This window comes from Pistacia vera, unplaced genomic scaffold (genome assembly GCF_008641045.1).
Source record: "Pistacia vera cultivar Batoury unplaced genomic scaffold, PisVer_v2 Contig614, whole genome shotgun sequence".
NCBI lineage: Eukaryota > Viridiplantae > Streptophyta > Magnoliopsida > Sapindales > Anacardiaceae > Pistacia > Pistacia vera.
The window spans coordinates 709,375-781,463 of NW_022196462.1; the positions used below are offsets into that span (position 1 = coordinate 709,375).

General features: G+C 38.0%; 3 protein-coding genes and 3 pseudogenes across 3 annotated transcripts; all 6 read left to right on the forward strand.

Annotated features, from left to right (window-relative positions):
- Positions 1-17,418: 17,418 nt before the first annotated feature.
- On the forward strand, positions 17,419-19,572 carry LOC116110817 (L-type lectin-domain containing receptor kinase IX.1-like). The gene has a single exon (XM_031397036.1). It carries the CDS (start codon positions 17,449-17,451, stop codon positions 19,393-19,395), a length of 1,947 nt encoding a protein of 648 aa, XP_031252896.1. The 5' UTR covers positions 17,419-17,448; the 3' UTR covers positions 19,396-19,572.
- Positions 19,573-20,245: 673 nt separating this feature from the next.
- LOC116110795 lies at positions 20,246-22,426 on the forward strand (annotated as a pseudogene).
- A 4,217-nt stretch (positions 22,427-26,643) lies between these two features.
- Positions 26,644-28,492, forward strand: LOC116110796 (annotated as a pseudogene).
- A 12,705-nt stretch (positions 28,493-41,197) lies between these two features.
- Positions 41,198-43,150, forward strand: LOC116110823 (L-type lectin-domain containing receptor kinase IX.1-like). The gene has a single exon (XM_031397040.1). It carries the CDS (start codon positions 41,198-41,200, stop codon positions 43,148-43,150), a length of 1,953 nt encoding a protein of 650 aa, XP_031252900.1.
- Positions 43,151-44,315: 1,165 nt separating this feature from the next.
- Positions 44,316-47,157, forward strand: LOC116110822 (annotated as a pseudogene).
- Positions 47,158-48,265: 1,108 nt separating this feature from the next.
- On the forward strand, positions 48,266-50,305 carry LOC116110814 (L-type lectin-domain containing receptor kinase IX.1-like). The gene has a single exon (XM_031397033.1). The coding sequence runs from the start codon at positions 48,273-48,275 to the stop codon at positions 50,235-50,237; it is 1,965 nt and encodes a 654-aa protein (XP_031252893.1). The 5' UTR covers positions 48,266-48,272; the 3' UTR covers positions 50,238-50,305.
- The last annotated feature ends 21,784 nt before the right edge of the window (positions 50,306-72,089 follow it).

A 72,089-nucleotide genomic window follows, 5' to 3' on the forward strand; every position in this document is an offset into this window, starting at 1 on the left:
CATTAAATAAGTACTATTCCATCTACCAGACATGTCTATTGCAAAAGTTCTAGGAGAAATTTGATTTTATACAAGCATCTTGAAATTCAACATTTCTTCTATTACTACTAGTAATCTAAGCTAAAGAATCCCTAATTCTATCAATATTATTTCTAATTTTTTTCATACCACTTTTCATAATTAAATTAATAATGTGACATGCACAGCGTTGGTGAAAAAACTTCAAATTGTCATAAAAAAATTAATTTAAAAAAAATTTATAGCTCTACTATTAGCACTTGCATTATCTAAAGTTAAAATTATTACTTCATGAACAACATCATAATCTTCTAAAACTTCAACAATTTTATTATAAATTTGTTGACCACTATGATCCATATCCATTAATCTAAATCCCAATAAAGATTTATTTAATTTACATTCGTTATCAAAATAATGACTAGTCACACAAATATAATTTTATTTAGCTCTACCACTCCAAATCAGTGGTTAAAGTTACACTAACATGACAACTATGTATTTTATTTTTTAATTCTAATTTCATTTTCCCAAACAATTTTATTAAATCATTTCTAGTTTCAGTTTTAGAATAACGTTTAAGTCCTAGAAAAAATAAATCTTTAATAAATCTTTCAAAATATTTATCTTCAGCCATATTAATAGGTTGATCAGTTGCAGCAATATATAAAACTAATTATTTCCTATATACATCAGAATTATAACGCTAAGTAGTACCCATATTAGTTATTTGATTTGATTGGTTTCTCTATTTCCATGTTGAGTAATATGTTTATTAGCATGCCTTTTTAAAGTACTAGTACTATTACCTACATCAGCTTTATAAATATTTTCACAATACTTGCATCTTGCTTTCTTCACTTAAACTCCATTTTCTGTCTCATAAAACTTATCGAAATGCACCTAAATGTCTGATGTGTGCTTGTCGTCGGTTTCGATAGCAGTTGATGAACCTGCTTTTGCTTAAGATGAAGTTGGACGAGCACGACGATTACGAGGACGCACTTAGAACCATCGGGAGCTGTAGCTGCATGGGGAGGAAGGGGGGAGTATTATGAGGTGTATCGGATTCTGAGAATGGGAAAGCAGGACTATTTGAATCGATGCATTTATGTTAGTAAATTCAGGGGGACTAGGATGGTTTCCTTCATCATCGAAATTGATGGGATGGAAATATCTATTTAAAAAAAAAAAATTGATATAGAAGAAATAAAAAATTAAAGAAGGAGAATTGGAATTTGGAAATATGAATTGAAAATTGCAAAAACTAATAAAAATTAAAATGAGAGCAAATTGACAACAAAAAGAATAATTGAGAGATTTCAATAGAGATTAGAGAAAATGAGAGAATTTGGGATGTGAGAAAATACGAGAGTTTAGGCCCTATTTATAGAAAAAAATGGGAAAAGAAAATGACAAAAAAAACCTCTCCAACTACTATAAAACGGCTATATTTCACGGGTAAAATGGGTATTTGAAAAAAAATAATAATTATTTTTTTTAATTTCTTTTGTCCAACCTGCGCGAGTTGGTTATTGGTAACGGCCAACCCGCCGGGTTGACATATGAAAGCCCGGCCCGCTCAGCAGGGTATATGCTGGTCTGGTTGAACCTGGCTTGATGCAGGCTGGGTTAGGGTTGACCCGCCTAACCCTGCCCATTTGTTTCACCTCTATTTGTCTTCTTAAGAACTTATTATAATAATATTTCATATGTTTTATTATTTTCATTTATTAATATTTATAATTGTTAATTGCAGATGATGATCTTCTTCGTGTGGCAAATCTGAAGAGTGCAGAATCAAGAGACTCCACTAACACCAACATTGTGGGATAAATATTATTTATGTTGTGTTAAGTTTTTTTCATTTGTAATTTTATCTTATGTTTAGTTTAACATTGCCAAATTAAATTTATGTTATGTTTTTGAATTTGTAATTTTATATGTATTATTGTGTTTGTATTTGTATTTGCGTTTTAGTTTTTATTGAATTGAATTTGGAGTAGTTGATTGTCAGGGTGTGATTGTAAAAATGAAAACTATAGGAATTTTGAGGGTGTAATTGTCATAATTGAAAAATGTTATGAACAATGTAGGTAACTACGAGTCTACCCGTACCCGCATAGGGTAGGGTGCGCGTCCAATATTTTGGACCTGTTTAGATCGACCTGTTTTGGGCTGGTACTCGGCCCACCCGCCCGTTTTGCCAGGTCTAAGTCCACTTATTGGTGTTTCAACGTACAACAAAATATTTGAATAGAGGTTGGCAGGGTCCCGGCCTAGGCGGTCCCAGGCCCGAGCCCTTAAAGACTTGTCCCAAATTGGGACTGGACCTAAGACTTTTGTTAGGGCCAAAACTGGTCCTATAGGCCTGGAAATTTTAATTTAGCCCACTAATTTTTTACATATTGCTAAATAGATACATTATTTATGTAAGAGGGTTTATGTAATTAATCAGGGGTGATTTGTAAGTTTTTAATTAAAGAATGTTCTTACTTCCTATTTAATTAATCAGGGGGTTTTGGTCATTGGGTAAGGGTTTTTTTTTTTTAAATTAACCGGGCCCAAGAGGAGGGACTAGCCTAGGCCTCGATTCCTCCTCCCTTGGGCTTGGTTCAGTCCTTCCAGGGACTGGTCCTGGGATCGGTTTTATATTTAAAACAAACTAGGATACTCTTTATTAGATAAAACCACCAAAAAAAAAAAAAAATTATATTCTCATATTAATGAATTGGCTTACATAGCCTTTTTCTAGGGGAATTACATGCTTATTATTTGGATTAAAAAAAAAAAAAAACTGTTGATACGTGATTTTGACACCAACTAAACGCACGTGTGAAATGCTGAGTTAGCCTAGAAGACACATGTGAATGGGGGATTGAGGATGTAAATGGTGGCAAGACAATGTTTAAAGTGGTTTGGATGCTTAACCAAGCGAATCCTACGTCATCCGATATTGTATTTATATTTGAGGGATTAGGTCGCAGACTAACGAGCTGATGAGAGTACAAATGAGAGAGAGAGCTATTACAGAGAAAAGATAGCTAATCAAGAGTAAAATGAGTGAATCCCATAAACGGGAGAGAAACTCTCTATTTATAGTGGGATACATTGAGGTAATCATTACTGAATCCATAAAAAAAGGGTTAGGTACTGTGCAAATTCTCCTTTGCATCCCGTTATTCACCTACTCGCGTGATCTCCTTGCTTTATGCAGGGATTGGACATGTGGACGACCTCCAGCCTTTCGTCAGTCTAGCGCGCACCCACTACACTGGCAGGAGCATGCTGCTCACGTCAGCACATGACGTGGTCGCATTTGAATGGCTACAGGATCTGCCTAAACCTTGACCACTGTGCTGACTGGGCTCTACATCAGCCTTACTTTTCCAGGCATAACAAAAGTCCCCTAATTTTTAAGGTTTGAGAATCGAACCTTGGAAATTACAAATGCCTTGATCTGACGTGCTTGATGCTATTTGAAGCAACTTGATTGTGAAGGAGGTCGAGAGAACATCTCCTCGCATGTGACTTGGGGTGATCGTTGCCCTTACATTCAGCGGCCCGGAATTGGGGGATCCAGTGCTATAATGATGATTCCAACTTGGGTGGAATCTTCGACCTGTTTACACTTGGCAGCTTTCAAGAGGATAAGTGGTCGCTGCTTCGCAACTGATATCTGTCGAGGTTGAGGAATCACATCACTTCGCAACCGACGTGAGACGAGGTTGAAGAGTTACGCCACCTCGCGACTTACAAAACAAAGAGTGTTTTCATAACGACCTCTTCAGATGTTATCCGTTACACTTTTGCAGCAGATACATTAAATGAAACACCTTTTGCTCTGACAGACGTGTCTTAAGCGTAATAAGTGCCAGCCATGTGCATTAAATGCGAGCCATGTTGAAACGACATTCCCTATCAGAGCATTAAATGCGAACGTGGGCACATTAAATATGTAGGAGGGAAAACGTGCCATTGCTTGAGCATTTCAACGGAAGGGGATGACGATCTGGTTTCTCGAGGCGTGACGGTCACACTTCCTCGCTGATTCATGACATGTGGTCGTGGTCAATAGTCAGATATGTTTTTTGCCCAAACATCGTTTGACTTTGGGAAACCAAAGTGCCACTTCCTCATCTATATAAGCCCCAAGCTCTCTTCAGGCAAAGTCACAGTACTTTCATTCTTAGAGAGAGCAAGAAACTTTCTAGAATCTTGGTTGTTTGCCTTCCAGAGTGGTGACTGATATTCGAAGCAGAAGAGCCAATCTTTCTCATTTCAAGAGGTAAAGATGAATCCCTTCTCCTATTTTTGGTTTAATTTTGTTTTCGACAATCGCCATGTGACGATTTTCCGTTGGTATCTAATCGGAGATAAAATATCCTCCGTTGAGTCATGTCCATTGATGGTGGCCCTTTAAGTATTCTATTGGGGTTTTTCTAGGGTTTAAGGGAGGAAATATTTATTCTCCTCCACTTCATCGTACGAGATAATGTACGAAGACTGAATGGTTCCCTGCTTGTCGCTTTTGCAGACTGCAGGAGAATGAACCCCCTAACGACCAGAGCCAAGGAAGGGACTAGTTCGCCCATGCAGGATGCTCCTGCGGGTCTCATTCAAGAGATCTTCTTGGTACTTACCAACGAAGAGCTTGAAAGTGTGGTAGACCAATACGCTATCAACGTGGAGGTCTTCCGCGATAGGACACACACAGCTCGGTATCCGCCACTAGGGTTGGCTATGATCTCTGAGGACATTTTCAAGGGTGGGGGGTTGATCCCTTTTCACCCTTTTGTTAGGTCGATCCTGGATCATTTCAGGATCTCGCCAATGTAACTCATGCCGAATGCGTACATGATTGTTGTGGCCATGTACATCGCGTGTCGTGAGAACGGGCTGGGCAAGCTGACTGCAGTAGAGCTCGGTTGCTTATATATCCTAAAGAAGAGCAAGGGCAAGGATTCCTACTACTTGTCCAGGTGACCTACTATAAAAGCGGGGATACACCGTTACCCGAGCAATGTATGACCGTATGAGACGAAGTTCTTTTTCTTTCGTCACAATGGCCTTTGTCACTTCCGGGAGCCGAGTAAATGCTTTTTCCTTTTGAGTTTATTGACTTTATTAGTCTTTTGTTAACGAGCTGTTTATTTTTCTGGCAGTCAACAAAACGACCAATTTAGATCTGCTCGCGGACCTGGACAGGATCATAATCTTTGGTTTCCTGCCTGAAGCAAGTTACGACACGAGATTGCTCGTGACAACCGCAAACTTGCAGAAATATGGTTTCTTCAACCAAGATGAGGCCTTAGAGACCCCGCCAAGTAAGTTTCTTGACTTCTTTTTTTACTCTTCGCGTAGCGAACTGTTTTACTAATGGTGTTTATGTAAAACCCCCCTCCAGTCAGGTATCCTTTGAATATCCCTCAAAGAGAATCCCGAGGATACATGTCTGGAGAACGAGTTGTATTTAGAAAAAATCTGTATAAGGATAATAATAATAATATCCAAAACATGCATATAAAATGTCACGCAGGATCCAAACTTATAATTTACAAACTTTAAGAAATTACACAATCAAAACATATTTATAGGGTGGAAGCTTCCANTCATCTAGCCTCAAATTCATCTAGAGCTCATATCATCGGGAGGCATGCTTACGCGTTATTTAGCATCTAAAGCATATGTTCATCATTCCTCAATCAGAATACGAGGATATGCTAACGCGTTAATTAGCATCTAAAGCATATTTTCATCTAGCCTCAAATTCATCTAGAGCTCATATCATCGGGAGGCATGCTTACGCGTTATTTAGCATCTAAAGCATATGTTCATCATTCCTCAATCAGAATACGAGGATATGCTAACGCGTTAATTAGCATCTAAAGCATATATTCATCTAGCCTCAAATTCATCTAGAGCTCATATCATCGGGAGGCATGCTTACGCGTTATTTAGCATCTAAAGCATATGTTCATCATTCCTCAATCAGAATACGAGGATATGCTAACGCGTTAATTAGCATCTAAAGCATATATTCATCTAGCCTCAAATTCATCTAGAGCTCATATCATCGGGAGGCATGCTTACGCGTTATTTAGCATCTAAAGCATATGTTCATCATTCCTCAATCAGAATACGAGGATATGCTAACGCGTTAATTAGCATCTAAAGCATATATTCATCTAGCCTCAAATTCATCTAGAGCTCATATCATCGGGAGGCATGCTTACGCGTTATTTAGCATCTAAAGCATATGTTCATCATTCCTCAATCAGAATACGAGGATATGCTAACGCGTTAATTAGCATCTAAAGCATATATTCATCTAGCCTCAAATTCATCTAGAGCTCATATCATCGAGAGGCATGCTTACGCGTTATTTAGCCTCTAAAGCATATATTTATCTTTCCTCAACCAGTATACGAGGATATGCTTACGTGTTTTCCATCATGTCTATATGCATCTCTATCATGTCTATTTGCATCTCTAACATCTTGTGGCGTGTAAATACATATTTTGGTGAGCTTAATACTTTTAATTCATCTATGGATTATCAATCCATTTACATTACCTCTTGCTCACTGGTACCCCCGTCCTGGAATCAATAGGACATCTACCGGACCATCTACAGCTGGTAGTCTTCGTGCTGCTCAAATCCGAACTTGCAAAGGTTTTTGAGCAGTTCGTGGTTTCCGGTACCATGGACCTGATGACCACGTCCTTCCACCACTTGAGCCAGGTAAACGAGCTGCCCTTGGTGAGGACATTTGCTTATGCGAAATAATTAACTTTATTCTCTTCACTATGCAGGCCCTCCTCTCCATGCACCTGCCCCTGCAGAAGGTCCAGCTCCGGATTGCTGAGGGATTGGTGGAGATGAGGGAAGAGAATGTGCGGCTTAAGCGGGACTTGCTGGCTGCTAACATAGAGAGAGATTTGTCCATCACTTTGATGTATCAGTACCTGAACGAGAGAAATGCTGCTCTTTTCATGGTGGACTTTCAGAAGACCGAGCTGGAGAGGCAAGGGGAGGAGATGAACGAGCTCCAGAGGATGGTGGCCAGACTCACCAGGGAGGCTGGCGAGAAAGACCAGGAGCTGAAAGCGGCCATTTAGTGGGCCTTGCGAGCAGAACTGGATAGGGGCAAGCTGTGGGAGAATACCGAGAAGCAGCAATCAAAGCTTGAGGCTGAGCTCCTCTTTACTCGAGGTCACGTCACTTCGCTAACTGTGGAGATGCAGTAGCAAGAGGCAGAGATCGAGAATAGAGCTGCAAAATGGACGTTTCAGTCCATCTTTGCCCTTCTTTCGAGGAACCCTGAGATGGATCTATCCGATCTTCCTGACGATTATCAGGACGAGCTGGCTTCCATGGTGCAGACCGAAGCTAAGGAAGCGACTTGGGGACCCGACCAGGAAGTAGAACATCCTGAATTCGATCATGAGGAGCCCGCGCCTGATCAGGCGGCCGGCGACCAGCCTAGGGGAGAGGATCAGTGATTCGCTTCTCTTGTTTTCTCCCTTCATGCTTATGTACTTTCCTTTTTCATTAATAAAGATATTGCTTTTCACATTTTTCATGTGTTTATAATTTCCACATTCTTTACATATGAGATCGTATTCTAACTGCTTACAATAATATTGGTACAAGTTTATACAAACATAATTGTATATATGGGAAAATGATTACAAACGATCAGAATTGCACACTTGCTATTACAAAGATTGCAAAACTTAAAACCGACCTTTACAAGGAAATAACCGTGTTCGGAATTACTAGTAATCAGAGATGCTCGGTATTCTAAGCTCGGGTACTTCGGAACCATTCAGCCTTTTCAGATGATAAGTCGCCGGTCTTATCACTTTCGTGATGCGGTATGGGCCGTCCCAGTTCGGTCCCAAAACTCCCGCACTTGGTTCTCTAGTACCAAGAAGAACTTCCTTCAAAACAAGGTCGCCGACCTGGAAGTCTCTTCTTTTGACCTTGGAGTCAAAGAACCTTTTCACGCGTTGCTGATAGGCTGCTATCCTTAGTTGAGCCTTGCTGCAATATTCTTCAACTAGGTCTAGACCTGCGCGCAGAAGTGCTTCATTGTCGGCTTCATTGTATAGGTCCCTCCAAAGTGAACCGGTTCCTACCTCCATAGGGATCATTGCTTCGCAGCCATATGCTAGTGAAAAAAAGGTTTCTGAGGTAGAGGTTATCGGAGTTATCATGTATGCCCATAGGACTTCGGGGAGGTCGTCGGCCCAATTCCCCTTGGCTCCGCCAAACTTGGCCTTAAGAGTGTACTTGATAGTTTTGTTGACAACTTCAACTTGACCATTTGCTTGCGGCCTTACGACCGAGGAAAATTTTTTATTAATACCCAGCTCGTCGCAAAACTGTTTGAACTCCTCGTTGTCGAATTACTTGCCATTGTCTGAGATGAGAGTATGAGGAATCCCATAGCGGCACACAATGTTCTTGAAGATGAAGTCCTTAAGCTTTCTGGTCGTGATCGCAGCTAATGGTTCTGCTTCGATCCACTTGGTGAAGTAATCCACCGCGATCACGGCATACTTGACTCCCTTTTTACCAACTGGCATGGGACCGATGGGATCGATTCCCCATATGGAGAATGGCCAGGGGCTGATCATGGTTATCAGCTGGTGGGAAGGAGCTTGCGGTATGTTCGCGAACCACTAGCACTTGTCACACCTTTTGATAAAGTTGTAGGTGTCTTCTTGGATTAGGGGCCAGTAGTACCCTTGACGAACAACTTTGTTTATGAGAGATCGTGTGGCGGTGTCATCACCAAAGATCCCTTCATGTATCTCCCTCATGATGTAATCTGCCTCTTCGTCGGTTACACATCGGAGGAGAGGGGCGCTAAACCCTCGCATGTACAACTGGTCTCCGATGAGGGTGTAAAGAGCAGATCTTGTTCGTAGAGTCCTTGCCTCGACCTTGTCATCGGGCAAAGTCCAATCTCTGAGATACTGAATGATAGGGGTCATCTAGGAAATTGATTCTATTACATTCACGGCCTGTTCGATCAGGATGATACTGGGGGTCTCGATAAACCAAACAGGAATGCTTTCTGGTGCATCTGAATCCAACAACAAGGCTATCCTTGCCAAGGCATTTGCCATAGAGTTGTTATCTCTATGAATCTGTGTGATCGTGAAGTGCTTGAACTGCTCGAGTGCGGCCTTAACTTTCTTCAGATGGTTGATCATGTTTTCTTCCTTGGCTTGGTATTCCCCCAAAATCTGGTTAACGACTAGCATGGAGTCGTTGTGGATGCTGATAGCAATTGAACCTATTTATCTGGCCAACCGCAGCTCAGCGAGCAGAGCTTCATACTCGACCTCATTATTGGTTGCCTTAAAACTGAACCGGAGAATGTCATGAATGCGAGTCCCTTCGGGACTTAAAAGGAGAAGACCTGCCCCGGCTCTTTTTGTTCAATGATCCACCGACGTAGAGGCTCCAAGTCGATAGATTTTGGGCAGTTTCCTGAATGACTTTGTTGGGCTGTTGCTCCGACTCATTCATCGGATGATATGAGAATTCTGATATGAAGTCGACAACGGCCTGCCCTTTGATGGTTGCCTCCAGTCTGTATTTCAGATCGAATTGACTTAATTCCATGGCCCACTTGAGCAACTTACCCAATGCCTCTGGTTTCTGGAGGACCTGCCTGAGCAAGTAATTGGTTATTACATGGATCGTATGGGTGTGGAAGTAAGGTCGTAACTTTCTAGAAGCGATCAGCAAGGCATAACCTAATCGTTCCATTTCTAGATACCGTATCTCAACATCCAACAGACGCTTACTCGTGTAATACACTGGCCATTGGACCCTGTCCTCTTCCCGAACTAAGGCTGCACTGATCGCGAATTGAGAGACGGACAGATACAGGAGGAGGATCACTTGTGGGAGAGGTTTGGACAGAAGAGGCGGCTTCTCGAGGTGTTCTTTAATACTCTGGAATGCCTGTTCGCACTCGAGAGTCCTCTCAAACTTTTTGTTGGCCCTTATGTTAGAGTCATGAAAGTGACTCTACTTTGGTGACAAAAAGACCCTATGTGTAATTGAATTGAAGTTATATTGAGACAATTAAGAGAAATTATGAATTTAAGTTTAAAAATCATATTTTGAGTTTTTCTTACTAATTTGGCATGTTTGGATTGAAATTTGAGATTGTGTAAGTTGATATTAGGATGTGATTTATTTTCTAGGGTTGATGTTGTCTCATTTATGCCATTCAGGGGTCAAATTGTCATAATCTTGGGGTTGATTTTGTCACTTTCAAACATGTAGGGACCAAAATGATATTTTACATTTTGTTCTATAAAAAGAAGATGAAAAGTCGCGTACAAGGGGGGCTGTTCACCCAGTTTTTTGTCAAGCTCCGGCGACGATTCATCTTCCCGGTGCACCGCCATTCACCAGCCACCGTCAGCACCGCAAATCACGCACCACCACCTCGACGTTTCGCCTTCCACCACCACGACTTTTCGTCTTCCAGGCGAGATTTCGCCGCTTTCCGACGACGTTTCAGCTCCCCAAGGATTGATCTCCCTTCCCTACAGCCGGATCTAGCATTTCCAAGCTTCAGCCGCCGGAATCCATGATCTTGCCGCCACGCCTCTTCATCTTCCAGCCCAGATCCTGCTCATTTCCGGTGACTTCTCACCTCCCCAGGACCTGATCTGAACTCCCCATCACTAGAGCTTTCCATTGGTACCTTCGGATCCCATTTCTGCCACCGTTTCCGGGAAGACCCACTGGCATATTAACGTTTTCTGGCGAAGTGCGGCTGTTCATATTCCGGGCTGTCCGTTGGTTGTTTTCGTCCCTTCTTCATATCATATCGCTGTCGGTTATCTCCTCTCTGCCATGATCAGCTCCGTTTCCACTGTTTCAGCCTCCGTCATCACCACCATGAGCGGCTAAGTTCCCGGTTGTCTGTTACAGTGTAGGCGATATCGAGATTGACTCCACTGATCTCCTCATCAGCTCTCGACTAGTTGGATGAGCCCGAATGTTGGATATTTGGTTAAGTTTCTTGTATTCAGATTATATTTGTTTTCGTTTCAGTTTGTTTGCGATACTTTAATATTATTCTGATGCTCGACGTGTTGAATTGATAATGTCCATTGAAAACGTTTATTGATTTATAACTTTTTGCATAATTGAATGTTGGTTTGAGATTATTGAATGTTGATTATGATTTTAAATTGCTTCGGTACTAATTGCAATCAAGTTGTAGTAGCGTTTAATATCATTTCTACTAGGAATGCATATATTGTGTAATTAGTTGATTGGATGATACAAGTTAGTAGGTTGTACTTGTTAACGTTGTACCAACTAGTGGTGTTTAAGGGTTTAGCATTTTTTAGTTAGTCAATGATAGTCTTTAACCAATCAATCTGTAACTAAGACGACAGGGAGACAGGATAGATTATGCCTAGATTGCCGGGAGATATTTCTATTGATTTGCCTAGCCTTGTAGGATTAGGAAATTGAAGAGCGAGGAGAGGAATTGTGAGAGTTGGTCTTGAGTCAAACCGAACCCGTAGCGACAACGCTTTTAATATTGTGTTTTAGTTAGCAATTTATTTGATGCTTTTTAATTTCCTCCAAGTAATTAGTTTCCTTAGTTTTAATCAATCATTTTGCCAATTTCTCTTTCGTTAACTCAAATATACATTAGGTCGTTAGTCTTGCTCTTTGTGGATTCGACCCTGCTTACCGCTAACTACGGTACTTAAGTTTAATTTTGTGATTGTGACGACCGGTCTAACACCTTAGAACATTGAAGAACGGCAAGCAGAGATCTGTTGCCCTTGATATGAAGCGATTGAGTGCCGTTATTCGCCCATTGAGGCTCATGACATGCTTTTTGTTGGTCGGGCTTTTCATATCGAGGAGAGCGTAGATTTTCTCGGGGTTGATCTCTATTCCCATTTGGTTAACCATGTATCCTAGGAATTTTTCCGAGGACACTCCGAATGAGCACTTGAGGGGGTTTAGCTTCATTCTGTATTTTCAGAGGATGTCGAACATCTCAGCGAAATGTGCTATGTGATCTGAAGTGACATGCGACTTGACCAACATGTCATCTACATAGACCTCCATTGATTTCCTGATCTGCTCGGAGAACATTCGGTTAACCAATCGCTGGTAAGTTACGCCAACGTTCTTGAGGCCGAAGGGCATGACTTTGTAGCAGTACAACCCCCGATCTGTAACAACGGATGTATGCTTTTCGTCCGACGCATACATCAGAATTTGATTGTATCCCAAGTACGCGTCCATAAAACTCAGCAGCTTGTGCCCGGAGGTGGCTTCCACGAGCTGGTTGATCTTGGGCAAGGGAAAACTATCCTTTGGGCATGATTTGTTGAGGTCGGTGTAGTTGACACAAGTCCGCCATTTGCCATTGGGCTTCTTTACTAAAACCGGGTTGACAACCCAGCTCGAATAAAGCGCTTCTCGGATGGATCCGTTCCGAATGAGGTTATCTACCTCAAGTTTCAAGGCAGCATATTACTCTGGATCCATCGCTCTTCTCTTCTGGCGAACCGACTTGGCTTCACTGTCGATGTTCAAGGCATGACAAATAATATCTGGCTGATCCCGACCATATCTGCATGCGACCATCCGAACACATCGATATTTTCTCTAAGAAAGTTGGTCAATTCGGTAGCGAGCTGGGGGTTGAGATTGCTCCCAATCCTCAACATTCTGCTCGGTTTGCTCTGGTTGATCGACACCTCAGACAGATCCTCAACTGGCCCACTGAAAGGGCATTCCTGGATACGAGGATCCATATTATCCTCGGCTGGGCCAGGCTGCGGCTCGATCCGACGGATGGCCATTGCTTGTTGAGGAATGCCGCGTTAGATACCCTTCCTTTTGCATGCCATCTGCACTGCCCTTACATAACAGTCGCGAGATGCGCGCTGAGATCCGCTAACTTCCTCTATCCCCGTCGAGGTGGGGAACTTCATCTTGAGATGGTATATCAAAGTGACCGCCTTGAAATTTCTCAGCAGAAGTCGCCCAAGGATACCATTAAAAGTGGATGGACAATCCACTACCAAGAATTCAGTTACCTTGGTCACCTCGTCGAAGTCACCCAGTGTGACCAGGAGCGAGATCGTTCCTTTGGGGATCAGGTGGTCCCTTGTAAAACCATATAGGGGGATCGAGGCGGGCTTCAGGTCGGCCTCGTCCAAGTTCATTCTTTCAAAAGCTGTCTGGAACAGGATGTCCATAGCACTTTCATTGCCAACCAACATTTTGTGGATGTCGAAGCACCCTATCAGGGGCGTGATCACGAGAGCGTCATCGTGGGGATGATGCAAGCGAGCAACATCCTTTTCGGAGAAGGTAATTTCCTCCTTCTTGCGAACCTTTGGTGGTCACCGCGTCGTGCTCATCACACTGATGGGGTCGTGATGGGCTGCACAAGCATATCTTTCTTAGACACTTCGCGAATTCCCCGTGAGGTGCAGTCTCCCAAAGATCATTCCGACACTGTAGATACCTTTGTGATCACGAAGCTTTTCCTGGTTCCCCTTGATTTTTCTCCTGTGTGGGAGTGGAGTCATCAATATATTCCTTGAAATGCCTCTACTTGATGAGGTCTTCGATTGTCTGTTTGAGAGCTCGGTACTCATCGGTGTGATGCCCATTATCCCAATGAAAGCGACAATATTTTCTACTACTTCTGGCTAATGGGGGATTTTTCATGGGCTCAGGCTCTCCGAGCAGGTTGGCTTCTTCTGACTCGTCAAGAATAGCCGATACAAACGCATTCAAAGGCGTATACTGATTTCTGTCGTGATTGTGACGAGGAACTGGAGCATAAGACTTTTTGGGCTCATACCGCGGTTTCTTTCCTTTTCGTTGATCGTCATTAGCCCATCTGCGATCCACTCTTCTACTTTCCCCCCGACCAGGTGCACTACCTGAAGTGCCGAGGTCGTGGTGGTGGAGTGCCGCCATGAAATTTTCAATATGGAGGTACTTCTCCGTAAGGTTATAGAAGCGGGTGAGGGAAACATCATCCTCAGCCTGTAACTCTTTCCACAGGTCGGTCTGTGGGCGAACTCTCGCTATGATGAGAGTCCGAACAGACTCTTCGGGAGTGTCAGCTACCTTATTAAGTTCTCTGTGAAATCGATCGATGTAAGACTGGAGGGATTCATCCCTCTCTTGTCTTATGTTGCTGAGATAGCTTAAAGGCATTGAGAACTTTCGGTTCGCTTGGAAGTGCCTTAGGAATGTCGCGCTCATCTGAGGCCACGAGTTGATCGATCCCGCTGGGAGCGACCTGAACCACCGTTTGGCATGAGAGGTTAGAGTTACTACCAAACACCAACACTTCGCCAAATCTGAAACCTGGTGACGTTCCATCAGGTCATTGAATTCATTCAAGTGATCTTGCGGATCAGAATTTCCATCGAACGCCCGCATATTGGGCATTCTAAATCTTGATGGGAGAGGGGCGGCTAATACTATCAGAGAAAAGGGAGACGCTGCTGCAACCTGCCCTTGCTCGTTTTGTTAAGCCTTTAACTGATCTAGAGCTCGCTGTAGGTCCTCAATCTGGGGCAGCAGAGCTATTTGGGGATTGCTTTCACCCATGCGAGTTTGACCCTCGCGATTGTGGTTGAGGAAAGTCCGGAGGTCGAATTCTTCTTTGCCTCGGTCGGGAGTTCCGGCCGCCCTTGACACAGGTGTGGGAACCTCCCGCACAATGACAATCAGGATCGTTATTCTGGCGGTGATGAGAATCGCCCCGCCTGGCACTTTTATGGGAGTACTCATGCGACGTGGCATAGGACGGCTCGGGATGCGACTTTTCACTGAGTCTTAACGCCACGGGTATTCTACCCGGGACGTGGTCGGTATTCTTCGGCCCTTTGGAGCCCTTAGGCTCGCTGTTCGCCACTTGCTTACCCTTTCTTTGACGCGTTGTAGTGCTCGTGGCATGGGCTATCGCCCTTTTCCGCACTTTTGCACGACCGACAGGCGTTTTTTACGGTTGCATCCCCCCATTTGATTCGGGTGGCATGCCCCGGTCCAAACGGTCCAACCTTCAGTTGACCGTTTGAAGAATATTGTCGAACCTCTCCAAGTAGCTCCTGATGGTAGGGTCAAGTTGTGAACTTGAAGGGATATCCCCTGCGGGAGGGCACCTTGGGAGAAGTGTCCTCCTACACTTGGGCGATCTCCTCAGCACCATGATTGGTTCGCTCAGGTTCAAGTCGGCGAGGCATTTGCTGTTGTAGGACCAGTTAGTCAGAGATTCTCCTGATGAAGGATGAATACTAAATCAAGCTCTCTTTCTAGCACCAAACTGTTGATGTGTCATTTTGACACCAACTAAACGCACGTGTGAAATGTTGAGTTGGCCCAGAAGACACACGTGAATGGGGGATTGAGGATGTAAATGGTGGCAAGACAATGTTTAAAGTGGTTCGGATGCTTAACCAAGCGAATCCTACGTCCAATGATAGTGTATTTATATTTGAGGGATCAGGTCGCAGACTAGAGAGCCGATGAGAGAGAGAGAGAGAGAGAGAGAGAGAGAGAGCTATTATAGAGAGAAGATAGCTAATCGAGAGTAAAATGAGCGAATCCCACAAACAGGAGAGAAACTCTATTTATAATAGGATACATTGAGATAATCATTACTGAATCCGTAAACAAGGGGTTAGGTACTGTGCAAATCCTCCTTTGCGTCTCGTTATTCACCTACTCACGTGATCTCCTCGCTTTATGCAGGGATTGGACACGTGGATAACCTCCAGCCTTTCGTCAGTCTGGTGCACACCCACTACACTGGCAGGAGCTATATTAGGCATCAAATGGCTCAAGTCTAATGTTCAAAAGAGGAGTTTCATTCATCATATATCCTGCTGAGATGTAATAATAGAATTTAATTTTGACAATGTGAATTGAAAAGGTTATACTTGTAAAATTTTGACGTTATTGATTAACCCAACTACAGGGACATAGACCAACTCAACATCGATCAGAGCTATATATGTTAAATCAACGTCTCATAGTCATGTTCCCAGTAGATTGCTAAAATTTTTATACAAGAGATTTGATTTATTCGTTTGACTAATACATCAAAAATTGCGTTGGCAGAAATTATCTCTTATAAACAACCAAACCCAGGGACATGTTTGAAAGGAAAACAATCTTTTTTGTTAAAAGTTTTTTTCTAAATTGATAACTCTTTTTTGGTTATGGCAATATGTTTAATTGCTAGGTCTATTATTTTCTTAGCTCGACAATTTCTTTCTAATCACCGTCTTAATTTCCCAAGCTTCAAAATTATTTAGTAATGCAATGCCAACATTCTACAAAAAATATAAAGGTTTTAGCTTATATAATTTGGAAGAGTTGTGATTTTTTTTTTGGTTAATTGGTTAATTTTATATTTTTTAGTTCAAATCAACGGTGATTTAATTTGACATATATAAAGCTAAAACTTACTTAAGAAATACAAGTCACATCGATCTTCAACATTACCTGGCTAAGTGAATTGGTCAACTAAGCCAGCTGTTTGATTTTAAGATATTCTTAAGCCAATAGCGCAAGGCCACATTTTTATAATTCTTTATTTGGAGATGTCAAATTACATTTCTTTATTGTTCATACGTTTGTCTTCCAGGCATAATTTTCTAAAACAAATTATTATTCTACTTTAATTTTACTCAAACTTTCTTGGTAAACTGCTCTCTAACTCTATAGCTCAAAGACTTTAATAAACAAATTATTTCTCTCTCCAATTTAGAGTAAGGACAATACCCAAAATTAAATTAATAAAGAAAGGAAAGAAAGTGCTATAATCCATAGTTCGGATGAATGATATCATGAATACACCAAGGGAAAAAAAAAAAAAAAAAAAATCCAATGCCCTATCTTGATGATTTAACAAAATATATTTTCAAATTCTGTTATTCAATTGTTTGATGAAATCGTTAATTTTGAAAAAACTCGATTCATAACATTTATTTAGAAATATTGGTTCAACCTCTGAACAGTCAAATATGAAACGTAATATGAAACCAAAATTTATTTTAAATTTCACTTCAACATCACGCTAGTATGCCGGCTAATTTTTTTTTTTTTTTTTTTTCAACGACTCTGCAGTGATGGTCTTTCTGTGAAATTTCTTCAAAATATTGAACAACTAAAATCAACGTTCCATTTGATTATTTTATAACCTCGTTTATCTCTGTTCTATTTTCATACCATCTAAAAATTTGGTACTAGTTGCATCTTGTGCTCCAAGAGATAAAATAAAATTGGCACGCATCATGATGAAACTCTACGCCTTAATTAAGCCAATTTCAGCAAAACCTGCCATAGTTATTTTCTGCAACTTGATTAGTTTACGGCTTGCCATGTTACAACTCTTTCTTTCTTTTATGTTCCTTCTTCCCTCTGCCGCTTCAGTTTCCTTCCAAATAACTCGGTTTGACAATGGCAGAAACAACTTACTCTATGAAGGAGATGCAAAGCCTAATGTTGGAGCCGTTGAATTCAACAGTCTGAGTTATGTGTCTCAGGTTGGTCGAGTCAAGTATGCTGAGAAAGTCCCGCTCTGGAGCTCTGAAACAAGACAACTTGCCGATTTTACAACCCATTTCTCCTTCATTATCGACACACAAAATAAGGACGCTTATACGTATGGATCCGGGCTTGCTTTCTTCCTTGCTCCTGTTGGATTCGAAATCCCGCTCAATTCAGCTGGCGGTTTTTTAGGCCTATTTAATACCACCACTTCTGACTCGTCTCAGAACCAAATAGTTTTAGTTGAGTTCGACACTTACCCGAATGCGGAATGGGACCCTGAAGTTCAACACGCTGGTATCAACATTAACTCGATATCCTCAGCTAATTACACTTACTGGAATGCCAGCTTGCACAGTGGAGATACTGCTGAAGCATGGATTATTTATAATGCTACTACTAAGACTTTGAATGTGTCATGGATTTATAGTTCAACCTCTAGTTCTTCAGAAAATTCTAGTCTTTCACTTCAAGTTGATCTTATGGAGGTTCTACCTGAGTGGGTCACAATTGGGTTTTCGGCTGCCACGGGTTCCCTTACAGAGGGACATCGACTTTTAACTTGGGAGTTCAGTTCAAGTTTGGATGTAAAAGAAGTTAGTAAGGGAAAGGAAGAGAAAAAGATTAAGCTAGCTATTGGTCTAACAGTTTCACTAGGTGTTCTGACATTTGGAGTTCTTATAACATTTGGAATTTGGTGGGTGCGGAGGCAGAAACGATTAAGGAGAGAAACAACAAGAGATGTGGCTAACTTAACATCGATTAATAATGATCTTGAAAGAGGAGCAGGACCAAGAAGTTTTTCTTATGATAATCTTCTTGTGGCCACCAATAACTACTCAAATGACAGAAAGTTAGGTGAAGGAGGGTTCGGTGCCGTTTACAAAGGGTACCTTCATGATACAGATATGGCAGTGGCTGTGAAAAAAATTTCCAAGGGTTCTAAACAAGGAAGAAAAGAGTACATAACCGAGGTGAAGGTGGTTAGCCAATTGAGGCACCGGAATTTGGTTCAACTTATCGGTTGGTGCCACGATAAAGGTGAATTTTTACTTGTCTATGAGTTCTTGCCAAATAGAAGCCTTGATTATCATATTTTTGGCAAGATTAAGAGTCCTCTAACTTGGGCCTTGAGGTACAAGATAACTCTGGGATTAGCCTCTGCATTGCTCTATCTTCATGAAGAATGGGAGCAGTGTGTTGTTCATCGTGATATTAAACCCAGCAATATAATGTTGGATTCTAATTTCAATGTGAAGCTTGGTGATTTTGGACTAGCTAGGCTTATGGATCATGAGCTGGGTCCACAGTCAGCTTCTCTTTTGGCCGGAACTTTAGGCTACATGGCGCCGGAGTATATAAGAACGGGTAAAGCGAGTAAAGAATCCGATGTTTATAGTTTTGGGATGGTTGTTCTAGAAATTGCTACTGGAAGAAGGTCATTTGATCCTGTGGAGCAGAGATCTCAAATGGATATGGTAGAGTGGATTTGGGATCTCTATGGAACTGGAAGTCTTCTTTCAGCTGCTGATGAAAGATTGGAGAATGTGTTTGATGCGGAACAAGTCAATTGTTTGATGATTGTTGGACTTTGGTGTGCTCACCCAGATTGCAATATTAGACCTTCAATAAGGCAAGCAATTCAAGCTCTTCAGTTTGAGGCTGCAATGCCGAATCTCCCAGTGAAGATGCCAGTTCCTATTTATCATGTGCCCACGCATTTAGCCAGTCCCGCAGAACCTTTACTCACTGACTCAACCCTTACAGTGAGTCAGTAAGCATTTTTTTTATCTTCGTTTGTAACTATTCAGTATATGCAAAATGTTGATTGAATGTCTCTATGTCTTATATATCTTAAACTTGTGATTGTATAAATCATAGCTGGTAATCATATTTTTATTAATAATCTCTGTTAAGTTTAACAGAGACAGATGCCAGATAACATTGATGTTCGAATTAGTGGTATTCCAATTCATTGTCGCTGATGTGGTCTGGCTAAAGTACTGGGGCACACATCTTTTCCAGGTTTGGTGAAGTATTTTATTCACTTACCACATCAACTAAGCTTCAAATTAGCTGCTCCCCCCGGAGTATTTTAAAGTGGTAGTTATCTGAGGCTGTCATCAAATTAAAAATAAGAAAAAACATCATCAAATGATTAATTCTTTGTTAGCATCTTCTGAAATAAGTGCCATGCAAGTATCTTAACTAAAATTTTAAAATTTTGCTCTCATTTTGGGTTAATGAGACTTCTATGTCTTGGGCAGCTGATAGGTTTTACTACCAAAGTCAGTCAAAATGGGATCGCTTGATAGCTATAATTCCACAACCTGAAGCCATTAGAAAGACAAACAAACTGACTATATTACAATGCAAAAGATAACAATCTTCTGAAATACTCTTGACTCGCGGTAGATATTAGGAATTCAGAACATTGTCTCTTCTCCTACAATCTTAGGCTTAATTTTCATGCCAGATAGACAAGGCCGGCATCCAGCTCTATCATTATCAGATAGTTATGCAATAAAGTCAAACATTTTCTGCACCAATCATTTCTTTTTTTTTTTTTTTTTTTTTTGGTTATTTCTAATGACTTCTTGCTATCTCACAAAAGGTCAACGAAAGAATATGGATATGCTGCTGCAATGTTCAGGTTCTTATAGTTACTATTATTTAATTTTTCCTTAGCAAAGGAATGTCACAGTTAGTTGTGGGAGCAATTTCAGCTCATGAAGTTGAAAGTTGACCCTGTGTAGGCGGCAATGGATTAAACTATACAGTATAGAAGCAGGGCCGCGGTTATATATATATATATATATATATATGTTAAATTGCCACTATTACCTCTGCTACATGTTGCCATGCCACGTCTTTCTACAACTACTAAGTTCATTCTCTTGTTCTTCTTCCTTCTTTTCTGTTTGTTCCTTCTGCTAATTCAGTTTCCTTTAAACTAACTCGATTTGACTCCGAAAACACCTACATTTTCTATGAAGGAGATGCCAAAGCTTCTGTTGGGCGTAGAATAATAGCTTGAGTTATCTATGTCGGTGTGGGTCGAGCCGCCTATGCAGAGAATGTGCGGCTGTGGCTCTCACTCTAACGAACTCTCTGATTTTACTTCCCATTTCCTTCACATTGACACTAAAGGTAGCGAGTTTTATGGAGCTGGCTTTGCTTTTACCTTGCACCTGTTGGCTTTCAAATTCCGCCGAATTCTGCAGGTGGGTTCTTAGGCCTATTTAACACACACAACAAGTGACTCATCTCACAACCAAATAGTAGTGGTTGAGTTTGACTCTTTCGCTATCCTGAGTGGGATCCTCCAGTTCCACACGTGGGATCAACACCAACTCAATTTCCTCAGCATCTACACCCCGTGGAATGCTAGTATCCACAGTGATGATACTGCTGTGTACGGATTACTTACAATGCCACTACTAAAACATGAGTGTGTCATGGACATACTGAAGACCAATGGTTCACTCGAAAATTCGCACTCTTTCATATCAAATTGATTTAATAGGTTCTGCCGGAGTGGGTTAGTGTTGTTTTTCAGCTGCTACAGGTATGTATGTAGAGCGACATCAACTTTTCTCATGGAGTTCTATTCAAGTTTGGACACGAGGAATCAAATGAAAAGAAATCGGAGATGAAAATTGGAAGTGAGTATAGCAGTTTTAGTTGGTGTTCTGTAGCTGGAGCTGTTTTAAACATTCTGCTTTGGTGGCGGCGGAAATATATCAGAAGAAGAAGAGGAAATTAATTTGGCGTCGATGAATGATGATCTCGAAAGAGGAGCAGACCAAAAGATTTTCTATAAAGATCTGCGTTCAGCGACCAAGAACTTCTCTAAGGATAGAAAGTTGGGTGAAGGGGTTTGGTGCTGTTTATAAGCTACATAATTGATTTAGACATGCCAGTTGCTGTCAAGAAAATTTCAAGCGGTTTCTAACAGGGAAAAAGGGTACATAACTGAGGTGAAGATCATTAGCCATTGAGCACCGGATTTGGTGCAACTCATCGGTTGGTGCCATGATAGAGGTGAGTTCTTGCTTGTGTATGAGTTCATGACAATGGGACTTGGACTCGCACCTTTTCGGAAAAAAGAGTCCTCTTACATGGGCTTTCGGTACAAGATGGCTTTCGGATTGGCTTCTGTAGTACTCATCTTCATGAAGAGTGGGAGCAATGCGTGGTGCACAGGTATTAATCAAGCAATGTAATGCTAGATTCTAGTTTTATGTCAAGCTTGGTGATTTCGGACTAGCCAGGCTGATGGATCACGAGCTAGGTCCCCAAACTGCTACCGGTTTGGCTGAACTTTAGGCTACATGGCACCCGAATATATAAGCACTGGTCATCTAGCAAGGATTCTGATGTGTATAGCTTTGGAGTTGTTGCTTTAGAGATTGCTACTGGCAGAAAGGCTATTGATCCCCTTGAACAAAAATCTCGGACAACTTTGGTTCAGGATATGGGAACTTAACGGGGAGGGGGATTTTCTTTCGGCTGTTGATGAGAGACTGCATACTTTTGATGAGACGCAAGCTGAGTATTTGATGATTGTTGGGCTATGGTGTGCCCACCCTGATAGCAGTTTGAGGCCTACAATCAGAAAAGCAATTCAAGTTCTTAATTTTGAAGCGCCGCTGCCAAATCTTCCTGAAAATGCCTGTTCCTGTGTACCAGATACCTACAACATCATTTGCTTCCACTGAACCATCCATCACTGTTTCAACCTTGATACGGTCGTTGAGCAAGTGTGGCTTCCAGTTTGTTATAATAATGATTCCAATAGTAGTATGAATTCTCATCATGGAGTCTGTGTTTTAGAGTTGAATATTGCTTCGTATGAAGCAAAATTGTCTGAGTGTAACTGAGCTGGAACTTTTCCATCAAATTTTATATTTTAAGCAAGCAATTAATGCAACCTTGCCTCCTGTTTATTATTTGGTCTAAAATTAGTAGTTCTCACTTTAGCTGCCTAGATAGTTATTGGTTTGCGTTTCTATCAGAAATCGACTCTCATGATCCTGTAACCATCGGCCAACCAAATATTTTTCATTAGTACACTATTTAATTTTGAAAGGGATCGATGAACGTATTTGTTTAATTATTTTTCATCAGAAAACAGAGAGATATACAACATTGGTGTCAAGTAACCATATGAATATTTTTAACAGCTAAATACAAAGCCAAGAGAGATGATGTTACCTATGAACCGATATGGTATAGCCTTAACACTACAATACAGAGCCAACGAAGAGAAGATGTTACCTATGAGAAATATAGTATTATTATTTATGCTATTTATTTTAAAGAACATCTTTTATAAAATAAAAAATATCTTTGTTAACTTTAAATATAAAGAACAAAATTTTTATTCAAATCCAATAGATTCTTTAAATTTTAGAAGAGAGAATATGTTTTTTCAAGAAAGAACTTAATAAGAGAGATAATTATAAATAATACATAGAACTTATAATTTTATTTTAAAATTAAGATAGAGAGAAATTTGACTCTCTAAATATGAAGAGTCAAACTCATTCTTTAATTTATATTTAAAGAATAAAAATCTTTTGAACTCTTTGTTTATATAGATGCCATGCTCTCAACAGGGACGCAATTTGAACAACTCACAAGTTTTTAATATGTTTTAAGGTAATCACGACGCATGGTTCTATTGAGATTCATGATTGTAGTTGTCGTTATTCTTTATATCAATGATGTCGCAATTTTGCTGGCCACAGATTTTCAAACGAATCCTTTCTGTATGTTTTTACCCATGTGTAATGAAACTTCGAGTCATAATTGTAGCAAGTGGTGGAAGCTTGGACACCTTGCTTCAGAATCAAACCATTTTAGGCCCTACTCGATCTATTGCCATGGCCACCTTGACCTATGATTTACTCAATTTATATTTTCCACTTTCTTTATTATTATTCTTCCCTCTGCTACTTCAGTTAACTTTCGAATGCCTCGTTTTGCCCCCCAATGTACCAACATACTCTATCAAGGATGCATGTCCCTCCTTGTGGAGCCGTTGAAATGAATACAAATACACTTATTTCTGTCCTGTTGTTTGGCAACATAGCTGAGAGGTGCCACTCTGGGACCCTGATACAGGAAGCTTTCTGATTTCAGCACCCGTTTCTCTTTCGTAATCGACACCCAATCGTTCTCCTTATGGCAATGGGCTTGCTTTTTCCTAGCTCCTGCTGATTTCAAATCCCTCCAAATTCTGCTGGTGGCTTTTAGGCCTATTTAACACCACAACTGCTTACCATCTTCTAACCAAATTGTTATGGTGGAGTTTGACAGTTTCTCCAACTGTGAATGGGATCCTGCTGATGTAAGGACCATGTGGGGATCATAACAACTCAATTTCTTCGCTGTCTACACATGTTGGAATGCTAGCTCTCATAGTGGAGTATTGCTGATACGTGGATTACATATACGCTACTACTAAGAATTGAGTGTGTCTTGGTCCTACCGAACGACCCCTAACTCTCAGAGAATACTCATCTATTTTACAAATTGATCTTATGAAGGTTCTACCGAAGTGGGTTACTGTTGGCTTTTCAGCTGCTACAGGCGTAATTGGGGAGCGCACATACTTCAATCATGGGAATTCAATTCAACATTGGATAAAATGGATACAAGTAACGGAAAGAAAAAATAAGATCAAAATTAAGTTGGTGTCACAGTTTCAGTGAGTTTTCGGGTAGCAGGCGTGATAATCATAAGCCTGCTGGTATTGAAGAGGCGGAAGCTGCAGATAATAAGAAACGCCTCTACACAACACGAAGGTGATGACTTCAATTAATAATGACCTTGAAAGAAGGGCAGGACTAAGGTTTTTTTTCAAGATCTTGCTTCTGCAACTAATAACTTCGCGGAAGACAGAAAGTTAGGTGAAGAGGATTCGGTGCTGTTTACAGGGGCTACTTAATTGATCTTGATATGGTTGTTGCTGTTAAAAAATTTCAACGGCGTCTAAACAAGGGAAAAAAGAGTACATAACTGAAGTGAAACGATTAGCCAATTGAGACATCGAAACTTGTTCAACTTATTGGTTGGTGCCATGATGATAAGTGAGTTTCTACTTGTTTATGAATTCATGCCGAATGGTAGCCTTGACTCTCACCTCTTTGGCAATAAGAGTCTTCTCACTTGGCAATGAGGTACAAGATACTCTTGAGTTGGCCTCTTTCTTTGCTTTATCTTCTGAAATGGGAGCAATGTGTGCTGCTGATCGAGATATTAATCTACATGTAATGTTGGATTCTAATTTTAACGTGAAGTTGTGATTTTGGGCTGGGGCACGCCTCATAGATCACGAGCTTGGTCCTCAGACACTGGTTTAGCAGAACTTAGGCTAGTTGGCTCCTGAGTGCTTTAATACTGCAAACAGTGCAAAGAGTCATTGTATATAGTTTTGGTGTAGTTGTTCTGCAAATTGTTACCGGAAGAAAGCCGATTGTAAAAGAACAGGTTGAAATAAGGGCTGTAGTAGAGCAGGTTTTGGGATCTATATGGAAGAGAGAGAGAGACTATGTGTTTGTGGTGTCTCTGAAAGGTTTGAATAGGTTTGAATCTAAGCATAGAAGTTGGAGTGTAGGTCGGTTAGGTGTGTGGTGATTCAATTTCAGGCCATCAATAAGGCAATTCAAGTCTACTTATCTTTGGATGTTCATCAAATCTTTCGATGCTGGGTCTATTGTTCCTATGTTCCATGTACCTCTAGTCTACACCAAGCATCAATGACTCGTGGTGAACCTGCCATATTAACTATTCAAGCTGCATTAAGTGGGTCGTTACCTCTAATTTTCATTTGTCTTCTTGTAATTTTTTCTGAAAGATTGATAATACAAGAGATGTGTAGGAAATTGGAAACATATAATTAGACGTGTTGATATCATATCATTATCATGCTTACATGCTGTAGAGATCAGTTTACCACATTCCGGTTGCTACGAATCACGGCACAAAAATCCTCTTTCATGACGACGGCGCAAGAAATTGCAATTTTCTCCCTCCACCCTGGCGGTTTGTTGGAGCTCTCTCTAGCTTATAATTAACATCGAGTGGGGCTGGTCGTGTAAGTCGCTGTTTGGTTGCATATGATCAGTGAAGCCAAATTTAATTAGGTAGATAGGTAATCCTTAAAAAATTGTGCATGAACTAGCTTTGTTGCTTCCTTCTTTTTGACTATGATCAGCTTTCTTGTTGCTCCAGACGTATAAATCAACTCAGTTATTAAATGCTTCATGTATACGTAATGCTTGCTTAACTTAGGAATTTAATTTTCGAAAAATACATCATAAAAAAACTGAATTAATTCTGTTTTAACACTATTCCTGTGCTCGGTTTTTAGTATTTTTTCAAGGCTGATTTAAATTGTGACATCAGTAATGGTATTCTGATTTATGCAACTTTAATACAAAGCCAAAAACATAAATAAGGCTATATATTATTAAGGAAAGTCTAAAGTTCGACAGATTTGATACAATTAATCAAGAATTCATATTATTTATACATTAACCAGTGCTTTAATTACTTACGATTAAACGTAATGATCCTTTAAATTACACTTCTTCACCTATAATTTCGGCTTTAAAACAAATTCCAAGTCACTGATCATGTGATTCTCTCACTTGGAATTTATAATTTTCCTTTCATCGAATTGTGTTGTCTCCAATGGTCTCACCGTTGATTCAGTCAAAGATTGAATCTGGTGAGAAAATAATGCCCGTCTCATCGTAAAGTCTTTCTATATGTTTTCACTCTCTTTCAAAGAAGCTACTTCAACTTAGAAAATATTAAATATTAGGTCATAGAAAGTTGTTGAAACTTGAACATCAAGCTACAATTAAATTAATTCTAGCTTTACAATACAATTCTCTGCTTCGCGTCTTCAATGCTCTTTCCTATGGCCGCCTTGACATATGGCAACCTTGATTTACCTTTCTTCATTTTCTTCATTGTTACGGTTCTTCCTCTGCTAGTTCAGTTTACTCAAGATGCCACGTTTTGATCCCAATGAACACAAAATCCTCTATCAGGGAGTATGCAGCGCCTTCTGTTGGAGCTATGAAATGAATAACAGGTACACTTATATATGTCGTGTTGGTTGGGCCATTTATGCAGAGAGGGTACCGCTCTGGGATTCTCATACAGGAAGCTTTCTGATTTCACCACCACATTCTCCTTCTCAATCGACACTTTGGGCCGTACCCCTTACGGCCACGGGCTTGCATTTTCCTAGCTCCAGTTGGCTTTCAAATCCCTCCGAATTCGGTGTGCGGCTATTTAGGCCTATTAATGCCACAACTGCTTACTCCTCTGCCAATCAAATCGTTATGGTGGAGTTTGACTCTTTTCCAATCCTGAATGGGATCCTCTGACGTTCAAGATCATGTGGGGATCAACAATAACTCGATTGCTTCGGCCGTCTACACCCGCTGGAACGCTAGCTTCTAGTGGAGATACTGCAGATGCGCGCATTTCATACAATGCTACAACGAAGAATTTGAGTGTGTCTTGGACGTACAGACGGACCGCAAATTCTAATGAGAATACTAGTTTATTCTACATAATTGACCTAATGCAGGTTTTACCTGAGTGGGTCACTATTGGTTTTCAGCTGCTCTGGTGAAAATGGACAACGATTCATTCTTCAATCGTGGGAGTTCAACTCAAATTTGGATATAAAGGAGACGAAAAAAACTATTGCAAGCAAGAAAAGAACAATAGTTGTTGCCACGATTCATTGTTTGTCGTTGTAGTTGGACTGATAACAGGACTAATCATATTATTGAAGAGGCGAAAGTTGATGAGAGGAAATTCTAGAGACAAGGAACTGACTTCGATTAACGATGACTTTGAAAGAGATGCAGGACCAAGAAGATTTTCTTATAGAGATCTTGCTTCTGCAACAAACAACTTCTCGGATAAGAAAGTTGGGTGAAGGAGGGTCTGGTGCTGTTTACAGAGGTTACCTAATTGATATAGACATGGTTGTTGCGGTAAAGAATTCCAGGGGCTCCAAACAGGGGAGAAATGAGTACATCACGGAGGTGAAGGTCATTAGCCATTAAGACATCGCAATCTGGTGAATCTTATCGGCTGGTGCCATGATAGGGGTGAATTTTTACTCGTCTACGAGTTTATGCCAAATGGAAGCCTTGATTCTCACCTCTTTGGCAAGAAACGACCTCTCGTTTGGGCTTTGAGATACAAGATATCTCTCGGTTTGGCATCTGCTTGCTTTATCTTCATGAAGAGTGGGAGCAATGTGTCATCCCCGAGATATCAAGTCGAGCAACATAATGTTGGACACAAATTTCAATGTCAAACTAGGTGATTTCGGATTGGCGAGGCTCCTGACCATGATCTGGGTCCTCTACAACTGGATTGGCAGGAACTTTCGGGTACATGGCTCCCGAATATATTAGCACTGCAGGGCGTAGTAAGGAGTCAGATGTTCAGTTTTGGAGTAGTTTTTTAGAAATTGCTTCAGGAAAGAAATCTGTTGATTCCATTAAAGAAAAATCTGAAATGGGATTGATGGAGTGGATTTGGTCTGTATGGAGAGAGGGAAACCTTTTTAGGAGCGGATGAGAGAATGTATATGGATTTTGATGAAAGAGAAATTGAGTGTTTGATGACTGTTGGATTATGGTGTGCTCACCCTGATTGCAATATGAGACCCTCGATAAGGCAAGCGTTTCAGGTTCTAAATTTGAAGCGCCATTACCAAACCTTCCTGCAAAAATGCCCATTCCTGAATATCGTGTGTCTACAGCAAATGCTAGTTCCGTGAACCCTCCATCTCTACTTCAAGCCTTTATGTGGGTCGTTAAGTCGTAGATTCATTATTATGTACTGTAAATACGGCGTTGATGGAATTTGTTTTAAAATTTTAATAATATTTTGTTATAAAGTGATGTGATAGCACCAAAAAAAAATGATCGTACCCTAATTATTGTATGTTAAGTTGCAGTTCAGCATTATCTTCATTTTCCTAGTCATTGGATTGTCATCTTTGCTTAATGTATACATTTGTATGTTTAAATAACCCCAAATAAAAACAGGGTTAAAATAAATTAAGAATCAACTGAATACAAATTCAAAATCACCAATTATGTAATTTATAAGAATGAACAGAGTTACAAAGGAAATATAGGTGTGAGGGCCGGGGCGGTAGCTGGATAATACTATAGTGATTCTGAAAGGAGATTGGCCTGTTGGGCGCTGTGGATGGGTAATGTATTTGGGTTGAACTCTGAAAAAGACCGTCAATGTCCAATCTAACCTTTTTAACTTTAGTCCATATGTGTTTCGTTGCTCGCTAGTCACACGCCGTAGCCCAACACCATATTCGTCTAATATCAAAATCATTTTTTTTTTTTTTTGTCTTTTAATTACAAAAATATAAAGAATTTGTTATTTAATCCTCACTAAGAGAGTATTTGTGTGAGCTTATTGGTCAAATTAGTTTATAAGCTCTAAAATTAAGTTGACTTATTTGTTTTTAACCTTTTTAAGTTTATATGCCAAAAAAAAAAAAGAAAAAGTACTTTTTTTTTTTTATTTATAAGCTGATTTGATAAAGTATATTATTACATTATTCATATTTAATTTTAAAATTCTATAATGTACTCTTATTTTTATATTTTAAACAGGCTGTGTTATTATTGTACCATTTTTAGTCATTTTAATAATAAAATGTAGAGTAAACAACTATTCTCACCCAATATTTGATGAAATCCCAAGTTGGTACCCTAGGTGCAACATGCGACTGGTTTTTGTAGATGCAACATGCGACTGGTTTTTGTCGGTTTTCGACCATTTTGAATGGTGACAACCCCAACCACCACCACCATTTGACTCCTCGCATCCTCCCCTACAAAACCCCTAACCTTCCCAACCACGATAGCTCACCGTTTGTCGTCCACCACTTCACCAAAAAAGGGCCGATGAACACAAACTCTGGGTTGGTGAATGGCGACGAAACGGTTGCTGGGGACATAGGAGTTTTATAGATTTGGAGACAGTGGTTGCAGTGGTGGTGTCCAATTGGATTTTCACTATCGAAATCTGGTAAAGAACACTGAAACCCTAAGCCTAATGGCGCCGGTGATTGGAGGGGCCAATGAGTCGAGAAGCAAAGGGGTTTTGGACGATGGACTATGGGGAAGGTGATGGAGGTGACTGGGGGATTCGATACCATTGCAAACAGCCCAGATTGGGCTATTTCCGACAAGGGTGTGTAGTGACCGAGGGTGTTTTTGACATATTTTTTTTGAAAATAAAATGGTAAGTTTAGAATTCTACTAATTTAGGGGTTAAAACTAATTTATTAATTTAGGGTTAAGAGCATTATGATATTTGCACCCTCTAAACCCTAAAATTTGATAACACTATTATTTTAAGGGTGGGAATCTAGAATAAACGTAACCGAGGGTACTAACTTGGGATTTCATCAAACCCTGGGTGGGCATATGTCGTTTACTCTAAAATATACTTATAAGTCACATTTTACCAAATGCGTCAATTACTTATCAGTTACTTATAAGTACTTTAATCAAATACGTAACTACTTAAATTTCAAATGCTTATAAGTTCAAATTAGCTTATTAATACTAGCTGCTTATAAACTAATTTTCATAAGCTGAGATAAACACCCCCTAGACCAGTAAACCTCTTTCTAAACCCCGAATTAAATAAAATTATACACCTACTCATATTACAAAAATAGCCTTTTATCTTCTTCCGTTTTTATAAACCTCAAGTTCTAAGGAAAGCCATTGTCAAATCCTGACGATTCGAAATAGAAGATTCAACATCCTCATTGGCTGGATTCTAACCCAGTCTTGGCAGAACTTGCTCTCATCATGAATTATAGACAATTGAATCAGACCAACAATTTGCTTTCAACTTGATTACACTTCTCTAGCGAATGAAAAATTGAGATAGTGTGACTGCGGTTGAGCGGCTTGTGCCATGAATGCTGAGCTGGTTTGCAGAAAAAAGGTCACTCCATTGTTTAAATAAGATTGAAGGCAAATACAATTTGGTTTGGAGTAAGACTTGGCTATAACTTCATCCATAAAAGATTTTCATACTGTATAAAAGTTGGATTAATTACCAGAGAAAAAGACGGGGGTAGAACATCAATGATTGTATAATTTTACTTAAAAATTTATATTAATTTGGGGTTTAGAAAGAGGTTTAGTGGACTTTAATAACAATACTCAAATATAAAACTATTACAATATTGTGGACTTTTCTATTTTTGAATTATTTCAACTTTCAATATATATATGGAGTTGACTCTATATATATATTATATGGGCCAAAAATTGTGTTAAGCTTAACAAGGTCCAACAAAATAAATATACCACGGCCCAAAGCCTTGACCCAATCCCAATTGGTCCCACGCTTGAATCCATCTTGTGGCATACCCATTTTATGAATTGGGTTATCCTACAATTTAAACCAAACTGGGTTCTAGCCCATAAGCCCATAGTAGTCCATAATAGGAATCTGAATCCTATTATATTTCCACTTCTGTCAAGATCTCGAATCTTACTGAAAGTGTCAAGCCTAATCTGATAAAGGCAAAAGATCATATTATCTTCCAAATTGGAACTCATCGACTAAGTAGGACTCAGAGTTCTCCTAGGATTCCAACCTCTGGGATTCACTATATAAACAGAGGCAGACCCTCTCATTAGGTATTGAGAGATAACCCGCAGCACCTAGGTCTCAAAGTTCTTGCTCTATAAAACCACCGCATTATTTCGGTAATCTTTCCCGTCCTTAGCCCTCACTAAAAACCCTCAGCTTCGCTGACTTGGGAGTCGGAGTGTCTACGACAAACACCACACCGGAGTTTATCTAGCTTTCACGTTCTCTTTTCTTCTCTGTCCAGGTCTATTAGGTTGTCAGTGGCTCTATTCTCACAGGATCCATTCCTCTAGAATCGATAGTCGATTTTATCGTCTACAATTTGGCACCCACCATAGGGCCCTGACAACTATTCAACTTAAACAACCTGCTTCTTTCGCTTTTCCCTACTTCAGCCATCATCAAGATTCTTATTTAGGCCAAATAAGAATTTTTATATTCGTTTCTTTTCCACAATCTTTTGGAATCTCATATAAGTCTAGTCGCTTCTAATAGCGGTTGAGAAGACTGTAGTACTGAGTGACTAGTAAATTCCCTTGACGCAAATCATGTATGATTTCTTCTATCTTAAAGGATTCTACAGTATCTTCTTTATCCGAGAACGTTTCCTTGGCTACTTCCCATATTTCCTAACCAGTTACATAGAGCATGAAATCATTTCCAATATTGACGTTCATGGAGTTGATCAACCATGAACTTACCATGCTATTTTCTACTTCCACCTTTTGAATTTGTAAGTAATTGATCTCTAGTAGGTAGCGGAAAAACAATAATAAACCAAAAAATCAATTACTTTTGCGCCAAGATCCGAGTATTGATTATAATATTTTTCATGTTAATAAACAAATATGTATAAAACTAAATTAATCCATTCAAGGATTAGAAAAACTAACATACGTTTTCCCCGGCCGCTGCTGATCGACAGTTCTTTACTTTATTCACAACCGAAGACCTCTAAAGAATTGATTGATTCCCTGGCTCAGCATCGAAGCCGACCAAGAAGCTCAATTGAGAGGCTCCTTCAAATGTCTCTAATTTGACTTCGCTTCCGATTCAATATAGAATCGCACGAACATTGATCCACAAGAAGACAATCTGTAGAACCAAAAAGGGATTTGCTAGATCCACTTGATGGCTTCAAGAATTAACTTTCAAAGAATCAAGAAGAGAAAAATTCTTCTCTTCAATCAATGAGAAAGTGTGAGATAGAGTGAGGGTGGCTAGGGTTTTTTAATTCAATCACGAATAATAATCCTCTAATTTGTTTTAATTAAGTTTCACATATGTAGTGTAACTTAATTAAAACCCTAACCCCATTGGGAATAGCCATGGATTCACATATTAATCCATCCTCGTAACCAAACACCCTTTATGGTATTTTAATTTTATATAATTAAAATCAATTAATATATATTAACATTTAATTAATAATAATTCATTTAAATATATGCGAACATATATTTAAATATAATCTCACTATTTTTAATTTTAATATTAACATTAAATGCAGGCAGCAACCTTAGCAAATTTAATTGCACTGTGAGATTACCAAAATACCCTTTCATCCTAAAAGACAAAAATACCCCTTTCACAAACTGATTCTTAAATTATCTTCTAAGTGTGTGACCCGTAGGCTTCTTATCATATCGGCAGTGAGTAGTATTGCAATTAACACTAATTAATTGTCTTACTACAGATAGATCAAGATTGGCCCCTAGAAAGGCATCATGACCACCTAATAGATTTAGATTTAGATTTAGAGAAATAGCTACCTATCAATGATATGGTTACCGTGCAATCAAATCTTTTTATCATGCGTTATCTCATTGAGGCTAAGGTACGGAAACAGTGTCAACCTCAATTAGTCTCGATATCTTTGTATTCAGTTACTGGACCAATGACTGGAATAATAAATTGGATTGATCAACAACTCAATCCCACTATGGCCACATATTTGGTGTCATTTCCATTTACTAAATTGTGCAATGAGATTACTTCTCCCGTACTCGGGAGTGATGAATCCTTTGTCAATCCATCATAGTCTTGATACACTCCTCAACGTAGCCAATCACTATCATATTGATAGTTCTAAATAGAACTACGTTGGGCTAGTGTCAAACTAAAATAATCGGTGCACAAGGCGCTTCGGTGATCTCAAGTCTAAGGATCACATGTACCATCATTCGTTAGAAGATTTATTACATAGACACACTTTCCATCCATATGGAATCCTCTGGTAGGTCTGTCTAATGAACTTGCCTCTAACAAGCACCCATGCGTTGCACCAGCTTGTCGACAAACAACTTTGACAAGTGAGATTAGTCACTAGCTTTCGACAAGGTCGTTCAACACTATAATAGCCTTACTGTATTATTTGTGTCCTTGGTTAGAATAATACTATAGCTATGGACATTTCTAGAATGGCCACCATATGTGATCATAGGGTTTTCACTATCAAAATTTGAAACAGTTGATACCCTCATCATGGTTCTACCAACCTAAGGACATATATCAATACACCTAATTATGATTTACACGATATAGTAGAAAATGTCTTTTATTGATTAATAAACATTATTACGAAGAGTCAATTCTACAATAATTGATTGGCTCTAGGGCACTTACTCTAACAATCTCTTAGTTGCACTATATCAAATCATTCATGTATTTAATACCAAATGACCTTAAGTGTTTTTCATGCTTCTGTTACGACAGAGACTTCGTCAGTGAATTGACAAGATTGTCATCAGTATGCAATTTACTAATCTGCACATCTTTCCTCTCAACCATTTCTTTGATGAGATAAAATCGTCTGAGTATGTGTCTGGACTTTTGGTGAGACTGTGGTTCCTTTGCTTGAACTATTGCTCCATTGTTGTCGCAATAGATATCTATTGGATCAACAATCATGGAGACCACACCAAGTTTGGCGACGAACTTCTTAATCCAAACAACCTTTTTGGCACATTGGATAATGCGATATCCTCAGCCTCCATTGTAGAGTTTACTACACTGCTTTGCTTGGAGCTCTTCCAACTCACTGCACCCCCATTGAGATAACAAACTCGGATTGTTAGTGATAATCATCTTTATTCGTTTGAAAACTAGCATCACTGTATCCTCTTACAATGAGCTCATCTTCTCCTCCATAAACCAAGAATATATCCTTAGTCCTTTTCAGGTACTTAAGGATGTTCTTGATAACTATCTAGTGACACTCACCTGGATCCAATTGATATTTACTATAAGTGCTTAATGCACATGAGACATCAATCCGAGTACACAACATGACATACATGATGGATCCAATTGCTGACGCATAAGGGATTCTCTTCATTCTATCTCTCTTATCATGTGTTTTAGGACATATATCCTTGAAGAGATAGACACCATGTGACATTGGAAGAAATCCCTTCTTAGATTCTTCCATACTAAGTCTCTTCAGTACCTTGTCTATGTATGTACTTTGACTTAGGCCAAGAAAACTACGCGATCTATCTCGGTAGATCTTTATTTCGAGGATGTAAGCTACTTCTCCTAAGTCCTTCATGGAGAAGCACTTGAATAACCAAGTCTTTACCGACTACAAGTTTGGTATATCATTCTCGATGAGAAGTATGTCATTGACATACAACACCAAGAATGCCACTGCGCTCCCACTTACTTTCTTGTAAACACAGGGCTAATCTTCGTTCTTGATAAAACCGAATTCTTTTACGGCTTTATTAAAACGAATGTTCTAGCTCTTTGAAGCTTGCTTGAATCCATAAATGGATCTCTGCAACTTGCATTGCATATCTTATCAACTTGTCCATCANATATAGTAGAACATCAATGATTGTATATATATGGAGCTGACTCGTATATATATTATCTAGGCCAAAAATCGCGTTGGACTTGACAAGGTCTAACAAAATAAACATAATACGGCTTAGTGCCTTGACCCAATCCTAATTGGGCTCACGCTTGATTCCTCCTTGTGAAATGTCCACTCTATGAGTAGGTGTATCCTACAAGTTAAACTAAACTGGGTTCTAGCCCATAAGCCCACAACAATCCATAATAGGAATCATAATCCTATTCTATTTCCACTTCTGTCAAGATCCCAGATCTTATTGAAAGTGACAAGCCTAATCCGATAAAGGCAAAAGATCATATTATCTTCCGAATTGGAACTCATCAATTAATTAGGACTCAAAGTTCTCCTAGGATTCCAACCTTTGAAGTTCATTATATAAATAGAGGCAGACCCTCTCATTAGGCATTAAGAGATAACCTGTAACACCTAGCTCTCAAAGTTCTTGCTCTTAAAAACTACCACATTATTCTGGTAATCTTTCTCGTCCTTAGCCCGCTTCACTGACTTGAGCGAAGGATACTCTACGGCAGACACCACACCGGTGTTTATCTAGCCTTCACTTTCTCTTTTCTTCTCTGTCCAGGTCCATTAGATTGTCAATGGCTCTATTCTCTCAAGATCCATTCCTTCAAAATCGATAGTAGATTTTATTGTCTACAATTTGACACCCAATGTGGGGCCCTAACAATTATTCGACTCAAACAACATGCTGCTTTTGCTCTTCCCTACTTTAGCCATCATCAAGATTCTTATTTAGGCCTAATAAAAATTTTTATATTAGTTTCTTTTCCACAATCTTTTTGAATCTCGTATAAGTCTAGCCCGCTTCTAATAGCGGTTGACAAGACTGTAGTACTGAGTGACTAATAAATCCCTTGATGCAAATCATGAATTATTCCTTCTATCTTAAAGGATTCTACAGTATCTTCTTTATCCGAGTACGTTTCCTTGGCTGCTTCCCAGATTTCCTAAGTAGTTACATAGAGCATGAAATCATCTCCAATATTGACGTTCATGGAGTTGATCAACCATGACATAACCATGCTATTTTCTACCTTCCACCTTTTGAATCTATAAGTAATTGATCTCTAGTAGCAGTGGGAAAACAATAATAAACCGAAAAATCAATTACTTTTGCACCAAGATCCGGGATCTTGATTACAATATTTTTTGTGTTAATAAAAAAATTTGTACAAAACTAAATTAATCCATTCAAGGATTAGAAAAACTTACATACGTGTGGAGGCTCCTTCAAATATCTCCGATTTGATTTCACTTTCGATTCAATAGAGAATCGCACGAACGTTGATCCACACAAAGGCAATCTGTTGAACCAAAAAGGGATTTACTAGATCCACTTAATGGCTTCAAGAATTAACTTTCAAAGAATCAAGAAGAGAAAAATTCTTCTCTTCAATCAATGAGAACGTGTGAGATAGAGTGAGGGTGGCTAGGGGTTTTTTAATTCAATCAACGAATAGTAATCCTCTAATTTGTTTTAATTAAGTTTTACTTATATAGTGTAACTTAATTAAAACCCTAATCCCATTGGGAATAGCCATGGATTCACACATTAATCCATCCTTGTAACCAAACACCCTTTTATGGTATTTTAATTTTATATAATTATTTTTATAATTAAAATCAATTAATATATATTAACATTTAATTAATAATAATTCATTTAAATATATGCGAACACATATTTAAATATAATCTCACTAATTTTAATTTTAATAGTAAAATTAAATGCAGGCAACAACCTCAGCAAATTTTATTGCATTGTGAGATTACCAAAAACCCTTTCACAAATTGATTCTTAAATTATCTTCTAAGTGTGTGACCCGTAGGCTTCTTATCATATCGACAGTGAGTAGTATCACGATTAACACCAATTAATAGTCTCACTATACGTAGACCAAGATTGGCCCTTAGCAATGCATCATGGCCACCTGATAGATTCAGATTTAGCGAAATAGCTACCTATCAACGATATGATTACCGTCCAATCAAATTCTTTAATCATGCATTATCGCATTGAGGCTAAGGTGCAGAAACAGTGTCAACCTCAGTTATTCTCGATATCTTTGTATTCAGTTACTAGAGCAATAACTGAAATAATAAATTGGATTGAGCAATAGCTTAATTCCATTGTGGCCACAGATTTGGTGTCATTGTCATTTAATCGATTGCGCAGTGAGATAACTTCTCATGTACTCAGGAGTGATGAATCCTTTGTTGATCCACCATAGTTTTGATACACTCCTCAATGTAGCCAATCACTACTGTATTGATAGCTTTGAATAGAATTATATTGGGCTAGTGTCAAACTACATCAATCGGTGCACAAGGCACTCTGGTGATCTCAAGTCTAAGGATCACATGCACCATCATTCGTTAGAGGATTATTTCATAGACAATAGGGTTACCATCCATATGGAATCCTCTGGTGAGTCTGTCCAGTGAACTTGCCTCTAATAAGCACCCATGCATTGTACCAAGTTGTCAGCAAACAACCTTGACAAGTGCGATGAGTCACTATCTTTCGACAAGGTCGTTCAACAGTATGATAGTCTTACCGTATTATTTGTGTCCTTGGTCAAAAAAATATTAGGGCTACAAACATTTCTAGAATGGCCACCATATGTGATCATTGGGTTCTCACTATCAAGGTTTAAAACACTTGATATCCTCGTCATGGTTCTACCATCCTAAAGACATATATCAATACACCCAATTATGACTTACACAACACAATAGAAAATGTTTTTTATTGATTAATAAACATTATTACAAAGAGTCAATTCTTCAATAATTGATTAGCTCTAGGGCACTTACTCTAACAATCTCCCACTTGCACTATAGCCAATCATTCATGTATTTAATATCGAATGACCTTAAGTGTTTTTCATGCTTTTACTACGACAAAGGCTTTGTCAGTGGATCGGCAAGATTGTCATCAGTATGCACTTTACTAATCTATACATCTTTCCTCTCAACCATTTCTTTAATGAGATGAAATCGTCTGAGTATGTGTCTGGACTTCTAGTGAGACTGTGGTTCCTTTGCTTGAACTATTGCTCCATTTTTGTCGCAATAGACATCTATTGGATCAACAATCATGGAGACCACACCAAGTTCGGCGATGAACTTCTTAATTCAAAATACCTCCTTGGCCGTATCGGATGATGCGATATACTCAGCCTCCATTGTAGAGTTTACTACAGTGCTTTGCTTGGAGCTCTTCCAACTCGTTGCACCTTCATTGAGACAAAATACAAACTCGGATTGTGAGCGATAATCATGTTTCTCTGTTTGGAAACTAGTATCACTGTATCTTGTTACAGTGAGCTCATCTCCCATTCCATAAACCAAGAACATATTCTTAGTTCTTTTCAAGTACTTAAAGATGTTCTTGACAACTATTGAGTGATGCTCACCTGGATCCGATTGATATCTACAAAGTGCTTAACGCACGTGAGACATCAATTCGAGTACATAACATGGCATACATGATGGATCCAATTGCTGACACATATGAGATTCTCTTCATTCGATCTCTTCACATGGTATCTATCTTAAGTCTATAAATGGATCTCTACAACTTGCATATCTTATCAGCTTGTCCATCAAGAACGAAACCATCAGGTTGTGTCATATACACATCCTCTTCAAGTTCTCCGTTCAAGAAAGTTGTTTTGACATCCATCTACCAAATTTCATAGTCATGATATGCAGGAATTGTAAGCATAATCTGGATAGACTTAATCACGACAACCAGCGAAAAGGTTTCTTCATAATCAATACCATGAATTTGTTTGAAACCTTTGGCAACCAGTCATATCTTATAAGTATGCACCTTACCATCCATGTCAATCTTCTTCTTGAAGACTCATTTACACCCTATGAGTTTTATCCCTTCAAGTGGACCCACCAAAGACCACACTTGGTTCTGGTACATGGAGTCCATCTCAGATTTCATGGCTTCAAGCCATTTAACAGAATCTGGATCCGGTATAGCGTCTCCGTAGGTTCTGGTTTCATTGTATGGGTAGATTAGTACGTCACCATGTTGAGTCACAAGATAACCATATCTCTCGAGCTCATGGTGTACTCTTCTAGACTTATGTAGCTCCTGTGTTACTTGAGGTGGTTCACTTTGATCCATAGAGTGTGGAGTAACCTCCTCACGATGTTCAACCACTTCCTATGGCGCATCCTCCCATCCATCGTCTAATGTATCTTGTGGCTCTAAAACTTCATCGAGTTCTAACTTTCTCCCACTAATACTTCTTAGAAAAATTCCTTTTCTAAGAAGACACCAGTACGGACGACAAAAAATTTACGCTCTCTTGGATGGTAGAAATAGTATCCTTTGGTCTCCTTAGGATAGTCCACAAATATACATTTGTAGTATTTTAGGCCAACTTGTTCGAAGTCAATTTCTTGACATAAGCTTCACAACCTGAAATCCTTAGATAAGACAAGTTTGGCTTTCGCCCACTCCATAGTTTATTTGGAGTCTTATCTACAGATTTTGACTGCACATGATTTAGTACATGAGTCACAGCCTCTAGGGCATAATCCCAAAATGATGCAGGTAGATCACTAAAACTCATCATGTACCTAAACATATCAAGTAAGATCATATTCCTCATTTCGGACACTCCATTGTGTTAGGGTGTATACAGAAGGGTGTGTTGTGATACTATCTCACATTCCTTTAGGTATCCAGAAAACCCTGAGCTCAAGTATTCACCTTCTCGATTCGACCGAAGAGCTTTAATATTTTTGCCCAACATATTATGTATTTCATTCTTGAATTCTTTGAATTTATCAAAAGCTTCAGATTTATGTCTCATAAGGTAGACATAACCATATCTACTAAAATCATTAGTAAATTGATAAAGTATGAATAGCCATCTCTAGCTTCAATTGTCAGTCATACATCACTATGGATAATGTCTAACAATTCAGTAACTGTAATATCCCACTTGAGGTATGTATTTAAGATTTGTTGTATTAGTTAAAAGTTTATTGTTTCAACTTTAATTGAGTTTGTATGTTGAGTTGGTTGAATTGTTGCCTTGAAATTGGTTGAGTTTTGGTGAAGTTGGAAATCCAATCTTCGCCGGGGCGAGGGAGGAGAGTGCACCCACGGGTAGGTTCTGCCCTATTTCGCCGAGGCGACGAAAAATGCTTCGCCGCGGCGACGAGCCTANTTCATTAACAAATGACGAATTTTTTATTATTAAATAAATTTGTTTGTGTTAATAACAATAGTACCCATTTAGTATCATTATTTAACAAAAATCTCCCTATTATTGTAGTAATGACATAAATCTCATTACTATTAAGTTTTTTTTTTTTTTAAATAACACCATATAATAAATTTTAACAATACACTAAAGGGGATTTACATTATTTTTAAAATCTTAAGATAAATTATATTAGTTGATCAAACTACAGGGGTCGAGATCACAAACCTTTTTGTTATTTCGTCCAAACTTAGAGGGTCAAGTGTTATTTTAACTCATTTTTTAATCTCCAAAACTTTATATTATAATCCCACCAACCATACACAAAATCAATGGCCTACTTGCTTTGTGAAGCAAAGTTATAACTTGGATGCTTCCTCTCTATTTCTTGTCACAAAAATTCCCAGAAAGTCCATGGAAAGAGTTCAAAGAAGACTCAATCAATCATTTCGTTTTTTTTTTTTTTTTTTTTGGTTATTTCTAATGGACTTCTTTGCTATCTCAGCAAAAGAGTCAACGAAAGAATATGGATATGCTGCTGCAATGTTCAGGTTCTTATAGTTACTATTATTTAATTTTTCCTTAGCAAAGGAATGTCACAGTTAGTTGTGGGGAGCAATTTCAGCTCATGAAGTTGAAAGTTGACCCTGTGTAGGCGGCAATGGATTAAACTAATACAGTATAGAAGCAGGGCCGCGGTTATATATATATATATATATATATATATATGTTAAATTGCCACTATTACCTCTGCTACATGTTGCCATGGCCACGTCTTTCTACAACTTACTAAGTTCATCTCTCTTGTTCTTCTTCCTTCTTTTTCTGTTTGTTCCTTCTGCTAATTCAGTTTCCTTTAAACTAACTCGATTTGACTCCGAAAACACCTACATTTTCTATGAAGGAGATGCCAAAGCTTCTGTTGGAGCAGTAGAATTTAATAGCTTGAGTTATCTATGTCGTGTGGGTCGAGCCGCCTATGCAGAGAATGTGCGGCTGTGGGACTCTCACTCTAATGAACTCTCTGATTTTACTTCACATTTCTCCTTCAGCATTGACACTAAAGGTAGCGAGTTTTATGGAGCTGGCTTTGCTTTTTACCTTGCACCTGTTGGCTTTCAAATTCCGCCGAATTCTGCAGGTGGGTTCTTAGGCCTATTTAACACCACAACTAGTGACTCATCTCACAACCAAATAGTATTAGTTGAGTTTGACTCTTTCGCTAATCCTGAGTGGGATCCTCCAGTTCCACACGTGGGGATCAACACCAACTCAATTTCCTCAGCAGTCTACACCCCGTGGAATGCTAGTATCCACAGTGATGATACTGCTGATGTACGGATTACTTACAATGCCACTACTAAGAACATGAGTGTGTCATGGACATACTGGAAGACCAATGGTTCACTCGAAAATTCGACTCTTTCATATCAAATTGATTTAATGAAGGTTCTGCCGGAGTGGGTTAGTGTTGGTTTTTCAGCTGCTACAGGTATGTATGTAGAGCGACATCAACTTTTCTCTTGGGAGTTCTATTCAAGTTTGGACACAGAGGAATCAAATGAAAAGAAATCGGAGATGATAAAATTGGAAGTGAGTATAGCAGTTTTAGTTGGTGTTCTGATAGCTGGAGCTGTTTTAACATTCTGCATTTGGTGGCGGCGGAAATATATTCAGAAGGAAGAAGAGGAAATTAATTTGGCGTCGATGAATGATGATCTCGAAAGAGGAGCAGGACCAAAAAGATTTTCTTATAAAGATCTGCGTTCAGCGACCAAGAACTTCTCTAAGGATAGAAAGTTGGGTGAAGGAGGGTTTGGTGCTGTTTATAAAGGCTACATAATTGATTTAGACATGCCAGTTGCTGTCAAGAAAATTTCAAGCGGTTCTAAACAGGGAAGAAAGGAGTACATAACTGAGGTGAAGATTATTAGCCGATTGAGGCATCGGAATTTGGTGCAACTCATCGGTTGGTGCCATGATAGAGGTGAGTTCTTGCTTGTGTATGAGTTCTTGACAAATGGGAGCTTGGACTCGCACCTTTTCGGAAAAAAGAGTCCTCTTACATGGGCTGTTCGGTACAAGATGGCTTTCGGATTGGCTTCTGTAGTACTCTATCTTCATGAAGAGTGGGAGCAATGCGTGGTGCACAGGGATATTAAATCAAGCAATGTAATGCTAGATTCTAGTTTTAATGTCAAGCTTGGTGATTTCGGACTAGCCAGGCTGATGGATCACGAGCTAGGTCCCCAAACTGCTACCGGTTTGGCTGGAACTTTAGGCTACATGGCTCCCGAATATATAAGCACTGGTAGATCTAGCAAGGAGTCTGATGTGTATAGCTTTGGAGTTGTTGCTTTAGAGATTGCTACTGGCAGAAAGGCTATTGATCCCCTTGAACAAAAATCTCAGACAACTTTGGTTCAGTGGATATGGGAACTTTACGGGGAGGGGGATTTTCTTTCGGCTGTTGATGAGAGACTGCATACTTTTGATGAGACGCAAGCTGAGTGTTTGATGATTGTTGGGCTATGGTGTGCCCACCCTGATAGCAGTTTGAGGCCTACAATCAGAAAAGCAATTCAAGTTCTTAATTTTGAAGCGCCGCTGCCAAATCTTCCTGAGAAAATGCCTGTTCCTGTGTACCAGATACCTACAACATCATTTGCTTCCACTGAACCATCCATCACTGTTTCAAGCCTTGATACGGGTCGTTGAGCAAGTGTGGCTTCCAAGTTTGTTATAATAATGATTCCAATACTAGTATGAATTCTCATCTTGGAGTCTTGTGTTTAGAGTTGAATATTGCTTCGTATGAAGCATAAATTGTCTGAGTGTAACTGATGCTGGAACTTTTCCATCAAATTTTAATAGTTTAAGCAAGCAATTAAATGCAACCCAATGCCTCCTGGTTATTTATTTGGTCTAAAATTAGTAGTTCTCACTTTAGCTGCCTAGATAGTTATTGGTTTGCGTTTCTATCAGAAATCGACTCTCATGATCCTGTAACCATCGGCCAACCAAAATATTTTTCATTAGTACACTATTTAAGTTTGAAAGGGATCGATGAACGTATTTGTTTAATTATTTTTCATCAGAAAACAAGAGAGATATACAGACATTGGTGTCAAGGGTAACCATATGAATACTTTTAACAGCTAAAATACAAAGCCAAGGCAAGAGATGATGTTACCTATGAACCGATATGGTATAGCCTTTAACGACTACAATACATAGCCAAAACGAAGAGAAGATGTTACCTATGAGAAATATAGTATTATTATTTATGCTATTTATTTTAAAGAACATCTTTTATATAAATAAAAAATATCTTTGTTAACTTTTAAATATAAAGAACAAAATTTTTATTCAAATCCAATAGATTCTTTAAATTTTAGAAGAGAGAATATGTTTTTTCAAGAAAGAAACTTAATAAGAGAGATAAATTATAAATAAAATACATAGAAACTTATAATTTATTATTTAAAATTAAGATAGAGAGAGAAATTTGACTCTCTAAATATGAAGAGTCAAACTCATTCTTTAATTTATATTTAAAGAATAAAAAATCTTTTGAACTCTTGTTTATATAGATGCCATGCTCTCAACAAGGGACGCAATTTGACAGAACTCACAAGTTTTTAATATGTTTTAAGGTAATCACGACGCATGGTTCTCATTGAGATTCATGATTGTAGTTGTCAGTTATTCTTTATATCAATGATGTCGCAATTTTGCTGGCCACAGATTTTCAAACGAATCCTTTCTGTATGTTTTTACCCATGTGTAATGAAACTTCGAGTCATAAATTGTAGCAAGTGGTGGAAGCTTGGACACCTTGCTTCAGAATCAAACCATTTTAGGCCCTACTCGATCTATTGCCATGGCCACCTTGACCTATGATTTACTCAATTTATATTTTCTCACTTTCTTTATTATTATTCTTCCCTCTGCTACTTCAGTTAACTTTCGAATGCCTCGTTTTGACCCCAATGTAAACAACATACTCTATCAAGGAGATGCAGTACCCTCCGTTGGAGCCGTTGAAATGAATAACAAATACACTTATTTCTGTCGTGTTGGTTGGGCAACATATGCTGAGAGGTGCCACTCTGGGACCCTGATACAGGAAAGCTTTCTGATTTCAGCACCCATTTCTCTTTCGTAATCGACACCCAGAATCGTTCTTCTTATGGCAATGGGCTTGCTTTTTTCCTAGCTCCTGCTGAATTTCAAATCCCTCCAAATTCTGCTGGTGGCTTTTTAGGCCTATTTAACACCACAACTGCTTACTCATCTTCTAACCAAATTGTTATGGTGGAGTTTGACAGTTTCTCCAACCCTGAATGGGATCCTTCTGATGTTAAGGACCATGTGGGGATCAATAACAACTCAATTTCTTCAGCTGTCTACGCACGTTGGAATGCTAGCTCTCATAGTGGAGATATTGCTGATACGTGGATTACATATAACGCTACTACTAAGAATTTGAGTGTGTCTTGGTCCTACCGAACGACNGACGCATGGTTCTCATTGAGATTCATGATTGTAGTTGTCAATTATTCTTTATATCAATGATGTCGCTATTTTGCTGGCGACAGATTTTCAAACGAATCCTTTCTTTATGTTTTTACCCATGTGTAATGAAACTTCGAGTTATAAATTGTAGCAAGTGGTGGAAGCTTGGACACCTTGCTTCAGAATCAAACCATTTTAGGCCCTAATCGATCTATTGCCATGGCCACCTTGACCTATGATTTACTCAATTTATATTTTCTCACTTTCTTTATTATTCTTCTTCCCTCTGCTACTTCAGTTAACTTTCGAATGCCTCGTTTTGACCCCAATGTAAATAACATACTCTATCAAGGAGATGCAGTACCCTCCGTTGGAGCCGTTGAAATAAATAACAAATACACTTATTTCTGTCGTGTTGGTTGGGCAACATATGCTGAGAGGTGCCACTCTGGGACCCTGATACAGGAAAGCTTTCTGATTTCAGCACCCTTTTCTCTTTCGTAATCGACACCCAGAATCGTTCTTCTTATGGCAATGGGCTTGCTTTTTTCCTAGCTCCTGCTGAATTTCAAATCCCTCCAAATTCTGCTGGTGGCTTTTTAGGCCTATTTAACACCACAACTGCTTACTCATCTTCTAACCAAATTGTTATGGTGGAGTTTGACAGTTTCTCCAACTGTGAATGGGATCCTGCTGATGTTAAGGACCATGTGGGGATCAATAACAACTCAATTTCTTCAGCTGTCTACGCACGTTGGAATGCTAGCTCTCATAGTGGAGATATTGCTGATACGTGGATTACATATAACGCTACTACTAAGAATTTGAGTGTGTCTTGGTCCTACCGAACGACCCCTAACTCTAAAGAGAATACTCATCTATTTTACATAATTGATCTTATGAAGGTTCTACCGAAGTGGGTTACTGTTGGCTTTTCAGCTGCTACAGGCGTAAATTTGGAGCGACACATACTTCAATCATGGGAATTCAATTCAACATTGGATAAAATGGATACAAGTAACGGAAAGAAGAAAAATAAGATCAAAATTATAGTTGGTGTCACAGTTTCAGTGAGTGTTCTGGTAGCAGGCGTGATAATCATAAGCCTGCTGGTATTGAAGAGGCGGAAGCTGCAGATAATAAGAAACGCCTCTACACAGACAACGAAGGTGATGACTTCAATTAATAATGACCTTGAAAGAAGGGCAGGACCTAGAAGGTTTTTTTTCAAAGATCTTGCTTCTGCAACTAATAACTTCGCGGAAGACAGAAAGTTAGGTGAAGGAGGATTCGGTGCTGTTTACAGGGGCTACTTAATTGATCTTGATATGGTTGTTGCTGTTAAAAAAATTTCAAAGGGGTCTAAACAAGGGAAAAAAGAGTACATAACTGAAGTGAAGACGATTAGCCAATTGAGACATCGAAATCTTGTTCAACTTATTGGTTGGTGCCATGATGATAAGGGTGAGTTTCTACTTGTTTATGAATTCATGCCGAATGGTAGCCTTGATTCTCACCTCTTTGGCAATAAGAGTCTTCTTACTTGGGCAATGAGGTACAAGATAACTCTTGGGTTGGCCTCTTCTTTGCTTTATCTTCATGAAGAGTGGGAGCAATGTGTGCTGCATCGAGATATTAAATCTAGCAATGTAATGTTGGATTCTAATTTTAATGTGAAGTTAGGTGATTTTGGGCTGGCACGCCTCATAGATCACGAGCTTGGTCCTCAGACAACTGGTTTAGCAGGAACTTTAGGCTATTTGGCTCCTGAGTGCTTTAATACTGGCAAAGCTAGCAAAGAGTCAGATGTATATAGTTTTGGTGTAGTTGTTCTGCAAATTGTTACCGGAAGAAAGCCGATTGTAAAAGAACAGGTTGAAATAGGGCTGGTAGAGCAGGTTTGGGATCTATATGGAAGAGGAGAACTTGTTTTGGGTGCTGATAAGAGGTTGAACATGGAATTTGACGAGAAACAAATAGAGTGTTTGATGATTGTTGGACTATGGTGTGCTCACCCTGATTACAATTTCAGGCCATCAATAAGGCAAGCAATTCAAGTTCTTAATTTTGAGATAGGGATTCCAAATCTTCCATCCAAGATGCCTGTTCCTATGTATCATGTACCTCTAGGTCCTACACCAGCATCAATGAGCTCTGGTGAACCTGCCATATTAACTAATTCAAGCTGCATTGAAGTGGGTCGTTAACCTCTAATTTTCATTTGTCTTCTTGTAATTTTTCTGAAAATATAATAATACAAGAGATGTAGGAAATTGGAACAATATAATTAGACGTGATATAATCTTATCATATATGCATATAACATATGGATAGATCAGTTTACCACATTCCTTGGCTACGAAATTTTCACTGACACAAAAAATCTCTCACTCGACGGCGGCAAGAGAATTTGTCTAAGAGTCTTCTACTAGTAATTATACAATTCAACTTGAAGACAGGGCGCTTTTAATCCGAGATTAAAGTATCAGTGAAGCCAAATTTAATTAGGTAGAATAGGTGATTCCTTAATTAAAAAATTTGTGCATGAACTAGCTTTGTTGCTTCCTTCTTTTTGACTTACATCAAGCTTTCTTGTTGCTCCATGACGTAATAAATCATCTCAGTTATTAAATGCTTCATGTATACGTAATGCTTGCTTAACTTGGGAATTTAATTTTATCGAAAATTACATCATAAAAAACTCTGAATTAATTCTGTTTTAACACTATTCCTGTGCTCGGTTTTTAGTTAAAATTATATTTTTCATGGCTGAATTTAAATTGTGATATCAGTAATGGTATTCTGATTTTATGCAACTTTAATACAAAGCCAAAAACATAAATGAGGCTATATATTATTAAGGAAAGTCTAAAGTTCGACAGATTAGATACAATTAATTAAAGAATTCATATTATTTATACATTAACCCAGTGCTTTAATTAATTACGATTAAACGTAATGATCCTTTAAATTACACTTCTTCACCTATAATTTCGGCTTTAAAACAAATTCCAAGTCAACTGATCATGTGATCCATCACTTGGAAGTTGGAATTTTATAATTTTCCTTTCATCGACATTGTGTTTGTCTCCAATGGTCTCACCCGCTGATACAGTCAAAGATCGAATCTGGTGAGAAAATAATTGCCCGTCTCATCGTAAAGTCTTTCTATATGTTTTCACTCTCTTTCAAATAAGCTTCTTCAACTTAGAAAATGTTAGGTCATAGAAAGTAGTTGAAACTTGAACATCAAGCTACAATTAAATTAATTCTAGCTTTGCAATACAATTTCTCTGCTTCGTGTCTTCAATTTCTCTTTCCCATGGCCGCCTTGACATATGGCAACCTTGATTTACCTTTCTTCATTTTCTTCATTGTTACAGTTCTTCCCTCTGCTAGTTCAGTTTACTTCAAGATGCCACGTTTTGATCCCAATGAACACAAAATCCTCTATCAGGGAGATGCAGCGCCTTCTGTTGGAGCTATTGAAATGAATAACAGGTACACTTATATATGTCGTGTTGGTTGGGCCATTTATGCAGAGAGGGTACCGCTCTGGGATTCTCATACTGGAAAGCTTTCTGATTTCACCACCCAATTCTCCTTCTCAATCGACACTTTGGGCCGTACCCCTTACGGCCACGGGCTTGCATTTTTCCTAGCTCCAGTTGGCTTTCAAATCCCTCCGAATTCGGTGTGTGGCTATTTAGGCCTATTTAATGCCACAACTGCTTACTCCTCTGCCAATCAAATTGTTATGGTGGAGTTTGACTCTTTTCCCGATCCTGAATGGGATCCTCCTGACGTTCAAGACCATGTGGGGATCAACAATAACTCGATTGCTTCGGCCGTCTACACCCGCTGGAACGCTAGCTTTCATAGTGGAGATACTGCGGATGCGCGCATTTCATACAATGCTACAACGAAGAATTTGAGTGTGTCTTGGACTTACAGACGGACCGCAAATTCTAATGAGAATACTAGTTTATTCTACATAATTGACCTAATGCAAGTTTTACCTGAGTGGGTCACTATTGGGTTTTCAGCTGCTTCTGGTGAAAATGGACAACGATTCATTCTTCAATCGTGGGAGTTCAACTCAAATTTGGATGTAAAGGAGACGAAAAAAACTATTGCAAGCAAGAAAAGAACAATAGTTGTTGCCACGATTTCATTGTTTGTCGTTGTAGTTGGACTGATAACAGGACTAATCATATTATTGAAGAGGCGAAAGTTGATGAGAGGAAATTCTAGAGAGACAAGGAACTTGACTTCGATTAACGATGACTTTGAAAGAGATGCAGGACCAAGAAGATTTTCTTATAGAGATCTTGCTTCTGCAACAAACAACTTCTCGGATAATAGAAAGTTGGGTGAAGGAGGGTCTGGTGCTGTTTACAGAGGTTACCTAATTGATATAGACATGGTTGTTGCGGTGAAAAGAATTTCCAGGGGCTCCAAACAGGGGAGAAATGAGTACATTACGGAGGTGAAGGTCATTAGCCAATTAAGACATCGCAATCTGGTGAATCTTATCGGCTGGTGCCATGATAGGGGTGAATTTTTACTCGTCTACGAGTTTATGTCAAATGGAAGCCTTGATTCTCACCTGTTTGGCAAGAAACGACTTCTCGTTTGGGCTTTGAGATACAAGATATCTCTCGGTTTGGCATCTGCTTTGCTTTATCTTCATGAAGAGTGGGAGCAATGTGTCATCCACCGAGATATCAAGTCGAGCAACATAATGTTGGACACAAATTTCAATGTCAAACTAGGTGATTTCGGATTGGCGAGGCTCCTGGACCATGATCTGGGTCCTCATACAACTGGATTGGCAGGAACTTTCGGGTACATGGCTCCCGAATATATTAGCACTGGCAGGGCTAGTAAGGAGTCAGATGTATTCAGTTTTGGCGTAGTTATGTTAGAAATTGCTTCAGGAAAGAAATCTGTTGATTCCATTAAAGAAAAATCTGAAATGGGATTGATGGAGTGGATTTGGGATCTGTATGGAAGAGGGAAACTTGTTTTAGGAGCGGATGAGAGAATGTATATGGATTTTGATGAAAGAGAAATTGAGTGTTTGATGACTGTTGGATTATGGTGTGCTCACCCTGATTGCAATATGAGACCCTCGATAAGGCAAGCGTTTCAGGTTCTAAATTTTGAAGCGCCATTACCAAACCTTCCTGCAAAAATGCCCATTCCTGAATATCGTGTGTCTACAGCAAATGCTAGTTCCAGTGAACCCTCCATCTCTACTTCAAGCCTTTATGTGGGTCGTTAAGTCGTAGATTCATTATTATGTACTGTAAATACGGCGTTGATGGAATTTGTTTTTAAAATTTTAATAATATTTTGTTATAAAAGTGATTGTGATAGCACCAAAAAAAAATTGATCGTACCCTAATTATTGTATGTTAAGTTGCAGTTCAGCATTATCTTCATTTTCCTAGTCATTGGATGGTCATCTTTTGCTTAATTTATACATTTGTATGTTTAAATAACCCCAAAATAAAAACAAGGGTTAAAATAAATTAAGAATCAACTGAATACAAATTCAAAATCACCAATTATGTAATTTATAAGAATGAACAGAGTTACAAAGGAAATATAGGTGTGAGGGCCGGGGCGGTAGCTGGATAATACTATAGTGATTCTGAAAGGAGATTGGCCTGTTGGGCGCTGTGGATGGGTAATGTATTTGGGTTAGAACTCTGAAAAAGACCGTCAATGTCCATCTAACCTTTTTAACTTTAGTCCATATGTGTTTCGTTGCTCGCTAGTCACACGCCGTAGCCCAACACCATATTCGTCTAATATCAAAATCATTTTTTTTGTTCTCTTTAAAATTATAAAAATAAAGAATTAGTTATTTAATCCCCATAAGGCGGTGTTTGTTTAGTCAAACTAACTTATAAGCTCTAAAATTAAATGACTTATTTGTTTTTAACTTTTTTTGCTTAAAGACAAAAAAAAAAAAAAAAAAAAAAAAAAAAATTGTTGGGGGGAAGTTACCTTTTTTGTTTATAAACTAGTTTGATCAAGTATATTAATACATTATTCCTATTAAATTTTAAAATTTCATAATGTAGCCCTCAAATAGGTTATGTTACTATAGTACTATTTTTAGTTATTTTAATAATAAAATATACTTATAAGTTACATTTTACCAATTGCGTCAATTACTTATCAATCACTCATAAGTATTTTAACCAAGCACGTAACTGTTTAAATTTCAAATACTTTTAAGCTCAAATTAGCTTATAAGTATTAGCTGTTTATAAGCTAATTTTCATAAGCTCAGATAAACACCCCCTAAACTAGTAAACCTCTTTCTAAACCCCTAAGGGGACGTTTGGCTCAGGGAATATTGAATTACTAGGAATGTTGGATTACTGGAATCTTATATTACCTTGAAGATTATTGGGAATATTTAGGAAAATGTGTTTGGTTAGTTGGTGGATATGTTATTTAAATTACCAAATTGCCCTCTTTTTAAATATTAATTTTATTGTTAATTTTTTAATAATTTTTTTAACCCCCAATATTTCAAATTTAGCTAAAACACCCCCGCTTATATATAAATTTTATTTATGACAAAATAACCCCCACCCCCTGCTGCCGCTTGTCGCCACCGCAAACCACCGTCAGAAGTCTCTGAAAGTCGCCATGAGTAGCTCACCGTGACCACGAGGCTCCGATATGGCCGTTTCTGGTCATATTGATGGCCGAAAACGGCCATATTAGGCCAGATCTGGTCGAAAATGGCCAGATCTATTCTGACCAATTCTAGCCAGATCTGCTCTCGATATGGCCTTTTCAACCATCAATATGGTCAGAAATGGCCATATCGGGGCCTCCCGGTCACGGTGGCTAGTCACGGTGACTGCAAGTGACTTTTGGCGACTTCCTGCGATGGTCAATGGTGGTTTGGCTGGCGGCAAGCGGCAGCAAGTGGGTGGGAGTGGTGGCTTGGGTGAGCTGAAATTTGTTTTGATTTCAAGGGTAATTTTGTCCAAAAAATTAATTAAATGGGGTGAAATGGTAAAAGCAAGATTCATGCAAATAAATTTAAAAATAAGGGCATTATTGTCTTAAAATTTTATTAATAAAGGATAGAATTGTACAAAAAAAAAAAAAAAAGACTACCCAAGTAATCATACAATACTTAAGAAAATGGAGGTAATCAGAGTACCTCCAATATAACAACAGTAGCCGCTATTGGTATTTGAAGATTACCGTAATTTTATATTACTTGACAAACCAAACATGGTAATCAAGTAATAAGAGATGACTTAACTCCAGTAATTCCACATAACCCCCAACCAAACACCCCCTAATTCGATAAAAGTATACACCTACTCATATTACAAAAATAGCCTTTTATCTTCTTCCCTTTTTATAAACTTCAAGTTCTAAGGAAAGCCATTGTCAAATCCTGGCGATTCGAAATAGAAGGTTCAACATCATCGTTGGCCAGATGCTAACCCAATCTTGGTAGAACTTGCTCTCATCATGAATTATAGACAATTGAATCAGACCAACAATTTGCTTTCAACTTGATTACACTTCTCTGGTGGACTGAAAAATTGAGATAGTGTGATTGCGGTTGAGCGGCTTGTGCCATGGATGCTGAGCTGATTTGCAGAAAAAAGGTCAGTCCATTGTTTAAATACGATTGAAGGCAAATACAATTTGGTTTTGTTGGAAAAAACATAATAACAAATATTCTAAACTAATCCCAAGATCATGTTAATAGTCACCCATTGCAATCACATTTTACATAAACGAATTACAATGAAGTTCACAGCACAAATACCTATTCTTCTTAACTCTAAAGCAAAAATTGAATCTGGAGAGAAAACTACCGTAGTGTATTTTTCTTTAACAATTTTCACAGAGAGAGGGTGAATAATTATTCTCTAAAAGAAAAACTTCACTTATATATATGGGCGGCAGTTACCAAGCAGGTTTTTAGGCGAAAACTGCCTTCGGTAGTTTCCACTTGAAACGTCATTTGGGTTAATCCATCATGAGTACTCACCCTTATCCAATATCTCCCACTCACACATGATAAGACTATTTCTCTCTGTGCTTCTTTAAGGTTCATACTTTAGTAAATATGTCATGTGACCATGCATACTTTGAGAGCACATTAGTCATATATCTGTTAGGAGTATATAACTTCTAGAATTGTGAAACTTAGGTTGTATGTTGTATGCAATACCCTAGATTACTTATCACATTTTTTCTAACAATCTCATTTATAATAAATATCAGTTGTATTCATAATTATGTTCTGTCTTTACATAAAAGTAAAGCATAATTGGTCGACCAATGAATACACATGATTATAGTGTGATAATTCAAATACGTAATCTTTCTCTTTTCTCGATTCTTGCAACTTTCATTTAACTTGCTTTTTTAGAAATGTCCCGGCAGATTGAATTTATCTTAATCTTTTGGTAACACTCTAAGATAGCAATCATTAAATGAGGTTTTTAAGAAACAGAATAAAGTAATAATGGTATTCCATGAGATTTTATTCTTAAAATCTCAGGGTCACACACAATGTTAAAGTTGAGATTTTGACTTTCATTACCCTTTTGGTCAATGTTTTGCACATTTGGTATGAATCACATGCTACAGCATTTCCTCCTTTCCCATGGAGTGCATGTCTCTTTTCTTGTAAATTCCATACAGATTTTAGTTCAGACATACCTAATGTCTAACTTGAGTTCACTTTACATACTTTTAATTCATTAGAACTCTAATTTGGCAATTAGATAGATAAAGTGATCATTTATCACTTATGGTCACATTTCATTATGACATTATTTTAATTCTATTTTTAGGCGACATTAAACATTTTAACCTTGGCTCTCTATTATCACCTAGATAATAAGCTTAAAATTGTCTCATCTCCATTCCTACGAAGTAATGAAGGCGATTGCCTGTGTGAGAAGGCCAATCTTTTAACTGTCCGACATGCTTTTCAAAATAAACATATATAATATTTACATAACTAATATGTATATATATATATATATATATATATACTCCTTCATGTATGTTCCATAATAATCGAAATTGAGCATTGACAATATTGTTATTTAATATTGATAAGACAAACGTGAACAATTTTGGGAAATCTCAAAGTATGAGTATATTCAACACCTACGTAAGCCTAGAGATCTAACATGTCTATTGAAAGTATCTCTTGGTATAGGCTTTGTAAATGGATCTGCAACCATGTCATGCGTAGATATGTACTTCATGTTCACCTCCTTTTGTGCCACCAAGTCTCGCACAAAATTATATTTGATATCTATGTGTTTCATTTTACCATGATATTTAGGATCCTTAGTGTATGCTATTGCTGCTTGACTATCACAGTTTACTCTTACTGGTTCAATAGCAACATTAATTATTCCCAGATGATTCATGAACTGTCTCAACCAAACGGCTTCTTGCACTGCAGCTGAAAATGCTACAAACTCAGCCTCCATTGTAGATAAGGCTATGCATGATTGTTTTTTACTGCTCCAAGATATGGCCCCGCCATTTAGTAAGAAAACATATCCGGAAGTAGATTTCCTCTCATCTAAATCTCCTCCCCAATCAGCATCGGTGTAGCCTCTCAAGTGTAAATCATTTCCTTGATAACATAATGAGTAATCAGCTGTCCCTTTTAGATATCTTAAGATTCTCTTCACTGCTTTCCAATGTGCTTGTCCTGGGTCGGACTGGTATCTACTTACCAACCCAACGGCATAACAGATGTCGGCTCTAGTGCACATCATGGCGTACATGAGACTTCCAACAACACTTGTATAAGGAACATTCTTCATTTGTTCCTTTTCTTGTGGAGTCTTCGGACACATTTTACGACTTAAAGTCTCGCCTTTCGCGATAGGGTTGTCTATGGGTTTACAATCTTGCATATGAAATCGTTCAAGAATTTTCTTAATGTATGGTTCTTGTGAAAGAGATACTAATTTTCTTGAGCGATCTCTTGAAATCTTGACTCCAAGAATATATGCAGCTTCACCCATATCTTTCATCTCAAAATGAGATGATAACCATCCTTTGATTTCATTGACAAATCCCTTATCATTTCCAGCTATAAGTATATCATCAACATATAATGATAATATAACAAATTTGTTATTGGATCTCTTTGTATATACACAATGATCTTCATTTATCATTTTGAAATCATACGACATTATCGCATTATGAAATCGAATATACCACTGTCTTGAGGACTGCTTGAGGCCATAAATTGACTTTAAAAGTCTACACACTTTGTGTTCTTGACCTTCTCTAATAAAACCTATTGGTTGATCCATATAGATTTCTTCTTGTAATTCTCCATTGAGAAAAGCAGTCTTTACATCCATTTGATGCAATTCAAGATTCATGCTAGCAACTATAGCTAGAATAAGTCGAATTGAGGTAAACCGTACAACAGGTGAAAAAGTTTCTTCATAATCTATTCCTTCTTGTTGTGTATACCCCTTCGCGACTAAGCGAGCTTTGTATCTTTCAATACTGCTATCAGCTTTACGCTTGATTTTGAGAACCCACTTGTTCCCAATGGCTTTGCGTCCTTTTGGTAAATCAACCAATTCCCATACTTGGTTTGATTTCATAGACTCCAATTCTTCTTCCATTGCTTTCATCCATTTTTCTCTAGAAGGGCAATTGAGAGCCTCATTTACATTCCTTGGCTCTTCTTCATCTTGTGGAGTAACTAGAAAAATTTGCCCCTCAATCTCAAATCGTCGACGTGGAACTTGTTTCCTGTTTGATCGACGTATTAGAGATTGATTGGTGTTACTCCCACTTAGACCAGCTATCATAGTTGGATCGTCAGTGGGGAATGATGAAGGATCTAAAACTGATTCATCAACTTCCATATCGCTCCCACTGGGATGTAGTATAACCAACTGATTTTCGGCAACATAATTGCCTTAGTCTTGTGTTTCATATAGAAATAAGTCTTGACCTATCTCGCCCTTTTTAGGAAAATCGGTTTCTAAGAATGTGACATCTCATGATTCAAACTCAATGATGCTACCACTTTCTTGTTCTCCTATGAAGACGTATCCCTTTGAATGTTCTGAGTATCTTATGAAGATACATTTCTTCTCCCTTGGACCTAATTTTCCATATTTATGGGAAGGATCATGAACATAGGCAGCACATCCCCATGGCTTCAGGAGACTCAAATCGGGTTTCTGATTTGTTCATAACTCATATGGTGTAGTAGTAATAGATTTGAAGGATACTCGATTGATGATATATGTGGCAATCAATAAGGCATCACCCCAAAAGGTGATGGGCAAGTTTGCTTGCGCCATCATAAACCTTACCATCTCAAGTAGGGTTATGTTTCTTCGTTTTGCAACATCATTTTGTTGCGGAGTTCTTAGAATAGTTAATTGACGTTTTATTCCCATTTCATCACAAAAATTTCTAAACTGATCAGACAAATATTCATGACCTCGATCGGTTTGTAGAACTTTTATCTTTTTATCTAATTGATTCTTAACTAAGTTTTTAAACTTCTGAAAGCATTCTAAAGCTTTTGATTTTTGAGAAATCAAAAAAATATAACCATATCCAGTGAAATCATCTATAAATGTGATGAAATAAACAGCCCCATGTCTAGCCCTCACATTCATTGGACCACATATGTTAGAATGAATTAGTTGCAATGGAACTTCAGCTCTTATCGCTTTTCCAAATGGTTTTCTTGCTATTTTTCCAGCTAGTCAATGTTCACAAGTAGTCAAGTCTACTTTTGTTAAGGTTCCTAACAAGCCTTCTCTTGCTAGTATATTCATTCCTTGTTAGCCAATATGGCCAAGTCGTGCATGCCATACATTCACATCATCATTATTGGAAGATGTAATGAAGGAAAAACAAACATTACTATAATTATGAGCAATGTCAAATACGATAAAACCATCAGAAATATAACCACAACCATAGTATGTTGTGTCCAAAAATAAATGGACACTAGTACTAGAAAAGTTTAAATTAAAACCTAGTTTTATAAGTTCTAACACGGAAATCAAATTTCGACGAATATCGGGTGCATATAACATGTCATGTAGGTATAGGATTCGACCTCCACGCATGATCAATTTGCATGTGCCGATCCCTTTAACTTCCACTTTTGAATTGTTACCTACATATATCTATTTTGTTTCCCGTGGTATTCGTCGAAACTCCACAAAAGCACTCCTGTCTTTCGCTATGTGGTCTGTTGCTGCTGAATCTACAGTCCACAAAGGATGAGATTCAGTTAGAAAAATAGAACTGGAAACATTTATATAACTTACTTTTGCAAACAAGTAATTTAACTTCTTCGGCTCGCTACAATTGCGAGCAAAATGTCCCTTGTTACCATAGTTATAGCATTTCACTTTTGCCATGTTTCTCTTCCTAGCAGGATGTTTTCCTTTTCCGTGTTTATAAAGCTTTCTCTTCTTCCCTTTAGCCTTATCAGTATTGCCTTTTCTTTGGGATCCACCTTGGAATTCACGTTTAAATCCCTTCCCACCATGTGAACTGGAACTAGTCATACACACATAAGTATTTGCCTTACTCGCATTAAGACAATCTTCTTCTAGTTCCAAATGTCGTGTGGCATCTTCTAAATTTTTTATGCCCTCATTGTGGGTAAGGTGTATCTTCATGTGTTCCCAATTTTGAGGCAATGATCTTATGACTTCTTGAACTTGTTGTTCATCAGTTAGGACATGACCTGCATCTCTCAACTCACTAATCATGTTTGACAAGTGCCTTAAGTGTACTCTCATAGTATGTTCAGGCTTTTTCTTATATGTGTCAAACTTGATAGTAAGTGACCGGAGTTTGGTAATGGACGTACTGCCAAACTTTGTAGCAAGGGTGGACCACATGTCCTTTACTAATTCATAATCCCAGTACTTTTTCATGAGATCATTGTCCATGCTACTTAACAAAGTGATGCGAGCAGTGGAATTCTTCTTCTTCCACATGTCATAAGCCGCACGGTCTCTTCTATGTTGAGCCGTACTCCTTCTTCAGGCTCTTCCATGATCGTGGTAAGAGCTTCAAGAACCTCTTGTTCTTCAAAGACATATTGGATTTTCATACTCCATATCTCATAATTTTCGCCGTTAAATTTTTCTCCTTTATTAAGTTCGGCGACAATGTTCTTAGATGCAGATGCCGTTTCTAAAAATTACACATTGGATAATGCATGTTATTCAATGCTCGGAATATACATATATTTAATTAATTATATTAATAATAATTCTATATTAGATTTGGAATCAAAAGTTAACTATGTCAACAATCATCATCTAAAATTCTAATCTCCAATTATCATAGAAATAATTAATTGCAATTCTAAAATAATATTAAGACACAATCATATAAGTATAATTCAACATAAATTCACATAAAAATTTAAATTTTAATAAAAAAAATAAAAACTGATTCCATTATGTAAATAGAATCCAACATGTAGTGACATTAAAACAAACAATTTCTAAAAAAAAACTAAGTGTAATGCCACATTCCATAAATCTATGTACTCCTTGATGTAGTTGTTGACTAAACGTCTATAATCTTTATTGTCATCTTTAAGGTTTTGAACTTTCAGCTTGTTCCAAACCAGATCAAGGAGACCAACGAGACTAGGGTAACCAAGAGTCTCTCTAAGGACGTTGTATTTCAACTCATCTTCCTTTAATCCCCCTATCAAGACAATTTCCTGAATCTTTTCATTCACATGAATGAAATGATTTACGAGTTGCACCAACTCATCTTTTGTGTCTCTTAATATTAAGGTGTGGGTTTGTAGAGTTCTAATCATGTTCATAACCCTTTCCTTTTGAACGAGTGTTCTAGCAGCCATTGCACATCTATAACGTAATACTTTTCTGTAACAAATACAAAAAAAAAAAAAAAAAAAACTATTTATTTATCAAATAAAGGTTGAATATATTTGATAAATAATATATATACGTGTTTATGGCTTAATAACTAAATAGACTCAAAATAACATACCAAGTATGCATTTTATTCTTTAAAGCAAAGAAAAAAAATTTAGAACACTCCATGCGCCCTCACGCGCCACCCAGAAGTCCCCACGCGCCGGTCAGGGTTCTCCACGTGCTAGCACGCGCCTCACACAAAATTCAGGTCGGTTTGACTCGTTTCACCTTTAACCGGGTCAATTTGACCCAGTTTGACCAGTTGACTTTGTTTTGCCTTATGGGTCGGGTGTTGACCGGGTTTGACTAACCCGTTTGGTGTTATAGGTTGGGATTGACTGGTTCTGGGTCAAATACGCATGTCAACTTGACCCATTTTATTTTGTTTTTGGGTTGGCCCTGAGATGAATATCTAAGATTTGTAAGAATGGTTAACACAAACGAAAATTGTAGCCCAGTGGTTAAGTTTATCTCCCCTCTACCTAGAGACTTGGGTCAGCACCCACATTATCTTTTCACTCATGGCATAAAGAAAATGCAGTAGCCTTAAAAAAAATAAAACTAATGTGGTAGGAGTTATACTATAATACAAAAATCTACCCAAATGGTTCATGGTCAGTTATAGCCTTGACAGGCCCGGGTTCAAGTCACAATGCGTTCTGGTTTTCATTTTTTATTTATTAAAAATGAGTAAAAACAAATGACAAGTCGTTTTTAAGGCTGAAATTAAAACAACTTGGGTTCAAGTCTTAGCACCCACATTATCTTTTCACTACCTAGAGACTTGGGTTCAAGTCTCAGCACCCACATTATCTTTTCACTCATGGCATAAAGAAAATGTAGTAGCATTAAAAAAAATAAAACTAATGTGGTAGGAGTTGTACTATAATACAAAAATCTACCCAAATGGTTCATGGTCAGTTATAGCCTTGACAAGCCCAGGTTCAAGTCACAATGCATTCTGGTTTTCATTTTTTTTATTAAAAATGAGTAAAAACAAATGACAAGTCGTTTCTAAGGCTGAAATTAAAACGACTTGTCGGTCTATGGTCATCTTATACCTCTGTCCGGGTCTGTAACTTGGTACCTGACCCGAAAATCAACCCATACAAACCCGGATCTTTAAAGAGGCATAACTAAGCCATTTGAACTCTGGGTTTTATGATTCAAAAGCCATTTTCTTCATAATTTCATAAGGAGTCTAATAATCTAATTATTATTACCAGAAAGACAACTCTTTACGGACGAAAAATCAAATTTTAGAGCTGCATTTAAGTAACATGCAACACGCTTTAACACAATAGTACGAAATTAAAAAAAAAATGTAAACCACGGCTCTGATACCATTGTTGGAAAAAATAGAATAAGAAATATTCTAAACTAATCCCAAGATCATGTTAATAGTCACCCATTGCAATCACATTTTACATAAACGAATTACAATGAAGTTCACAACATAAATACCTCTTCTTCTTAACTCTGAAGCAAAAATTAAATATGGAGAGAAAACTACTGTAGTGTATTTTTCTTTGACAATTTTCAGTGAGAGAGAGTGAATAATTATTCTCTAAAAGAAAAACTTCACTTATATATATGGGCGGCAGTTACCAAGCAGGTTTTTAGGCGAAAACTGCCTTTGGCAGTTTCCACTTGAAACGTCGTTTGGATTAATCCATCATGGGTGCTCACCCTTATCCAATAGGTTTGGAGTAAGACTTGTCTATAACTTCATCCATAAAAGATTTTCATACTGTATAAAAGTTGGATTAATTACCGGGGAAGAAGACGGGGGTAGAACATCAGTGATTGTATAATTTTATTTAGAAATTTATATTAAATTGGGGTTTAGAAAGAGGTTTAGTGGACTTTAATAACCATACTCAAATATAAAACTATTACAATATTGTTGACTTTTCTATTTTTGAATTATTTCAACTTTCAATATATATATGGAGTTGACTCTATATATATATTATATGGGCCAAAAATTGTGTTAAGCTTAACAAGGTCCAACAAAATAAATATACCACGGCCCAAAGCCTTGACCCAATCCCAATTGGTCCCACGCTTGAATCCATCTTGTGGCATACCCATTTTATGAATTGGGTTATCCTACAATTTAAACCAAACTGGGTTCTAGCCCATAAGCCCATAGTAGTCCATAATAGGAATCTGAATCCTATTATATTTCCACTTCTGTCAAGATCTCGAATCTTACTGAAAGTGTCAAGCCTAATCTGATAAAGGCAAAAGATCATATTATCTTCCAAATTGGAACTCATCGACTAAGTAGGACTCAGAGTTCTCCTAGGATTCCAACCTCTGGGATTCACTATATAAACAGAGGCAGACCCTCTCATTAGGTATTGAGAGATAACCCGCAGCACCTAGGTCTCAAAGTTCTTGCTCTATAAAACCACCGCATTATTTCGGTAATCTTTCCCGTCCTTAGCCCTCACTAAAAACCCTCAGCTTCGCTGACTTGGGAGTCGGAGTGTCTACGACAAACACCACACCGGAGTTTATCTAGCTTTCACGTTCTCTTTTCTTCTCTGTCCAGGTCTATTAGGTTGTCAGTGGCTCTATTCTCACAGGATCCATTCCTCTAGAATCGATAGTCGATTTTATCGTCTACAATTTGGCACCCACCATAGGGCCCTGACAACTATTCAACTTAAACAACCTGCTTCTTTCGCTTTTCCCTACTTCAGCCATCATCAAGATTCTTATTTAGGCCAAATAAGAATTTTTATATTCGTTTCTTTTCCACAATCTTTTGGAATCTCATATAAGTCTAGTCGCTTCTAATAGCGGTTGAGAAGACTGTAGTACTGAGTGACTAGTAAATTCCCTTGACGCAAATCATGTATGATTTCTTCTATCTTAAAGGATTCTACAGTATCTTCTTTATCCGAGAACGTTTCCTTGGCTACTTCCCATATTTCCTAACCAGTTACATAGAGCATGAAATCATTTCCAATATTGACGTTCATGGAGTTGATCAACCATGAACTTACCATGCTATTTTCTACTTCCACCTTTTGAATTTGTAAGTAATTGATCTCTAGTAGGTAGCGGAAAAACAATAATAAACCAAAAAATCAATTACTTTTGCGCCAAGATCCGAGTATTGATTATAATATTTTTCATGTTAATAAACAAATATGTATAAAACTAAATTAATCCATTCAAGGATTAGAAAAACTAACATACGTTTTCCCCGGCCGCTGCTGATCGACAGTTCTTTACTTTATTCACAACCGAAGACCTCTAAAGAATTGATTGATTCCCTGGCTCAGCATCGAAGCCGACCAAGAAGCTCAATTGAGAGGCTCCTTCAAATGTCTCTAATTTGACTTCGCTTCCGATTCAATATAGAATCGCACGAACATTGATCCACAAGAAGACAATCTGTAGAACCAAAAAGGGATTTGCTAGATCCACTTGATGGCTTCAAGAATTAACTTTCAAAGAATCAAGAAGAGAAAAATTCTTCTCTTCAATCAATGAGAAAGTGTGAGATAGAGTGAGGGTGGCTAGGGTTTTTTAATTCAATCACGAATAATAATCCTCTAATTTGTTTTAATTAAGTTTCACATATGTAGTGTAACTTAATTAAAACCCTAACCCCATTGGGAATAGCCATGGATTCACATATTAATCCATCCTCGTAACCAAACACCCTTTATGGTATTTTAATTTTATATAATTAAAATCAATTAATATATATTAACATTTAATTAATAATAATTCATTTAAATATATGCGAACATATATTTAAATATAATCTCACTATTTTTAATTTTAATATTAACATTAAATGCAGGCAGCAACCTTAGCAAATTTAATTGCACTGTGAGATTACCAAAATACCCTTTCATCCTAAAAGACAAAAATACCCCTTTCACAAACTGATTCTTAAATTATCTTCTAAGTGTGTGACCCGTAGGCTTCTTATCATATCGGCAGTGAGTAGTATTGCAATTAACACTAATTAATTGTCTTACTACAGATAGATCAAGATTGGCCCCTAGAAAGGCATCATGACCACCTAATAGATTTAGATTTAGATTTAGAGAAATAGCTACCTATCAATGATATGGTTACCGTGCAATCAAATCTTTTTATCATGCGTTATCTCATTGAGGCTAAGGTACGGAAACAGTGTCAACCTCAATTAGTCTCGATATCTTTGTATTCAGTTACTGGACCAATGACTGGAATAATAAATTGGATTGATCAACAACTCAATCCCACTATGGCCACATATTTGGTGTCATTTCCATTTACTAAATTGTGCAATGAGATTACTTCTCCCGTACTCGGGAGTGATGAATCCTTTGTCAATCCATCATAGTCTTGATACACTCCTCAACGTAGCCAATCACTATCATATTGATAGTTCTAAATAGAACTACGTTGGGCTAGTGTCAAACTAAAATAATCGGTGCACAAGGCGCTTCGGTGATCTCAAGTCTAAGGATCACATGTACCATCATTCGTTAGAAGATTTATTACATAGACACACTTTCCATCCATATGGAATCCTCTGGTAGGTCTGTCTAATGAACTTGCCTCTAACAAGCACCCATGCGTTGCACCAGCTTGTCGACAAACAACTTTGACAAGTGAGATTAGTCACTAGCTTTCGACAAGGTCGTTCAACACTATAATAGCCTTACTGTATTATTTGTGTCCTTGGTTAGAATAATACTATAGCTATGGACATTTCTAGAATGGCCACCATATGTGATCATAGGGTTTTCACTATCAAAATTTGAAACAGTTGATACCCTCATCATGGTTCTACCAACCTAAGGACATATATCAATACACCTAATTATGATTTACACGATATAGTAGAAAATGTCTTTTATTGATTAATAAACATTATTACGAAGAGTCAATTCTACAATAATTGATTGGCTCTAGGGCACTTACTCTAACAATCTCTTAGTTGCACTATATCAAATCATTCATGTATTTAATACCAAATGACCTTAAGTGTTTTTCATGCTTCTGTTACGACAGAGACTTCGTCAGTGAATTGACAAGATTGTCATCAGTATGCAATTTACTAATCTGCACATCTTTCCTCTCAACCATTTCTTTGATGAGATAAAATCGTCTGAGTATGTGTCTGGACTTTTGGTGAGACTGTGGTTCCTTTGCTTGAACTATTGCTCCATTGTTGTCGCAATAGATATCTATTGGATCAACAATCATGGAGACCACACCAAGTTTGGCGACGAACTTCTTAATCCAAACAACCTTTTTGGCACATTGGATAATGCGATATCCTCAGCCTCCATTGTAGAGTTTACTACACTGCTTTGCTTGGAGCTCTTCCAACTCACTGCACCCCCATTGAGATAACAAACTCGGATTGTTAGTGATAATCATCTTTATTCGTTTGAAAACTAGCATCACTGTATCCTCTTACAATGAGCTCATCTTCTCCTCCATAAACCAAGAATATATCCTTAGTCCTTTTCAGGTACTTAAGGATGTTCTTGATAACTATCTAGTGACACTCACCTGGATCCAATTGATATTTACTATAAGTGCTTAATGCACATGAGACATCAATCCGAGTACACAACATGACATACATGATGGATCCAATTGCTGACGCATAAGGGATTCTCTTCATTCTATCTCTCTTATCATGTGTTTTAGGACATATATCCTTGAAGAGATAGACACCATGTGACATTGGAAGAAATCCCTTCTTAGATTCTTCCATACTAAGTCTCTTCAGTACCTTGTCTATGTATGTACTTTGACTTAGGCCAAGAAAACTACGCGATCTATCTCGGTAGATCTTTATTTCGAGGATGTAAGCTACTTCTCCTAAGTCCTTCATGGAGAAGCACTTGAATAACCAAGTCTTTACCGACTACAAGTTTGGTATATCATTCTCGATGAGAAGTATGTCATGGACATACAACACCAAGAATGCCACTGCGCTCCCACTTACTTTCTTGTAAACACAGGGCTAATCTTCGTTCTTGATAAAACCGAATTCTTTTACGGCTTTATTAAAACGAATGTTCTAGCTCTTTGAAGCTTGCTTGAATCCATAAATGGATCTCTGCAACTTGCATTGCATATCTTATCAACTTGTCCATCAAAAACGAAACCATCGGGTTATGTCATATACACATCCTCTTTAAGGTTTCCATTCAGGAAAGTTGTTTTGACATCCATTTACCGAATTTCATAGTCATGATATGCAGCAATTGCAAGCATAATCCGGATGGACTTAATTATGGCAACCGGCGAAAAGGTTTCTTCATAGTCAATACCATGAATTTGTTTGAAACTTTTGGCAACCAGTCATACCTTATAAGTATGCACCTTGTCATCCATGTCAATCTTTTTCTTGAAGACCCATTTACACGTTATGGGTTTTATCCCTTCAGGTGGATCCACCAGAGACCATACTGGGTTTTGGTACATGGAGTCTATCTCAAATTTCATGGCTTCAAGCCATTTAATGGAATATGGATTCGATATAGCGTCTTCGTAGGTTTTGGGTTCATTGTCTTGGTAAATCAGTACGTTACCATGTTGAGTCTTAAGAAAACCATATCTCTCGCGCTCATGGCGTACTCTTCTAGACCTTTGTAGCTCTTGTGCTACTTGAGTTAGTTCACTTCGATCCATAGAGTGTGGAGTAACCTCCTCACGATGTTTAACCACTTCCTGTGGCACATCCTCCCGTCCTTTGTCTAATGTATCTTGTGGTTCTAGAACTTCATCGAGTTCTACTTTTCTCCCACTAGTACTTCTTAGAAAAAATTCATTTTCTAAAAAGACACTAATACGAGCGATAAAAATTTTACGCTCTCCTGGATGGTAGAAATAGTATCCTTTGGTCTAATTAGGATACCCCACAAATATACATTTGTAGGATTTTGGGCCCAACTTGTTATAAGTCAATTTCTTGATATAAGTTTCACAACCCGAAATCCTTAGATAAGACAAGTTCGGCTTTCGCCCACTCCATAGTTCATATGGAGTCTTATATATCTACAGATTTTGATAGCACATGATTTAGTAGGTGAGTCGCAGTCTCTAGGGCATAACCCCAGAATGATGCAGGTAGATCATTAAAACTCATCATGGACCTAACCATATCAAGTAAGGTCATATTCCTCCTTTCAGACACTCCATTGTGTTGGGTTGTATACGGAGGGGTGACTTGTGATACTATCCCACATTCCTTCAGGTATCCAGAAAATCCTGAGCTCAAGTATGCACCTCCTTGATCCAGCCGAAGAGCTTTAATACTTTTGCCCAACATATTCTGTACTTCATTCTTGAATTCTTTGAACTTATCAAAGGCTTCAGATTTATCTCATAAGGTAAACATAATCATATCTATTGAAATCATTAGTAAATGTGATGAAATATGAATATCCACCACTGGCTTCAACTGTCAGTGGACCACATACATCACTATGGATGATGCCTAATAGTTCAGTAGCCCATTCACTTTGTCTTGTGAAAGAAGACTTGGTCATCTTGCCTAAAAGGCATAACTCGCATACCTCGAATGTCTGGAAGTCAAAAGGGTCCAAAACTCCATCCCTTTGAAGTTTTGCAATGCATGTCTAATTAACATGACCCAATCTACAATGCTAGAGGTATGTTTGGTTTTGATAACTATGTTTAGCTTTCTTTGTTTCCACATTGAGAATATCTTTATTGTTTATATCTATAACATATAATCTGTTATATAACCTTGCAATTCCAAATAGTATACCATTCAAACTAAAGGACAACAATCCATTAGAAATTTCACAATGATGTCCTATATTATCCAAAGCGGGTATTGAAATAATGTTTCTAGAAATCCCATGTACAAAATAATAATCCTTGAGTTCCAACAATAAGCCCGTAGGCAAAGTTAAACAATAAGTCCCTATAGCTAATGCAGCCACATGTGCTCCATTTCCATCTCGTAGGTCCACTTCTGCCTTGGCGAGCAATCTACTCTGCCTTAGTCCCTGCACATCAGTACAAATGTGAGTACCACATCTTATGTCAATGACCCAAGATGTTGAAGGAGAAGTTAATCTCAATCATGTACATACCTGAAGTTGAAGCATCTGACTTCTCTTGTTTACAAGGAAAGCTTTGCAGTGCTTCCTCTAGTGGCCAGGCTTGCCACAATAGAAGCAAACTACCTTCTTACCTTTCCCAATGCCATCCTTAGGCTTAAGAGCATCTTGTCCTTTGGGCTTAGACTTGGGATTGGCCTTGGCCTTTCCCCTGCCCTTGCCCTTGCCCTTACCTTTTCCTTTATTGGCAGCAACCAGTAAAATAGGTTTGGACTTCTTCATGTCCTGCTCTGCAGTCCTAAGCATGTTTAGAAGTTTTGACAAAGGTTTTACCATCGTGTTCATATTGAAATTTATTATGAGCAGTGAAAAGGAATTAGGTACTGACTGCAGAATTCAATCCACTTGTAAGTCTGCATCCACACCAAACTCTAAACTCTCAAGCCTCTCTATGTACCCAATCATCTTGAGCACATGAGGACCAACTTGGGGTCCCTCAGTCATACAACTCTTAAACAGTGCGTTCGACACCTTATACCTCTCATGACGAGCATTTCCTTCGAAAAGCTCATTTAGGTGCAGAATCATGGTAGTAGCGTCCATATTCTCATACTGCTTTTACAACTCAAGTGTCATCAATGCTAGCATAATGCATTGAACATTATCAGCATCATCAAGGAACTTTTAGTAAGTGTCATTTACTTCCTAAGTGGCAACAAGATCAGACTCATCCATATAAGGCTTGTCAAGGATATACAATTTATTTTTGGACTTTAGTACAATCCGAAGATTTTGATATCAGTCCGAGAAATTGGATCCATCCAGCCTATTTTTCTTTTCGATTATCGATCGCAGGTTGGTATTGCTCATTTTAGTGAATCTACAAATGCAGAAAAGTAAAAGTTATTACAATATTTATTATTATTTAATAAGGTCTTTTATTAAAAATGCTCCCACTATTTTCCTCAAGCCAATAGTCATCACTATTAACTTGAAAAAGCCCATTGGCCTTCCTAGTGGACTGAGATCTCATCTAGCTCATTTCAAACCTTTGCTTTGGCGAACAAGCCAAAATGGGTTTATTAGGTAGGCCAACAAACTTAATCCATATAAGTTGATGGCTCCCACTACCAACCTCAAATGCAAAGTAAGCCAACAAGCCTATTACACAATACGATGACCGAAGCCATTGTCCTCAAGTGTGATTCTCAGTATCAGTAGAGTGGATACTACATATCGCCACGTACACACAACAAGTGTACTTATCTACTATGCCTATGCTATGCTTATCAACCTTCGTTTTGGCGAACAAGTAAAACATATTATTTAAGTTGACCCATCACCATTAAGGAAAAGTCTAATGAGCTTTAACCTCCCACTAGTAGAAGTGTACCCTTCGCTTTGGCGAACAAGGTTCCAACGAACAGTGGTTTGATCAAAGTCTTGGTGATGGAAGGCGTTTTAATTACTGATTTAATATCTTTTATTTGAGGGTTTTTATTTTATGTCTCACTAATTTATTATCTTTGTTAGAATGTCATTGATCAGCCTGTTATTAAACATTCAACCTTAGCAAGCATTCTAAGCAAAAATTAAACATGTTGGTACATGGCCCACTAAAACCGATTTCCTCAAGCCTAGAGAAATCAGTAGGTCAACCTAGGGTTTAAAAAATAAAACTTGGTTCTTCAAGTTATTCCGCTTCGTTGCTCCTTCGTTTCTTCATCACGATCATTACAAAGATTTTGCAAAATAAAATCCTATTTTAATTTACATCAATAAAATGGAAACATTGCATTACATATGAGGGGAGTGAGATGAGAAAAAGAAATACATTGAGATATTAGAGAGAGGTAGGACATGCGGGTCCTATTTATTTAAAAAAATTACAAACAAGCCCAAAATTAAAATTAAACAATAGGTCTAAGACTCATGTACTGGGCACCAAGCAATTATCAAACAAGAACATAGCATATATTCAAAACAATCAATTTTGAATTGGGTGGGTGAAATTATTAAATTACCCATGTACAGAATATTTATTGGCTTTAAAGGTTTTGAAAAACTATAGTTTAGTCCTTGCGTGAAAAACAAAAACTGGTCCAGCAGTTGTCTCACCACGGAGGAGAAAATTCTTCACTGCGGTGAAGTTCAAATACCACACGGTCACCACGACAAAGTTTTCTTTCGCCATGGCGAGATTGAGCCACCAGATAGCTCCAGGATTCCAGAATGCATCTTGCTGCGGCAAAGTTTTATTTCGCCGCAATGAGATCTACTTTTTCACTTTTCGCCTGCCGCAACAAGATCTACTTTTTCACTTTTTGCCGTGGCAAAATGTTATTTCACCGCAGCCAGAAGCCACGATCTCGCGATCCCTGCGGCAAAGTTTTATTTTTCCACAATAAGCGCTACGGATCTGTGAACATACAATTCACATTTTGCAATTTTTCGCGATTCAGAATCGAATAAGATGCATTAGCATACAACCAAGATATCAACCAACCAAAAAATCATTCATCAACACATTGATTATCTTTCGATCAATCAAATCATGCAATTAACACTAATTTTACAGATTTTAAAAACAGTTTATACAATAACATGTTATCAACCAAATCTCATGTTATCAAACATCAAATAAAATACAATAGTCATTTACCCAAGGCTCTAATACCACTGTAAGTAATTGATCTTCAGTAGGTAGCGGAAAAACAATAATAAACTGAAAAATCAAGTACTTTTGCGCCAAGATCCGGGTATTGATTACAATATTTTTCATGTTAATAAACAAATCTGTATAAAATTAAATTAATCCATTCAAGAATTAGAAAAACTTACATACGTTTGGAGGCTCCTTCAAATGTCTTTGATTTGATTTCACTTCCGATTCAATATAGAATCGCATGAACGTTGATCTACACGAAGACAATCCGTAAAACCAAAAAGGGATTTGCTAGATCCACTTGATGACTTCAAGAATTAACTTTCAAAGAATCAAGAAGAGAAAAATTCTTCTCTTCAATCAATGAGAACGTGTGAGAGAGAGTGAGGGTGGCTAGGGTTTTTTAATTCAATCAATGAATAATAATCCTCTAATTTGTTTTAATTAAGTTTCACTTATATAGTGTCACTTAATTAAAACCCTAATCCCATTGGGAATAGCCATGGATTCACATATTAATCCATACTTGTAACCAAACACCCTTTTATGGTATTTAATTTTATATAATTATTATTATAATTAAAATCAATTAATATATATTAACATTTAATTAATAATAATTCATTTAAATATATGCGAACACATATTTAAATATAATCTCACTAATTTTAATTTTAATATTAAAATTAAATACAGGTAACAACCTCAGCAAATTTAATTGCACTGTGAGATTACCAAAATACCCTTTCATCCTAAAAGATGAAAATAAACCTTTCACAAACTGATTTTTAAAATATCTTCTAAGTGTGTGACTCACGGGCTTCTTATCATATCGGTAGTGAGTAGTATCGCTATTAATACCAACTAATCGTCTCCCTATACATAGACCAAGATTGGCCCCTAGCAAGGCATCATGGCCACCTGATAGATTCGGATTCAGTGAAATAGCTACCTATCAACGATATGGTTACCGTGCAATCAAATCCTTTCATCATGCGTTATCTCATCAAGGCTAAGGTATATAAATAGTGTCAACCTCAGTTATTCTCGATATCTTTGTATTTAGTTACTAAACCAATGATTGGAATAATAAATTGGATTGAGCAACAACTCAATCCCACTGTGGCCACATATTTGGTGTCATTGCCATTTACTGAATTGTGTAGTGAGATAACTTTTCCCATGCCCGGGAGTGATTAATCCTTTGTCGATTCATTCCTCGATGTAGCCAATCACTATTGTATTGATAGCTCTGAATAAGATTACGTTGGGCTAGTGTCAAACTACACCAATCGGTGCACAAGGTGCTCCTATGATCTCAAGTCTAAGGATCACATGCACCACCATTCGTTAGAGGATTTATTTCATAGACATAGGGGTTACCATCCATATGGAATCCTCTGATGGGTCTGTCCAGTGAACTTGCCTTCAACAAGCACTCATGCGTTGCACCAGGTTGTCAGCAAACAACATTGACAAGTGAGATCAGTCACTGTCTTTGGAAAAGGTCGTTCAACACTATGATAACCTTACCATATTATCTGTGTCCTTAGTCAGAATAATACTAGAGTTATGAACATTTCTAGAATGGCCACCATAAGGGATCATAGGTTCTCACTATCAAGATTTGAACTGCTTGATATCCTCGTCACAGTTCTATCATCCTAAGAACATATATCAATATACACAATTATGATTTACACGATATAGTAGAAAATGTCTTTTATTGATTAATAAACATTATTAAAAAGAGTCAATTCTACAATAATTAACTAGCTCTGAGGCACTTACTCTAACAAAATCTTGGAGCATCCTCCACTGGTTGACCTGTTATCCTAGTGAGGTAATCATCCTTTCCTCGACCTCTTACAAACATCATCACTGAATTAGACCATTGGATGTAGTTTTTTCCATTCAGTTTGTGCCCTATAATAGGAAAAACTGAGCCATTGGATCCACCATGACTAATGGACTCAAACACTTCATGGTTGATGTTTGAACTAGTAATTCTTTAACCAGTTATGACTTTGGAGATATTCTCGGTAGTTGCTTCTTTATCGATTGTCGTTCCATATTCTGTCATGGCAGATTAAAAGAATGGTTTCAGTAAGCTGAGAGAAAAGCTTTCAATAGGTTGAGAGAGGCTTCAGCAGGAAGAGTTGAGAGAGGTTTCAACAGGAAGAGCTAAGAGAAGAGATGGTAGAGAGGTTTCAACAACCAAGCTCTGATACCATGAACATTTTTTAGAGAACTATGCTTTTTATTTTTTGATGATAATGGTTGGAAACAAACCAGCTATTTATACAGATTTAGGACAAAATAAAAAATGAAAGAAATCAAAATCCTTAATTTTTATACAAGAATAATCAAGGCTGAAGATCCTTTATTTTATACTAGAATTAGGT

Bases quoted from the DNA above. Each gene is read 5' to 3' on its own strand.
- LOC116110817 (XM_031397036.1), top strand. From the start codon at position 17,449: ATGTTACAACTCTTTCTTTCTTTTATGTTCCTTCTTCCCTCTGCCGCT.
- LOC116110823 (XM_031397040.1), top strand. From the start codon at position 41,198: ATGGCCACGTCTTTCTACAACTTACTAAGTTCATCTCTCTTGTTCTTC.
- LOC116110814 (XM_031397033.1), top strand. From the start codon at position 48,273: ATGGCCGCCTTGACATATGGCAACCTTGATTTACCTTTCTTCATTTTC.